Source organism: Molothrus aeneus, chromosome 13 (genome assembly GCF_037042795.1).
Source record: "Molothrus aeneus isolate 106 chromosome 13, BPBGC_Maene_1.0, whole genome shotgun sequence".
NCBI lineage: Eukaryota > Metazoa > Chordata > Aves > Passeriformes > Icteridae > Molothrus > Molothrus aeneus.
Genome location: NC_089658.1, coordinates 12,901,067 through 12,971,704, shown reverse-complemented (window position 1 = coordinate 12,971,704; position 70,638 = coordinate 12,901,067). Strand labels below are relative to the sequence as shown.

General features: G+C 51.4%; 2 protein-coding genes across 2 annotated transcripts in view; one reads left to right on the top strand and one right to left on the bottom strand.

Annotated features, from left to right (window-relative positions):
* DET1 (DET1 partner of COP1 E3 ubiquitin ligase) overlaps positions 1–8,927 on the bottom strand; it is a 13,499-nt gene extending 4,572 nt beyond the window's left edge. Inside the window, exons 1-4 of the mRNA XM_066558519.1 lie at positions 8,779–8,927; positions 7,210–8,324; positions 3,775–3,965; positions 1,961–2,152 (exon numbers count right to left, since the gene is read on the bottom strand). Coding sequence (XP_066414616.1) covers positions 1,961–2,152; positions 3,775–3,965; positions 7,210–8,292 — 1,466 coding nt within the window. The 5' untranslated portion in view covers positions 8,293–8,324; positions 8,779–8,927. The remainder of the gene's footprint in view (positions 1–1,960; positions 2,153–3,774; positions 3,966–7,209; positions 8,325–8,778) is intronic.
* A 5,245-nt stretch (positions 8,928–14,172) lies between these two features.
* On the top strand, positions 14,173–33,025 carry AEN (apoptosis enhancing nuclease). The gene is made up of 5 exons (XM_066558673.1): positions 14,173–14,429; positions 27,205–27,328; positions 30,106–30,749; positions 31,026–31,226; positions 31,616–33,025. Exons 2-5 carry the CDS (start codon positions 27,307–27,309, stop codon positions 31,817–31,819), a joined length of 1,071 nt encoding a protein of 356 aa, XP_066414770.1. The 5' UTR covers positions 14,173–14,429; positions 27,205–27,306; the 3' UTR covers positions 31,820–33,025.
* The last annotated feature ends 37,613 nt before the right edge of the window (positions 33,026–70,638 follow it).

Here is a 70,638-nt window from a genome sequence, read left to right as displayed (position 1 = left end):
TTGGTTAAATGGCTCCTTATTAGCCATCTAGATGGATTTTAGAGACCCCCTGCTATAGGCAGAGCTGTGTTAGACCCTCTTCCCTCAAGTGCCATCATTTCACCCATTGAATATCTCTTCAGGCCTCCTGAAAAGAGACTGGAAGGCGGTGGTGATGGGGAACCTAAAGTCCTTCCCACCTGACAGCAAACAACCACTGGTCTCTTAAGTAGGCAGAATTGAACCTTCTGGGATGCAGACAAGCACTAAGGGTTAAAAGAACGCAGTGCACAGAAATATTGAATTGATGTGGAAAAGGTCTGGAAGCCTTCCTAGCTCACACATCGTGCGAGGGAACTGCACACAGATTATAACAACCTTAGCTACTGAAGGGTTTTCCATTCCAGACAATTACAGGACTTACATTACAAATCCTGTGGTCCCTCATTTCCAAGCCCTCTAACCCCAACAGGCAGCTGGCATTATTTTATTAATCCCTTTGTTTTGCATGTGAGAACCACAGCAGCACTATTTCAGCTACTGAATGGTTAAGGTTAGCGCCTCATCTTCTGCTTACTTTCCAAAAAACTAGGAGCCCCACTGCTCCGAGGCTCTATTCAAGTCCTAATTGACTCTGCACAGCTTTGAGCTTTAAAAGCTCTGGCTCTGAAACGCTGGTTTGCTCAGGGGAGGGAGGGAAGGTGGCACTTGGCTTTGTTTACTACAAAGACTCCACCGCAGCACATGACTGCGGTTCTGCTGCCTTTTGTCCGCGGGAGCCCGGCGCAGGTTGGCGCTGGCAGACAACTGCCACCCTGCAAGTTTCCCCAACATCAAGCATGACAAGGGGGAAAAGGGCACGCTTTCTTTGCAGATAACATGGAAGCTGGAGATCAAACTAAATCATACAGGCAGAAGAATCAATTAAATATACATAATTTGGGAATTGAGAGCGCAGGAATAATCAGAAGTTCCCCGCCACCTGAGTCAGGGCCAGGGGAGATATGAAACCACTTTTTGAGCATGCATTGATGAAAATAAAGTTGGGAAGCAGTCCAGAATGATCTCCCTAGGCTGCCTGAGCCCCCAACATGTGTGCAGTCACTAAACAAAGCACTCAGGCACTGAAGGCTCTCTTTGTTTTCAGAGCATAGGTTTGCTTCTGCAGTACTAGGAGCAGAAATACTATTCTGCCTGGGTAACTCAGGCTCTTTGAGCCTGTCAAGCTGGAGACGTCGGATTTTTAACCACTACCTCTTGCAGCCATGGCTGCAGCCAACAGAAAGAAATAAATAGTCCTGATATTTCTTTAAGAAGCATTGCAAACCTCCTTATTCTCAAGCTCAGACTTACTCCCTCTGCCAGCATTGGAGACTCAGACAGAAGAGGCACAGAATGGCCCTGGCACCTGGCTAAAATTCCTACTACAGACAGAAATTTCCTACAGATCACAGAGAGAAGGGAGTATGGCAAGGAGTACAGCTCCCATGGTGAGAACAGTAAACAAGGGAAGTCTGAAAACAGCTCAATCAATACCACAAGCTTTCTGAGTAACACCTAGCCCAGATACTATTTTATTCACAGGACAAACCAGACAATCCTTGCCAACTAAACCCACATGCTCAGAGAGGATCCTCCAGCATAGGAAAGCAGACATCAGAGCTGTATCACTCTGCAACCCAAACACTACGGCAGCACTGCAAGAAGAGGAGGAGGAACAAGACCATTCATATGGAAAAGGCTGAGACTTCACCACCCAAACCCTCCCCAGAGCAGAGCAGCTCAGCGAGGAAACATGAAGAGCCCTCCCACACATCCACATTACTGTAAAGGAGAGAGGCCAAGTTTTGTGAAATACATCCCCTGGTGAAAGGATTTCCTAAGAGAAAGGCTTCCATCTACTCCCTATTCTGCACACTTGATGCCCCATGGCAGAGGTGATTTTTACAGTGACTCTCTCCTTACATACAGCTCCCCATACCTTATGGGGTGATCACCACAGGTCTTGGGCCGCTCCATGACTGACACCCACTTGTCATCATAGCTGAAGAGGGACAGGTCGAGGTAGGGGCTGCCGCTGTAGGACTGGGCACTGATGGGGAGCTGCCCCAGCAGCCGCCGCACGGCCTCCGTGTGCCCTCCGTACTTGGCGTTCACAATCGTGTCTTTGAACCTGCAGCAAAGCAAGAGACACCTTCTGTTCACAAAGGCCACAGCTGAACAGCACATCTTAAACAAACTAAGCAGGAAAACTGACAGGGAGAGAAAACAGCTGCAGTGTAAGAACTAAAGCGGCTCGTTTCCAAAGATGTATCACAGTGATTCAAACATCAACCAGTTCTGCTAACCTTTTCATCCTCCCTTATCATTACTGTCTCATTCAGAATGTCCAGAGTGACAGAAGGAGAAGAATGTGCCTACCCACAACGTCTGGACCCAGCTGCTCTGCAGTACAGGAAATGAACAGGATCAGAAACAGGGAGAGACAGATTAGCAGCTGATCAGTCAATCCAAGTTTTACCACAAAGCCTGGAAACAGCATGAGCAAAAGCCAGGGGGCTTTCACAGTAACAGTTGAGCCCTTAACATTGACTTGACAATCCTCCTCTCTCCACCCATTGTTCTAAATGCATAAAGGGAGATACCTTAGATGAAGAAGAACCTTGATGAGGAGCATAAAGCTCTACAGAAACTACAGTGAGCTGAAAGTTCTTCCTGGAGAGATTAACACAGGCTGGATTTCTCTTTCCAAGAAAACTTTGAAACTTTACATGTGCAAAAACAGTCACATCAGCTGCAAGGACAATAAGGAGGGTAAACACTCAGCCAGAAGCCAGCTCACTCTGGACTATGCTCTATGGTACTTTGCTGTAGAAGTTACAACACTCCTGTTACAGGCCCTTGTAGCAAGGGGGGGGAAATACTCTCCTATCTACTCTAACAAAAGGCAGAAGTTGTTCTTCGTGAGTCTTCAGTGAGTCCTCTCATTCTCTCTCCCATTAAGCATTATGGATTTCCTGACAGGCTGCTCTAGAAAGTTACAGACATAGTCAATTTCGTCAGACTTATGTGACATCAGCCTAAAGTCAACAGAAGCTTGATGCCCATAAGTGGATGGCAAGTACTTTGGATGATGAGAAACAAGTCACTGGAAGGAAAAACACCTGAGTCACAACAAAATTTTCCTAGAAAAATAACACACTCTGCCTCATTAAAACCACATCTGACTGTTAAAGCATATTCTAGAAACCAAGGTTATTTTGGTATTTTGTTCAGCTTTCACAACAGATCTAAGCAGATGAGTTTCCCTTCTCCTAGTACAGTGATGATAACCACGAGCTGGTGACTGATGTTGAGGAAATGCTACAGGACACAGTTTGGTACATGCTAAATTCAGAGAATGTCACTTGGCAAAATACACACAACTGGATCATGCCAGCATCTTGACAAATCCTATCTTCAGGGACCAAAGTTACTGGGCAGTAACACTTTAATAACCTCCAAAAGAGTTACTGCTCAAGGAGAGACAGAAACATCTTTCAAAATTCCCTTCCTTTCTTCTAAGCAGCAGTTTGCAACTGCTTTGTTCCTTCCTCTAAAAAGGTAAATGCTGTGGAATATAAAATCAGATGCATCAGGCTGCAAGAATGAACCATGTATAGTCCTGACCCTTGCACCAGCTGGCAGAGGAGGCCAAAGGAACTGGTTTTCTCAGGGTTGGTTTTGATACTGGCCTTCAGTGGATGGGGCTGAGCGTGTGTCTATACGGAATAAAGCATGCTCCGAATGGCTCACCGGCGCTGGATCTGCCTCGCAAAGTTGTTGCTGGAAGCTGAGCAGGGGAACTGGACAGCCTCACTGTGCAGGGTGGCATTCCTGAAGAGGTCACAGAAGTTCTCAAACAGCTCCAGCAGCTCATCAGACGTGTTCTCAAACACGGCAATGACCTCTGTGGTCACCATGTTGTACACGACGAAGAACGAGGGCTGGGGAGAGAGGCAGAAGTTACCCAGGAGAGCACAGGTGGGGAAGCTGTCTCTTCCTTCTCCCCACATCACACCACAGACCCTATCCAAATTTCTTCACAGCACAGGTGAATCCTACATGCTCACACTAATCCATTCTCCTATTGGAATGCCTCAATGTACCCAATTATCCACCTCTCAGCTGTGATTATTTAAGAAAACTTAATGGGCTTCCAATTTTTCACCTCGAACTAGATGAAACCGTACTGTTTTCTCGTCTTCTCTCTCCTCCACCAAACACAAAACACTAACTCAAGTGCTGAATTTAATTTTCATTCCTGCTGAAAAAATTACTTCAGATCCAATGCTAGCTGACCTTAAATTATTTTTACCTCTGCATAGATATATTATTTTTTTCCCCTTCTTAATATCTGCATCACACAGAGATGAGCCTTTTTAGCTACTGTGCACTACATCACTGCCCACAAAAAGCTGTGCCCTCCAGGTACTCTGCCAACACAGAAATGAAAATCTGAAAGACTCTGATGACTTCTTAATGCTGACATCCTCCTGCAAGACGGCCCTTGTACCATGCTGTGGACTGGCAATGGCAATGAATCCTGGCACAAATGAGCAAGAAATTGGGAAAAAAAGGTGACATTGTGTCAGCACAGCTACAGCAAAGGGAGATGACATTCCCATCCCATTGGGAAAGGGCATATTTAATTCTTGGTCATAAAAAGCAGCTTTCATTAGAGACAGGAGTGCTGGCACCCCAAAGTAAGAACCTGTCCCCTTCTTCAAAGGGAACTAATTCCCATGGCATCTGGTAAAATCTTCTGTCAATAGAGACAATTCCTAAATGCTTTACCTCCTGCTCCCAAACAATGCTCAGGGATGATGGCAGGCACTCTGTCCACCCCACCCACCTGCAAATATCAAAAGGTTTGTTTGTTTTACAGCCCCAAAATAAACTATGGTAATACAATCCAGCCCCTACATGTCCAAACGAAACACACAAGATGAGGTTACTCACTAGACTACTGCCTGAGGAAAGGGAAGCCCTTCTGAAATTAAGCGTTGGAGCAGAGAGAAAATAAGAGAAGACAGCAGAAGGAAAAACTATTTAAATCACTGAAGACTGCAGGGAGTATCCTCCAACTTTAAATAAAAAAAGTTCCTTTGCCAGGTTAACATAGAGACACATCTACAGGATGTCCCTGAGCAGAGAAACCCTCACTGCTTTTGCAGCACCTGTAACACCACCAAAACATCATCACAGCATGGGAGGCAGCAGCTGAGTGCCACAAAAACCACACAGCAATGCTGTCAAGCCTATCAACACAAGCCTACAACAGCAACAACCCCTCCAAGGTACCTATGCAGAACACACTCTTAAAGATCTCAAAGAATACAGTGCAGATCCAGACAAAAACCACACGACCCACAACCATGAACAGCAACTCCTCAACCTTCTTGGCAGAGAAGCCAGAGGGGAGAAAGGATCCTGAAATTGGATGAAACCTCATGTTCCTTGTCTGACAGACTGAAGAAAAATGGGAGCTGTAGTTATTTTGTGAGCCAAGTTTTATTCAGGAAGCCCTAACGCAACGCCTACCTTCAGACAGGTCTGTGGAGACTGCTCCACATCTGGAATTACCTCTGGAAGAACTGAGAAATGAGGCACTTTTCTTCCCCCAGCACAAAACCCAGCGCCTGAGGCACACTGCAAACAAACCACAAACTGCATCTTAAAGTAACCCTGGGGGAAGAGAGTGGAGAGCTCCCTGCAGCAAACCAGGCACTAAACCCTACTAACCACAGCAGAGTGCAGAGCTGAGCCAGCCACAAACATTTATTTTACATCAGGGCCAGGAGCTCATTCCAGACACCAGCAACGAGCAGAACCCTGCAGGCCACTTGCACAGAGCCTTCATATTTCTGAGACAGACGTTCAGCTTTACACCAATGGGCAACATGGATTAGATAAAGCCTTACCTATTTCCTCCCAAAGCAACTCCCCCAAACAAACACCACAGAAGAGGAAAGTAAAACAAAACAAAACAGAGACATCTCCCAGGAAGAACTCGACAAAAGCAACACACAAAAAGCTACTGTTTGTTTCTTCTAGGACCTAAGTCCTGGCAAAGATGTGGAGAAGAGGAGTGCATGAGAGAAAATAAACCTCTGGGGAACAATCAGACCTACATGCTGCATTGGAGACTTATCACAAGTTCTTGCTAAATACTTTCAACAGAATAAAAACATTCTGATTCAAGGAATAAAAATTAGCTAAAAAAAATCTCTTAGTTTCACAGGGCTCAAAACATGACCAACCACTCTAAAAGCAGTAAAAAGAGATGATCAACATGTAGGGTTGTGAAACATCTGGAGGGACCCAGCACTGACTGAGCTACATTTGCTCTAATTCCACTTCTTTAGCAATAAATTGAAAAGAGAAGCAATTGGCCCATTAGCCTGATCTAAAAGCTGCTACTCCAATTTGGAGAGATCATAAATACTACCTCTTACTGGAGCTTGAAAGACTAAGTACGTAGGCAGAACAGAAATGGTAATTGTACCAGGGAAAATGAAGACTATTATATTTGAAAAACATGCTTGAAGATACATGAGAAAAGGGAGAGACTACCTCCACAATTTAAATGGACTATATAAAATATCAGCTAAAATTAAATTCATTTGGGGATTTGGGGAGGGAAAGGGGATTGAACAGCATCTGTGAGCATGTGGAACAATCCTTGGAGAAAGGAACTTGCTAACATCACATCTTTCTCATTTTGCAGGTGAGAAAGAAGGAAGCAATGAAATTAAGAAAACAGAAGATACAGAAGTTATTCAATATCGGAGGCATCAAAAAAGACTCAGCTACTAGGGATCCTAAACAACCTTTACAGGCTCATTAAGGAACAGCTCACAGCATTGTAATGCTTGAGCACTTGTCTCAAAGCAATGAGCAGCCTGAAGAGGGAGGCAGAAATTAAGAAAACAGAAGACAGAGAAGTTATTCAATATCAGAGGCTTCAGAAAAGACTCAGGCACTAGGGATCCTAAATAACCTTTACAGACTCATTAAGGAACAGCTCACAGCATTGTAATGCTTGAGCACTTATCCCAAAGCAATGAGCAGCCTGAAGAGGGAGGCAGTATCTGAGCCACCTGGCCTAGTGGACCCCTAGCAGGGCAGCTGGAATTAGATAATGTTTAAGGCCCCCTTCCAAGCCCAAACCATTGTGTGATTCTGTACCTGGGAAGGATCTGTCACCCGCAGCGTGACCACGTCCTCACTGGTGTATTTGATAAACAGATGGTTCTCATCCAAGAGCTGCATCTTCCACATGCGGAGCTGCCTCAGCTGGTCAAAGTACTGGAAGAACCTTCTTTTGGCTATAGCACTTCCATCCTGCTCGGCCCTTCTCCACAGGTACACCAGCAGCCTGTGCTTCAGGGAGTTGATGAAGGGCTCCTTGTAGGGGTTGGCCATTCCCGTCTGCGTGTCCCGCTGCACCTCGGGGTACACGGCAGACAGGGTCAGCAGATCATCCTCGTAGCAGAAGCGGCCGATGGTCCTCACGTCGATGAACGTCCCCTCGGGCGTCACCTGGAAGACGTGAATGGTCTGCTGCTGCACGGACAGGATGGCCAGGATGTTCTTGTACAGGTACAGCCCCTGGTTGTGCGACAGGATGACCTTGTCGCACTTGAAGGCGCGCGTGTCGCACAGCCGGCCCGTGTGCAGGTCGATGATGTGCAGGGAGTAGTCCTCAAGCGGGGAGCGCGGGTTGGGCGTCACGGACTCGCTGTTGCGGTACACCTCGAAGAAGGGCGGGTGCGGCTCCTCGGGCAGGTAGGCGGCCGAGCCCACGATCACGTAGCGGCAGTCGTCGGTGAACAGGCTGCACTCGCGGTTCAGGTGCTCCCCGTTGGAGGCCACGTTGGTGATGTGCAGCAGCACGAAGAAGCGCTCGAAGAGCCGGCCCCGGATGTTGACGGACCTCTGGTCGTTGCCGTTGGCCAGGATCTCCCCCTCGTAGCCCTGCAGGAGGTCCTCGGCCGCCTGGCAGCCCTGGTACTCATAGATCTCCAGCGAGGTCTGGTCCGAGGAGAAGGCGATGAAGTAGCGGCCGTCGGGGGAGAACTTGCGCAGGAAGCAGGGCGGCTTCTCCACGTTGACCACGGTGAAGTTGGGGAAGACGTTCTGGTGGAAGACGCGCACCTGGTGCCAGTGGGTGCCCGCCTTGCCCGAGCTGATGCGGCGGCGCTCCAGGCGGTGGATGACGTTCTGGTTCTGGATGCGCCGGGGCCTGATGGTGGGGGCCTCATGGTCCATGGTCAGAGCTCTACTTCATCTTCATCTTCATCCTGCGGGGACAGCACACGTGCCCTGGGACTGGGGTGGAATTCAGGGAATGGGGAACCTGCTCACATGGACCCACAGCGCCCAACAGAGGGGCTTAGCTAAAAGGGACAGACGGAGGGGGGAATTACACGGGAGGACACGAGGAGCAGGGGGAGGGACTGGGAGAAAGATCTCAGTGCAAGGCACCGAGGAGGGCAGTCCAGAGATGCCTCCATGGCAGTCGTGCCTGCTGAACAGAGCCACAGCGGGGAACAAGGAGGGAGCCAGGAAAGGGCACGGGCACAGCTGGACATCACGGGAATAAAGGGAGCCTCCATACACCGGGAAGGGAGCCCAAGAAGCCAGGGATAAATGCACACATGACAAGCAGCAGGCAAAGGGCACAGCATGGAAAGAACGGAGGGAGCCGGGGGCGAGGGGCACAGGAGGGATTACCCGCGATGTGTCCGAGCCCACCTGCCGAGAGAGAAGCGAGGAGCTCCAGTCCCCCGGGCTGAGGAGAGACTGAGCTCCAGGGAAGCCCGGGGGCAGCTGAGGGCCCGCCCGCCAAAGGTACTGGGGATCTCCCGCTGGCCCGAGTGGTAAAGGGACACAGGGAACTGGGGGCCGCGGTGGTCTCCGCGCCGGTTTAGAACCGGGGAGAGGTCTCGACCACTCTCACCGCTGGGGCCGCGCCGGGTCCCGTTCATGCCATGGCCGCCGCCATCTTTCCGCCACGGCACAGCGGTGGGAAGACGTCCCTGCACTTCCGCTTCCGGCCCCCGCACCAGCGAGATGGGGCCTGTCGGGCCAGAGTGCTGCGAGCGGCCTGGCGCGCCCCCTGGCGGCGGGGAGGACCCTGCACCGGGCACCCCCGGCGCCCATCCTGCGCCCACTGCACCCCAAAACCCATCCTGCACCCATCCTGAACCCAGCACCCCAAAACCTATCCTGAATCCATCCTGCACCATCCTGAAGCCCCAGCACTCACCCTGCCACCCCTGCACCCCAAAACCCATCCTGCACCCATCCTGAGCCACAGCACCCCAAAACCCATCCTGCACCCCAGCACCCACCCTGAACCCCAGCATCCATCCTGCACCCCAGAGCCCATCGTGCACCCATCCTGAACCCCAGAACCCATCCTGCCTCTCATGCAACCCAAAATCCATCCTGCCCGCCCTGCACCCACACTGCACCCCCTGCACCTCCAGCACTGCCTTCACCCACCCTGCCCCCCCCGCACCCTCTGTTGCCCTCCTGTACTCCCCTAGATCCATCCCACACCCTCCTCCACCCTGGCCACCTCATCCCAGCACTCTCTGCAAACCCATCCAACCATCCCCAAGTCCCCTATTTTTACCTTCACCCCCTCCCTGCCCCTGAACCCCCTGAACCCCTTCATGCCTGGACCATCTCCTCCATCCCCAGGAAGGGTCTGGCACAGCCCCATCACTCCCAGCATGGGGACACCGCAGGGGACACCACCACACCTCCCTCCAGCATTTTGGGGTACACCCCAACAGCGACAGCAGAGCCTGGGGTCACCCCCGGGCACCTCTCGGGCCTCCCCAAGGGTTTGAAAGCCTTTTGCCAGCCTTGGCTTTTAGCAGCACCCCTCCGCCCCGTGCATTAGCGCCGAGGGCAGCTCTGAGGGGCTCTTCTCCTTCAAAGGCAGGGAAGCAGGAATGTCAGGCAGCCCTTGAGATCCATTTTCCGGCCTCTCGCCGGGGCTGAGCCCACGCAGGGCTCTCGGAGCCACTCCAGCAGCAGGCGTGGGAGCAGGAGCTGGAGAGGGGCAGGGAGCTCGGACCGGGGGGCTGGGGAGCCTGGGGGATCCCATCCCTGCATCCCAGAGCTGTGTTCTCTTGCTGTGGGGGTGCTGGGGAGCCCAGGAAATCCCATCCCTGCATCCCAGGGCTGTGTTCTCCTGCTGTGGGGCAGCTGGACCCAGGGGTGCTGGGGAGCCCGGGGGATCCTGTTGGGGAAGATGAAACAGGAAAGCCTTATAAATATAATTGTCTGGCAAGAGATTGTGAGAATATAGAAACTATAAGCAAGATTGAAATGAAAGCAAGCTTTGAGATCCCTTAGTTACTGAACAACAGGAAAACAATGGTGTGGCTGACTGAAGGTGATCCCCTTTTCATTAAACAATTCCCTCTGCTTGCAGGCAGCTCCAAGGGTCAGAGCAGACCCTACTGGCTTGGCAGAAGGGGTCCAAAGAGGAGTTTTTAGGGTTTAAAATGCAACACAGTATGGTAATGTAACGATTCTTATAGGCTGTATGGAAATGCTATAGGATTTGTATCTTGTACTAGACTGGTTAGTGAGAATCAGAATATTCAACACAGAAGGAGATTTATTGTGTTGTAATGGGAACCTCGCTCTCTTACCCTCTCATCCTCTCTCCCCCTCTCTTCTCTGGGGCCTGCTCTGAGCTGTGGCTGGCAGCTCCCAGCAGGGCCCTGCACCCAGGCCCTTTGCAATGAACCCCAAATTCCACAACCTGGCTGCAGAGATCTCTGGTCTCTGCCCATCCCCATCGTCCTATCCCCTGACGCTCCTACAGGATCCCATCCCTGCATCCCAGGGCTGTGTTCTCCTGCTGTGGGGTGGCTGGACCCAGGGGTGCTGGGGAGCCCGGGGGATCCCGTCCCTGCATCCCAGGGCTGTGACAGCAGCACGCAGCCGGTGTCACCTGCATGGAAGGGGGATGCCTGTGCTGTGGCAAGGCTCACACCGCTGAGTCCCCTGTGTTTATGGGATGCTGCAGGGTCTCAGCATCGCTGGGACAGAGCCAGACCCCCCTGCCCCAGGGGATGAGAGCTGAGTGGCTCCGGCTGCCTTCCTGTGGGGTGTCAGCCTGCCTGGCATCCCTGAGCCGTGGGGGTGACCCCAGTGCCACCCCAGCTGCCTGCTCCGTTGCCATCCCACAGCACTTTGGTGCCCAGCAGCCTCAGCCGTCCCTGCCCGCTGTCCCCGTGCCTGCCGGTGGCACAGGGCGCGATGACAAGGCTACAACGAATGGCCCCGGCCTCCCTCTTTGTCTCTCTGCTTCCTGCCTAATTAATTGAGATCTACCTTAATAGGATCAAGCTAAATACCGGAGAACATCCAAGCACACAGCAGCTGGCAGGAAAACGAGCTGAGCGACACCACCGAAGGGCAGCTCCGCAGCTCCTGGCCCGGACAAAAGAGCCGCTAATGCAGCAGCGATTGGTGCTCCCAGAGCTGAGAACTTCATCCCACAGCCTGCTCGCAGCTCAGCCCCCTCCCGCTGCTGGGGAGGGGTCGGAAGACCCTCGTTGGTCCCATTCCAGCCAGTGGCAGGAATTGGAATCTTGTGCAATAAATCCCAGTGCAGGTACAAGGCTAGGGACAAAGTTAGTCCTGGTTTATCTCAGTCTCAGGTAGGCAGGAGATGTGGGATCACAATGCCAGACCCTCAGCCAGGGGGTTGCTGAGGGCTCAGGACCCCTGGGACATTTCCCACCTCCCACGGCGTTTTGTGGGACCCTTTGGGCTCCATGGGGGTCACACAGCTGTCCCCATCCTCCTGTGCTGGCACACAGGTCGGGTGTCCCTTTGCATATCCCCAGCCAGAGGAACAGGGCAAGCCCAGCCTGACAGCCAGAGCTCTGATCCTGGGGCCGGTGTGGATGCTGCTGGGGCATTGAGGGTCCCTGGCTACTGGGGGCTGGCCCAGGGGGCTGCAGGGCTGCTCCAGCCTTGCAGGGCCACTCCGGGTCCTTGGCTTTGGATGTCACTGTGCTGCTTTTGGAGGAAGTCCCTTCAGCAGTGTGCCAAGGAAAGAGATGCTCCGTGCCTTTGTGGCACCACCAGCACCCTGCCAGTGCCACATCCACCTCCAGCTGGTTTCTCCAGAGCCAGCAGATGGGTTAAAAATTAAACAAAAAAAAAAGAGAGAAAATAATATAATGCAGCTCATTTGGGCTCCTTTGGATGTTTTTTTCCTGTTCCTCAAGCAAGGACCCTTCTGCTGTTGTTGCTTTGGCTGTTTCTCAAGAGCTTCCCATCCCTGGATCCCGTGGCTGCTTTCCCAGGACTGGAGAGGGCGTGTGAGGAGAACAGCTCTGGGGAGGTCACAGGGGTGGGCTGCTCCCATCCTGGCTGCCCCCAGCCAGATACAACCCTCAGCACGAAATCCCTGGGGGAAAACTTGGACCATCTCCTCACAGGGAAGCTCGTGGAGGAAGGAAACCCTCCAGGTCCTGAGCCAACCCTCTCTCATGGCCACTGGGCTTGGTGGCTTCAACTCCTTCATTGAGCTGAGGGGAGGGGAAAAGAAAATTACCCCTATTTTTTTATTATTCTTAATATGTAAAATAAGAGGGTGAAGTTTGCACAGGGTCCTGGTGTGGGGAAGGAATGCTGCAGCCCTGATGTGCTCTCCAAATCCCAGGGTATGCAGGGATTAGTGAGGCTGTTCCGTGGGAACTGGCTGCCTCCATGGGCTCCTTTTAGGCTGAAGCATCCTAAAGATCATTACCCAGCTGGGGGAAAACCCTTGTTGGTGTGAGAAAAGACCAAAGGAAAACAGAGAGTCCTTGGGTGTATCTCATCTCTACAATAAAACAAGGGTGTAATTAAATATTTGATTCTTCCCCACGCCTGGGGAGTGACTTTATTCACATTTGCAGATTTTGGGGCTCCCATTGCAGAGGGATTCATGTTCACATTTGCACATTTTCATAGAGGGTGAACAGGTGCTCTCCAGCACAGTCAGGACTTGGGCCCCCCTCTCCCCACGCTGGGCAGGTCTCACTGGGATGAGGCTCCATCAAAGCCAAGTTTGCAGGATGCAGCACTGGTGCACCTTCACAGCTCTAAGGAAATCTCTCCTTGTCACCAAAACGTTCCTTGCTCTGGTTTTAACTGGTGTCAGAGGCTCATTTTGGAGTGGAACTGGACAAATTTTAGCAGCTGTTAATGGAATCACCACCACTGGGATGTGGTCAGCATCCAGCCTGGGACCTGTGGGTTCAGGGCTGGGCCCCCTTTCCTTGCTCCACAACACCAGTTGTCTCTGCTTGAAGGCAAAATCTGCTTCAAACACCCTCCAAAATTTCCCTGGCTTTTGCAAAACAGCCCCTTGTAGGGACAGAGCCCAGGCAGGACCAGAGGGGGCAGAGATGGGGATCACAGGGGATGGCTGGGGGTGGCTGTCACTGCTGGGGATCAGGGATCACAGGGGACGTGGGGACAAGCTGTGACAGCACCTCCTGGACAGGGGTCGGGGCTGGGGGGGCTGCACACCCCGTGGTGAGAGCTGGAGCTGCCCCCAGCTTCACCCACAGCCAGTCCCTGTGCCCCTGTGCGGGTGACAGCGCTGTCCCCACCCCTACACCAGCCAGGGGAGGACCATCCTGTCCCCTCCACGCCACCGTGGGGTGACAACCCTGTCCCTTACAACACACCCAGCACAGGGTGACAGCTCTGCCCACGCCTGTGCCACCCGTGGGGATGACAGCCCCGTGCCGCCCGTGGGGATGACAGCCCCGTGTCCCCCGTGCCATCCGTGCCGCCCGTGGGGGTGACAGCCCCGTGTGCCCCGTGCCACCCGTGCCGTGACAGCCCCGTGTCCCCCGTGCCATCCCTGGGGGTGACAGCCCCGTGTCCCCCGTGTCCCCCGTGCCGCCCGTGGGGGGCAGCCCGGCAGCTCCTCCCGGCTGATGCGCAGTGACATTTGCAATCTGTTGCCATGGGCGCTCGGGGACTTTTGCTGTGGAGGGGGATCGCGTTTCTCCCCCCTCCTCCTCCTCCTCCCCTTCCCTCCCTCCCGATGACGTCATGGATGACCACGGTGGTGACAGGGCCACCTGTGGGCTGATGAGGGGTTTAAAGAGACAGTCTGCAGCTGCAACAGGAGCCCTGGCTATTGTCTCCGCACCTGAGAGCGGGGAAACCTGCAGCCCCCAAACCATCCATCCATCCATCCATCCATCCATCCATCCATCCATCCATCCATCCATCCATCCATCCATCCATCCATCCATCCATCCATCCCGTTCGTGTCACCTCATCCCTGCTTCCCTGCCTCCACCACTGCAGCTGTCCCGGGACCGGGGGTCCCGTTATCCCTTCCCTGTAGCGGCTCCTCCAAGGTAAGGCTGCGCTCCGTGCCCCCCCGTCCCGCTGGGGGCTGCAGCCCCGAATGCCGCTGGGCAAATCCAGGGCTGCAGCCTCAAGGGACCCCTGGGAATCCAAAGCCTGGATGGGTGTCCCCAGCTCGGAGAGAACAACAGAACCGCCCCCGGGACAACAAACCCCCGGAGGTGGCGGGTCCCTCCCTGCGTGACGGGGCTGGGATGCTCCTGCCGGGGAGGTGTGGGGGTCTGCAGCGTCCTCATCCCTGGCATTCCCATCCGGCATTCCCAGACCATCTCAGAAGATGCCCACCACTGGGTATCTGCCTGCCTTCTATGCCAGCTCCCTGGAATAAACCTTGTCCCTTCTGTGGTCCTCATCGAGGGGACTCTGAGAGTGGTGCCATGCCGTGCACCCCAAACCCACCATGGCCAAGCTCTGAGGGGCCCTGGGCGATGCCAGGAGCCACGGTGCATGCTGAGGGAGCAGGTGAGAGCAGGAGAGGAGCTGCCCTCCTCACCTGGTGGGGGAAGAAGGACCAACTGTGCCCTGTCCTAAGGGCTTTGTCCCACTGTCCTTCCTGTTCCAATGGGGCAAACAGCAGGTAAGTGCTTCTGTTCGGTGTCACTTGGATGTGCAGGCAGTGAACAAGGTAGAAAAAGGGTCTGGGACCTGTGAGAGGCTTGGAGAAGAGCAGGGTGGAGATGTGCATGCAGGGGTTGGTGTGTGCATTCCCAGGGACAGGAAGGCTGTGTCCCTTCCCACCGGACACACTCCACTGGTGACCCTGCAAGTCACCAAACTCCTTGGTAGTTCCCACCAAGCAGTCCTGGAAGGTCTTTCTGAGCCCACAGCTGCCTGCAGATCCAGATCCACTGGAGCCTGCAGGGACCCCCAGCAGCCACAGAGCCCCTGGTCCCACAGGGGTGGCTGTCAGGGGAGCGAAACAACCGGGACAAAGCCCAGAGCAAGCTGCCTCTGCAGCCTTCCTGGGCACCTGGGGCAGCTGGGGAAGTGCTCCATGCTCCAGTGGCTCTGTGGTCCATCCCTGAGGACCTGAGCAAAGCCAGTGATGCAGCTGGCCCTGGGATCCCGCTGGAGCCGGGCTGTCCACATCCTGCTCCTGCTGGGAGCTGAAGGGATAAGCAGCAGCATGTTTCTGCCATCCATCCCTCAAAAGATGCAGAGGGCTCGGGCTGGGCCTGGTTTTTGGGTGGAAGAAGCAAAATATGAATTGTCTGACAGGTGGAAATTTCTGCCTGGGAGGTCTTGGCGTTTACCCACCTGGCAGCAGCAGAAGTAAGTGCAGGGGCACAGCCTGGACCTCTTGGTACCTGGCCTGGGAGATCTGGGGGGAACCCCCACAGCCCCCTGCGATGCTCTGTCACTTCTGCCCCCCCTGCTGCTATGGGTGCAGGCAGAGAACTGGGGAGCTGTGGCTGTGCTCAGCACCCCAGGGCAGCCCCGGGTGCACTGCCTGCCTTTGGAGAGCTCTGGGGAAGCTGAGGCTGCTGCTCTGTGGGCAGCTCCCTGGAAGATGCTCCGAGCAGGGTCTGCAGCAGAGAGCTGTTGGGGGGCTGGCTGCCAAGGTCAGGCTCACCCCCTTCCTGCAGGTTGTGAGGGCAGGGGCTGCTGGAGCTAATTTAATATCAGATGGGTACAGCGAGGGCCGCCTGTTGTTCCAGTGTCTCTAAAAGGTGCAAGCAGAGCTGAACAGGCGCGGGGTGGGGGTCTGGTTCGTGCAGATAACACACGGAGCAGGCGGGGGTTGTGCGATGCACGGGAGGAGTTGTGGAGTAGCTGCCGGCTGTGCCCGATGATCCAGGGATGTTCCGTGCAGCCATCGTTCTTTTACTGCCTCCAAATCCTGCGAGAGCAGCGTGTAACCAGCAGGGAACTCTTGCCTGTGTGCGAGGGCACCCAAATATACACATACACACACGTGTCCTACCCCAATACGTCGCGGAGCCGGGGAATGCCAGCACATGAGCTGGTTACGCTCCCAGCTCCCCCCCGGCAAGCGCTTCCACCTCCCCCATCCCCTCGGGGAAAACTCTTCCGACGCTGCTGCTGATGGATATCGCTGCCGGAGCGCGGGCTTCTTTCCTGACCCTCCTTCTGGCATCACCCAAATCCCCTCTGCCAGCTTTGCAAGCTTCAGCTGGAGATGGTGCGGGAGCTTGGAGCTAAATGCCTGTTTGCCAGGGTCTTAAACAAGGATGGGAACTCCAACAGGGATTTCTCTGGGTGGGGAATGAAGCTGGGACCTTGCTCAGCCCAACCCTCTGGGCATGGGAGAGAGAGTTGGGATGAAGTGACCAATTCCAGCTTCGAGGTTTCTCGCTGGTCTGTGCTTCCCCGTCAGGGTCTGAGCCCACCCAAGGCTCAGGATGTCGCTGTGTGCCAGAGTGACAAACACAGCGTGTGTCCCTCTGGTCAAACACAGAGAGGGGATGAAGGTGCCAGCTTTGATCAAACCCTTGGCATGCTTTAGGCTGAACTCTGCCCAAGCCACAGGGAGGAAAGGTGAGGAACTGCTGCCACCAGGCAGTCGCCAACATCCCTCACCTCCCAACCTGGCTCAGCTTGTGCAAGCAGCAGACACTGGCTCCTTGGCACGGAGGCTTTTCCAGCACAGCCTCTTAACCCTGCTAATTCCCTTGTGTTCTCCTGCCAGGCCTGCTGTCCCTCTGCCAGGGGATGGCCCGGAGCCTGCTAATTGCACCAGCAAGCGGCCACGTGCCTCCATCACTGGGGTTGTTATTTATTCTCTGGTGTTATTTTGGGGACTGCTGGCCCTTGTCTGGCAGTGTGGGACAGGATGGTGACTGGCAGCATCCCTTGCCCCTTCCCCTTCAGCATCACCTGCTAAATGATTTCAGTCATGGGTTGATGCCCCTGCTTCCAGTCTCCCCAGGGATCAGGGCAATCCTCAGCACAGCACTTCTCCCATTCCTTCTTCCCTGTTGGAAATGCAACAAAGGCACAGTGAGAGGAAGATCGGCCTGAGCCTGCCTAACCCACTCTCAGCTCAAAAGTCCACAACTCCAAGGCTGGTTTGGAGGTCCCAGAGCTGATTTCGAGGTGCCACAGCTCGTCTCCACAACAGTCCCCTGCTCTCCTCCCCTTCTCATCCAGGGGAGGCTCAGGGTGCCAGCAGCACCTCCCAGCTCCCCATCCCCTCCTCCTGTCCCCAGGCCATCTGGCCACACTCATCCATGTTAAACAAATGCTGGAGTCTATTATCAGGCCCTGCCTCCCCCTTCCCCCCCAGACAGATGGAGGCTGAGCGCACCCGGAGTCCCGGCCCGCAGCATTCATGTGTGTGAATGAGAAAATTGAATTATTTATGGCCATGTGAATAAGGCTGGCGGCTGCGGAGGCCGAGCGGAAAGGACTCCATTACGTGGAGAGTACCTGTTGCTATGGAGCTGGGGCTTCTTCCCCATGGCCCCCCATGCACAGCTGGATCCCTGTCTGCCCCCCATCCCACCCTGATCCTCATGGAGCTGGATGGAGAGCAGAGCTGAGTGCTGCACTGGCCACAGTGTGACCAGTATGGGGGATTTCCTCCCTGCCCTGTGCCTGCTGCTCCTGTAGGCTGGTTTGGAGGTCACCCCAAACATCCCCACATTTTGAAGCAGGACCTGCAGTGCCATGTGGGGACGGTGTGGTGCTGGTGGCCAGCGGCTCCCTGACCCCCAGGCCAACATGATCTGCAGCCAGAAAACAGTGGGAAATAAGCGTTGGGGTGGGAAGCGTTGGGGTGGGCAGTGCCGGCATCTCATGGCTAGGGCTGGGCAAAGCAAGTCTGACCCTGGCACAGCACAGGCCAATGGGTGACTCTCAGCTCAGACTCCTCAACTACCCTAAAAAACTCCCATCCCTGGAGGCAGCAGGAGCTGTGACTTGAGGTCCCCCAGTTTCCCCATGCCCAGGCAGAAAAGCAGCTTTTCAAGAGCAGGGACTCCTTCCAGAGCCACCTGCATTGCAGCCTCTCCTTCAGGGATGCCAGATCCTGCAGTGATGCTGAGGGAGGTGCTGGGGCTTCCCTCCCTCCCACTGTCTCCCCTACTCCTCTTTGGCTAGAAAAGTAGGACTTTGTCCCTGTTGGGGTGCAGTCCTTCCTGCCTTGATGCCACACTGGGGTCAGGCCTGGCACCTGGGGACCATGAGGGGATGGGACGTGGCAGCCCCCAATCTTGCACGACAGCAGCACAGGGACTCCTGCTCCCTTCCCTGCAGAGCTAAGAATAGACTCCAGCTCCTCTCCTGGTGCTGAGTGGGCTCTGCTGGGCTCAGAGGAATAAAAAGCAGGAAAATGCTTATTTTAGTTGCTGCAGTCGACAGCTGTGACTCGTATGTACCTAAGGAGCGGCTTTGCACCGTGTTTACCCTCCCGCTGCCGGGAGCAGAGGCACCATTGCAGACCTCCCATTCAGGCTGTGGATGCCCCTGCCATGCTCCCAGCCCCAAAATCCCAGCTGGTTCCCAGTCCTTCTCCAGCACAACCGGCTGCCTCCCACTCTTCTTTTCCCCACGCTTTCAGAGTGAGCCCAGGCGATGCAGATGCTCCCACCACCCCCGTGCCTTGGGAGATGCTCCCCACCATCTCCCTGCACCAGCCAATGCTGGAGGCCAGCACAGCCTTGCTGAGGGCTTCTGTAGGGTCCCAAGGTGCATCCAGCTACACAGAGGATTGTCCCCAGCACCTGAGATAAAGGCAGGCTGCAGACACCCCTATGAGTGAGGCACCTGCCTGGGATGCTGCAGCAGAGAGCAGGCACTTGCCAGCCCTGGCTTTGGGTGCAAGGCCAGGGGAAGCACCTGCTCCAGGAGAGCAGCTCTGGGCCCTTCTCCCCAGCGTCACCCCCGAGGTAAAACCAAGAGAAAGCTAATTGTTACCATAGCTACGTGAAGTGGCCTTTCTTAGGGAGCCGCGTCATCACTGCTGTCACAAGGTTAAGGCGGTGGGGAGTGGTGGTGGGGAAGGGGGGGGAGATGTGTTTTCTTTGGGAAAACCATGGCAACAGCTATTTCTAAGGGAACAGCTGTGCACAGCGAGGCCATGGGGAAGGGGCTGGGGCATCTCAATGCCAGCCATGCTCTGAAGGCAGCAGTGCCAGGTCCAGCAGCTCTCCATGGCAGACTGCATCTCCAGAGTCCCCTGCCCACCTGTGCCAGGGCTTGCTGGGTGTCTCCCGTGGTGCTGGCACGTTGCCATGGGCTCCAGTATGCCCAGCAAAGCAACATGAGGCTACTCCAGTTTGCTTGGCATGTGCAACCCCTCCTGGCATGTTCCCATTAGCAGGGCTTGAAGGGCTGCCAGATGTGTGGGATGGTTGGGAGCATCCACCATGGGGAGTGGGGATGGAATTGCTTGTCCAGAGTAAATTCACATGGAATGAGGACCAGCAGAAAGCTCAAGGTTGATTAATGAGTGACATGAAGCTTGAACAATCATAATATAAATACTGGTGGGAATCATAGGGATGTGTCGACTCCCCCGGAGTCAGTACAGGATGGGCTGGTAAAATGGGAAGGTGCTCTTGGGGACTAAGGAACACTGGTGAAGGTGCAAAAGCCATGGGGATTACCTCCAGGTCCAGGCAGGGCTGGCTGGGCCCTGGAGACATCGAGGTCTGAGGAATCCACAGCTTTGCAATGGCCAAGCAGACCCAGCAAGGAGAAGATGCCTGTCTCATCTGCACCCTCCACCCTGGCTCCTGTGCCAACACGTAGCTGGGAATTATCTCTGTTTGCTAGACACTTAATTAAGACCATTTCCCTGAAGGAAACCAAGATGGAGAGCTTCACTTCTCGGTAACCAGCGCTTTCTGGCATTCGTTTCCACACCAATTAGGGTGTAAATTAGTCACCTGGAGAGCAATCCAGTGGCTGTGCTCATGGGAAGCTCTTCAGCACATGTGCCATCTTCTTCCAGGAAGGCAGGTGGCAGGCACAGGTGGGGTGGCCGCTGCAGGGACAGGGAAAGGGTCCTTGTGGTGCTGGGCCCTGCAGTTTGGGGTAACAGCTTGGGACTGGGCTGAGACTCCGGCACTGGGCATGGAGCAGGGTCAGCAAGAGGGTTTAGGGTGTCTCCATGAGCTGTGTGTGCTTCTCCTAGGCCCCTGGAGTTCAGGGTGGCTTGGTGGAGCACAGGGCTCTGAGATTAGGCTCCCTGTTGGCTCTGACAAGAGAGGGAGATGAATCTGGGCATGAGGTGCTCAGGTCTGTGCCTTGCTGTGATGGGATCCAGCAGAGGGTTGGCACAGATATGTGGCTCAAGGGTGGTTGACATCCTGAGGTTGTTGGGTTCTGGACAGTCTCCTGCTCAGGTCTTCAGATGGACATGTGGAGGCACTTCTGCCACAGTTGTGGCTGTGCATCCATCCCTCTGCAGTGAACCTGTCCTTGTTCACTCCAGCTGAGAGGTTTTTGTAGAAGACACAGCTGAAATGCGGGATGAGAGTCCAGGAGGAGGAGGGTCCAAAGAGGAATAAGCAAAGCCCCTCTGGGCAGCACTGGCTGCTCTCCCAGGGTGCTGCAGTTGTAGAAATTCACTGAACATGACCAAGGGCACCTGCTGGGAGCCAGACAGCACTCAAGGGAAAATCTGGTTCGTTGATTGATAGGAGATTGTGGTGGCAGACAGGCAGAAGAGGAGCTGGCAGAGAGGTGGCTGGGAGGAGGCATCTGAAAGTCACAGCTGGCTGTGCATGTGTCCCCATGTCACTCAGGGAGTGGGGTCTCACTGCAGCATCAGGCATCATCCCTGACTTCCTTCCTGACCCTCTTCAGGGGGGTGGAATGTGGAATACATCCACAGCCCTGCAGAAATACTGCAAAGAGCCTGTGCTGATTGCTAGCAAGTCAGGATGGGGAGGTTTCAGCTAAAATACCAATTTCTTGGTGATCTCAGTGGTGAGGTTCAGCTTCCCCATTGCTTTTGATCCCCTTTTGCTGCACTTATGGGGTGGTCTTGGCTGGTGCCTCCTTCTCCATCAGAACACTCACGTCTGTCTCTGCCTTCATGGGACAAACTGAGGGTCAGCTGCATGATGCTACCTCCCCTAAATATTCCAACTTTCTCCTTTCCCATGGGCACAGCCACCATGCAGGGACCAGGCAGCTTCCTCACCTTCTGGCCAGCCTGCCCACTGCCTGCTCCATCTCCTTCCAAACAGAAGCAGAATTCCTGTGAGGAGCCACCTGCCCACAGGACGTGCCCTCCAAGCCCCCATTAGTTAGCAGTTGTCTTAAGCACTGCAACATTTGATGCCTTATTCCTCCTAATCCCGCTTGATGTAACCGTGCCTGTCCTCATTAGCCACATAATTGTCTGGCAAACACAAAACAGGCCCTGACACAGTCTAAGGAAATTGGCTTAAAAAATATGGAGCCACATTCTCAGATGTTGTTGAAGGGGTCTCATTTGTTTATTTGCATTCACACGGCACCCTGTGGATAATAAGACAGACTGCTGCAAAAACACCTCTTTTTTCTTAAGGATCATCTGTGGTGGGAAATGCCAGCTGGGATATCCAGCACTCCTGCAAGATTACTACCTTTCTACTTGGTCCAAACTGCTGCACCAAGGGGTTTCCAAGAAAAGAAGGTGGCATGTGCCACCCATGTCCACACTGGTAAGGTTGCCCAGGGAAAGACAGCCATCCACATCTCCCAGTGATAATGCCTGGAATATGAATTTTGAAGGGGCTCTGACAGCACATGACAGGGCTGGGTTAATGGAGGCAGCGGTAAGAAATCTAATTAACCCACAGTATGTTGTTTAATTTGTGCAAAGTTGTTGTGGTTACTCAACTATAAACTCCATGCCCAGCTCTAATGACAGTCACTCGCATGGCAGCAGCGGAGAGCATCCTGGAGGTGGGCAGCCACCCTGTGCTCACCCTTGAAGGTGCCCTCAATTACGTGCAGAGTGTTCCAGTGGCTGCCTCCATCTGGTTCTTCCATGGCATTTGAGACCCTTTTCTAGCTCTGCTCTTTGGAACGGGCACCTGTGCTGCTTCGCTGCCTGCTCTGGCATTCAACCCTGCTGCATGGCTTCCAAAAACCAGCCTTCAGGACCCAGCAGTGTCAATCTGTTGATTGCACTCAAATCCAGGAGATGGCTCCAGGTCATTGAGTTCCCATCACAGCTCTTAGGCTGTAATTATGTTCAAGGCTCTTTGCCTCGGTTATGTCTTTTTACTAATGCTAGGAGCCGCTGTACTGATCTTTTCTTCAAGGCTGACCTCCATGTAGCTTCCCAGGAGAGAGCCAGGACTGTTATTTATGCCAATTCACAAACCAAAGGCCAGTTGTCCGTGATACGATCCTTTGAACAGCAGGAAACACCAGCAGGGCTGATGGTGGCTGAGCTCTTTGTGTTGGTTCAGGGAGGAGCACAGGAAAAGGGCTGGATGTCACAGGTCAGGTTCTCTGCCCAGGTTAACCTCCCCCAAAGCTCTCTGACCAGCTCCTCTGAAGAGGTGCTCTGGAGCCTGTGGTGCTCACACAAGGGTGATGCTGCACCTCAGCTCCTCCATCTCTCACCAGAGCTCCATGGTACCCCCATGACTGCTACAAGAGACACAGACACACACGCACCTCACAGGACATCCCTCCTGGGGAAGAAAAAGCTTTAACCAGGTCCCAGAAGCCTCCCAGTTGCCCAGTGAGGTGAAATTTGACAAGAAAGGAATCAACAAGGGAGATTATTCACCTCTGGGGTCCATTAATGCCAAGCAGGCTGATCCCACACTGCTGAGGGTTTGTAGGAGGAGAGATTTCCAGCTCTGAGCACGCTGAGGTCCTGCTGTTACCCTGAGAGTGTTGGGGGTGTGGAATACAAGCACACCCTTGGCAGCAATGTACACTTGTTGCACTGAGCCCTGCAAGGTCCACAGGCTCCCCTGCAGCAGCTCCCACTCCCATTCCAAGGAGAATTACTCTGTCTGATGGGAGGTTAGGAGGGAGACCTTGGCTCACTCCTGCTCCTCCAAGCCAGTGGAGGTGCCTGGTGGTGATGCCAGGGCATTATTGCTCACTGTCCAGGATGGGATTCCCATCAAACAGGACGCCCAGCAATCCAGCCTGCATCCACAAACGGGGTTCCCAGCAGAGCCCCATGTGCAGGGACACAGAAACACCCTCGGAGCAGGGGCAGCTCAGTCACCACCAGTTTGAGTGTGGCCCTGAGGAAATCTCTTGGCATCCTGTTCCCACACTGCTGAGCTCGACAGCCCTTCCCCTTCAGCCTGGGGATGAAACCAGGTCCCTGGCCAGCCAAGGGGGGAAGCAGCAGAGGAGCTCGATTTGGGTTTTCCTTTCTTTCCTTTCTTTTTTTTTTTTAAGAATTTAAAAGTGGCAGTGCTAGCAAAGGGTAATTATCCCTCTGTTCCAGCTGAAATACAATTAAGGCGGCTCTCAACGAGCCCCCGGGATATTGTGGTTTACTAATTAACAAGCGGATATGCTGTGGCCCCTGTCATGGCAATTACAGCATGAGACAGGCTTCAGGAGCTCTAATTACACGTCAGCCCCCAACACACGCTGCAATACAAATTAATGAGGGGCTGAGCTGGCAGTGGAGGGAGTTTGCCCAGCAAGAGGCTGAGATGGGCAGCAGGGATGGGGATGGATGCGGGAGATAGGGATGTGAGCCCAAGCCTGGGGATACCATTGCACACTGCAGGATCAGGAGGATGAAGGGAGGAAATCTGGGATGAAAAGCCCCACAGTTACCCAAAAATGGTGCACTGAAGAAAAGGAGAGGGGTTTTTGCTTTGTGGAGCCATGGCCTGATGAGATGAGTGGCATTTGGGATGACTGCAATGAATAGCAAGTATCACATCTTCAGCTGTTAATTCCCAGACCAATAAAGATGCTGTTAAGAAAAGAAGTCAGATGGGAAATACCCAACAGGGTTTTGACTGCTGACAAATAACAAACAGATCTCCCAGAGCCAGGAGGAATTTTTCTGACAAATTGTTTATTGGGGAAAGTTATGCACTTTCAGCTTGAGTTGAACTAATAGCTTTGGCCAGGTCTGGAAAATAAAAAAATGGCAATCAGGATTTTTGTAAATGCAGTTCTGACATCTTGCATTTTAAAAAGCTGCTTCCTTTCAAAATGTATTTAAAAGATGTAATTAAACCAAAAAACAGATCGCACACCTAATGAGGACACTTTGTTTCTGACAAAATAGAACGATATTTATCAGCTTTGCTGATATTTATCAGAGTTTTGCTGCTCCAAGCTCAGCAGTGACACATGTTTTCTGTGGCATTAGTGTGCCTGTTGAATTTACTGTCTCCTCTCCAGCACCTGTCTGCTGCCAAGGAGGGACAGAGGGAGGTGACATGGTGGACGCTCCATGGTGATGCTTTGGCCACCAGCATCTCCTGCAAATGCTGCTGCAGACAGAGAGGTTCTTGGTCAGGATCTGGGGAAGATGAAGTGAGGCTCCCAGGTTTTGAAGCTCCCTCCAGCCTCCTGCAGGGGTGCAATCAATGGAGCTGAGGGGCAGCCCTTGCAGGGGACGGAGTCTCACACCACAGGGGTGCACAACAGGTCCCTCATTTGCTCAGACTGTGGAGAAGGACTGAGAGGAGGCAGGTGAGGAGCTTTCAGATTAATCCTTCTTGTTCCCATGCACTGTGGGGAGGAGACCCTGCCCAAGTCCCCACTGCCAACACCCAGAGCACCTCTGTCACAGAACGTGGCAGGGGAAGGGCACACACCTCCTCACACGCAGCTCCAGCACAGATCCCATTAACCATCGCAATTAACACGAGCCAGGCCCTCTCCCTTCCTTGTCACCCCAGCCAGAGCTGTACATAAAAATAACTGTTTATTACACAGCAGGCAGAGCCCAGCTTATCGCTGCAGCCAGGAAATTGCTGCGCAGAAACCGCACGTTTCACTTTTAATAAGTTTGGCAATAAAACATCTCATCAAATGAGGCCACGACAGGGCAATAATGAAGCTTCCGCGTGGACCATAATTGCTCACTGCTCTCCTGGGGGCCAGCCAGAAAATGGGGAGTGAGGAGGGAGATGGATGGCAGCATCATCCTCCTTCATCTCCTGCTCTGGGAGCATCCATCCCTCCTTATCCCCAGGAGCATCCCCGGAGCACTGACACCCCCCAGGACATGACTGAAGAGGAGATCTGTCCGTGCTGGAGGGATGCAGGCAATTCCCATGGAGTGTTGGAGGAGTGTCAGAGGAATAGGGAGGCTCTTGGTGCTCTGAGGGAAAGGTTTCCTGCCTTCCAAGCACAACTTTCCAGCACTGAGTAGTTTTCATGGCTGAGCAGCTGCTCTCACACACACTCCATCCTCATCCTCAGTCAGGAGGGAGTCTCCTGGCTAAGTTCCTGGAGGTTCTGCAGAGGTGGGCTCAGGATGGGGATCTCAGCATGGCAGTGGAGGGGTCCTGCAGGAATCCCTGTGCTGGGCCTCTGCTGTGGACCAGGAGGGCTGCAGTGCTCCAAGTCCCATCACAGCAAAGGCCAGGGGGTGACATGGTACCTGTCTGTCCTGACATCCTTGTGCTGCTGACACCTCAGCCACACAGCACTGGCTGTCCCAGCTGGTCCCGTGCACCAAAGGATGGTGCTGGTATTTCCAGGTGCTCCATCATGATGAGACTTTCTTCCTCTAATGGAAATCAGGTCCAGCAATTGGTCACTAGCCCAACCTATTTCTGAGCTTCCCAGCTTCTGTTTGATCTTCTGGATGCTGGTGGGCACAAACCAACCCTGCCACAAGCCTACTCAGAGTGATGTGAGCAGCTCAGGGAGCCCTGGTGAGGTTCCCCAACCACAGGTGGGAGGCACCAGGCAGCCTGCAGGGCCCAGGATGATGAAGTGATCCCTCATCACCCCTGGAGGCAAAGCTGGGTCCTTGCTGCCTTCTCTGAGTTAACCTATCCCATTCCCACCCATCATACCCCTTGGCAGGGAGGGAACAGAGAGGTCCAGGAAGACGTGGTGAAACCAACACCACAAAGAGGAGCTCTGGCATCGAGGTAATAGGAGACAAAACGATGCATGTTGAGGCTGGCACGAGGAAATGAAGCAGTTTAGAGTCACAGCAGGAATGTGCTGGCACTGGCAGGGCCTGCTGGCAGGCTCCTGGGTAGGCAGGAGGCTTTGTTCGCCTGCAGCACTGCTCTTGGGGAGTTTACCTGGAATTACTGATCCGCATTCATAAACATGATCACGTTAATTGCTTGCTGAGGCTGCAGTCACCATCTCCTTTCAGCACTGGGATTTCATCTCCCTTCCCACCCCAAATGTCAAGATGTGTCTGTTCTTCCATCTGCTCTGCACCACGGCTGAGGACAGAGAAGTGGCTGGAGGAGGGAGAGAGGCAGAGGATGGGTGAGTCCACGAGCCTGGAGCCAGAGACAGACACCCACCTCCACTCTGCAAAGCAGCACCTTGAAAATAAAGAGCAGGCAGCTTCTGGAGGGCACCAGGAGCTCTGCAGGAATCCCTGCAGCCCTGGGCAGTGATGAGCTGGGGAAAGGCGTCCTGTCTAGAGACCAGCTTTGATGGCAGAGCAATGGCCAGGCAGCAGGAGAGGGACCAGCTCCCAGCTGAGGACAGAGACACCCAGGCTGCTCAGCCTGGAACCAGCCTGGTGCTCATCTCACTTGGAGCACGGCCAATCACTTCTAGTAAATTATTCATCTGACAAATTTAGCCTGTTATTCTAGTCGTGCTCTACCCAGAGTTTTACAGATTTCGTTATTATTTCAAATTGTGCAAACACCGCAGAAACCTCTCCCGGGCTCTGGCGCGCTCTGCCTTCATCTCAGCTCATCTGCCACATCTGAAATGTGATTTCTACCATCTGGTGCCCAACCCTCCACCCCCAGCATGGCCCCAGGACCTTGGGGAGGTGAGTAGCATCCCTGTTCAACACAAGGCTTTTACCAAAGGGAGAAATACCTACTCTGGGGGAACCATCTACTGAGTATCCGGGGGTCAGTGGGACTATAGGAGGCCACAGCACATTTTCAAAGTTATTTTAATTCACATTTCAAAGATATTTTGACTTTTTTTTCCATTTCCATCTTTGTATATGGGGTAGAGAGAAAAAATGATAGCAGGGTTCCCTTGCATTCTGGATTATCTGGTTTCCCAAGCCTGGTCACTCTGGAAAACAGGGAAAAGCTTTTCCCTTCCTCCCCACATGCCATAATTTCTTCTGTTGAGGTTTCTTTGTTGCCATGAGGGTACAGCAAAAAACTTTGCACTCTCAAAGAGAATGCAAACTATACATCCTGGGAAGAACAGAAGGAACATGGATGGGTTTGTTGTGGACAAGCCAAGAGTGATTAGACCCATGAGTGGAACACCAATGTGTCCAGGGAGAAGCTCTCAGCCAGGCACTTGAGTCTTTCATCGTATAATGCAGGGTGTGAGGGAGAAGAGCAGGCAGTGACACCACATCTCCTTATCCACCCAAAGCTGGACGAGAAATGCAAGCCCATGTCCCTCACAGCAAGGCTTGAGTTTGCTCCCACTCGTGTGGTGATAGTGAGCTCACACCTCATTTACAGGGAGGAAAACACAGTGGAGAGGCCCAGGAATATGAAATGAACCATCTCCAAGAGCTGTAATGCACAGTTTCACCAAAAACACCAGAAAAGAGTATAAATTTCTACATAGAGACCTGACAGAACTCCCTAGCAAGATATTGTGAGACACTTGAATGACTCTCATTAAAGGGAGATTAATTAGCTGAACAGCAGGGATGGATGCAAGAAACGCAAAACATGGAGCAACTGATTTAAGGAATAGGTTTACTGACCAAAAGCAAAACAAAACAAAACAAAACAAACAAACAAAAAAAAGTCAGGGGCAATATAAATCTTTCCTTTCTTACCAGGCTAGAGAAGCTAGTGAAACACTTTTCCACTTGTCCTGCATCCCTGTGAGCCCCATCAGTAGCAGGGAGAGGGCACCCTCCCAGCAAGGCCCAGAGGGATGAGGATGGACACGGTGCCTGGTTCCCTGTGGAAGACTAGTGATTTTGTTGTTGTATGGCTCATCCCACCACAACAAGTCACAGTCTGCCCTAGGGCACACGGCCTCTGCAGCGATGCTGAAGGCACGGGGACAAGCCTCTGGCTGGGGCTGCCTGCAGCCCTGCTCCTCTTCTGACCACCTCGGACATTGCTTTTGTGAGCTTTGAGAGTGAAGCAACGAGAGGCCGGTCTGAAACCCCCCCTTCAACCATGCCCCAGCCAGGGCTGCCCCCCACAACTCCGGGGAGCATCCTGGGAGAGCCTGGAGGATGCACACCCCAAGCTGCCGTGCTCCAGCCCACTTGCAGGACGAAGAGACACAGGGGACACCCAGGAAAAGCACAGCCACGTGTCCGTGCGGCGCTGCACAGACTCGGCTTCAACCCAAGCCTCTTCAACCTCCTTCAAGAACTATTCCCTGTTGTACTAGCCACAAAAGTCCTGCTCTTATCAGCGGGATTCCTATGAGTTCACGTCTCTTAGCCATGATTCCAATACGACCAGTTGATACACCTACTATGAAAAAACTTCCTGCCACTCACCCTGGCCCTGTGCCTCTGACATACCAGCATGCCAGTTTGCTACGCGGGCCTACCTCCTTACCTAAGGCCCTACTGTAAATGTGCCTGAACACTGAAGGTCACTATGATAAAATGAACATGAAGGTATACTGGCCCTCTCATTTCCTAATACTTAGAAAAGCGGGAATCGAACCTACACTAGAGGAATCAAAACCGTCCATACTTCCTTTATATTACTTTCTAGTAGGATCAGCTAAATAAGCTATCGGCCCCATACCCCGAAAATGATGGTTCAACTCCTTCCCCTGCTAACGAACACCCAGGCAAACCTAATCTTCGTCACTAGCTTACTCCTAGGAACCGCAGCGTGCATCCCACCCCAAACCCAGCCCCACGGAGGGTCCCTTCCAGCGGGGGCAGAGAGGGCACAGGCTTGAAGGCCTGAGCATTACCCAGTCTGGGCCGGGAGCTCCGGGTAGAGATCTCCGGGACTCCCCAAAAAACCCCAAAAATCCCAAAACCGCGACGGCCCCGCCCCAATATGCAGATTAGACGTTCCGCGCAGCCAATGGGAAAGCAGGGGGGCGTGTCCACGACGGGACTTGCCCGGGCATGTGCGCGGGCGGCTTCCGGGCCGGACACGTGTAAGCGGCACCGGGAGCGGTCAGCACCGGGGACACCGGGGGGGACACCGGGGGCACCGGGGACACCGGGGGAGCCGGCAGAGGCCGGCGGATGGGTAACGGGGCGGGCAGGGAGCTGAGCCTGGAGTGGGGTGGAGAGGGCCCGGGTAATGGGCAGACAGGGCCTTTAGGGAGTACGGAACGGGGGGACAGAGGGGACAGTGCGGTGGGCAGGGGGCTGCGGAGCGGCGAGGGGGTGGGTAGGGCCCTGGGGCCGGGAATGGGGCGGGGTGGGACCGAGAATGAGGGGGCAAAGGCGTGGTGTGTCACAGGGTGCGACAGCGTGTCCGTGTCCCTTCCCCCCCTTTTGCCCTGCCCCGTTTCTCCTGCCTGTGCCACCCCACAGCAGGGTGGGTTTGCCCTGGGGTCTGTGCGTCCTTTTCTGACAGGAGAAACTGGGGTCTGCATGGCACTCACGGCCCCCTGTGCACCCTCCCGCAGGAATGCCACCAGGCAAAGGACAGATGACGCCGCTGCTGCCCGCCCCGAAGGTCTCCGTGCCCACCCTGCAGGGCGCCCATGGGGGCTGCGCCCAGGCCCCGAAGGGTCCCGGCTCGCCGCAGGCTCGCAGCAAGAAGAGGAGCCGAAAGCACCAGCGGTTCATGGCGCGCCGGGCCGTGCTGGAGCGGAAGGGGCTGCTGAGCCCCCACAGGCACCCGGGCAGTCAGAGCCCCGAGGCGGGGCTGGAGGCACACACTGAACTCACCGAGAGCTGTGACAATGTCCCCAAGGCCAAGCAGACCGTGTCCTCATCGCTGTCTCTATCTGCCTCTCCGGACAACATAGCCAAGCACCACTCCGTGCTGCTGTCCCAGGGGAACAGCAGCTCCGGGAGGGTGAGGACGTCCTCCCTGGTGCTGCGCCCGGGCAAGTACGTGGCCATCGACTGCGAGATGGTGGGCACGGGCCCTCAGGGCAAGCTGAGCGAGCTGGCACGCTGCTCCGTGGTGAACTACGAGGGGGATGTCATCTATGACAAGTACGTCCGGCCCGAGCTCCCCATCGTGGACTACCGGACACGCTGGAGTGGCATCACCAAGCAGCACATGAAGAATGCAATTCCCTTCAAGGCTGCCCAGGCTGAGGTCAGGGAAAAAGAAATTTTTAAAAAAGTCAAAAAGCCTCTGTGTTATCTGTCAGGCACAAATTGGGATTCTTGGTGGCATGTGCTAGGCTGCTGTGAGGCACAGCACAGGAATGGGAGCCTCAAGCTGTGCAGTGGATTGGTTTGCTTGCTTGTTATTCCTTCTGGGAACCTAAAAAGTAGAAGCCAAGGAGCTGAATTTAATACAAAATGGCTTATTTTATGCTTGGTATTTCTTTCACTGCAGTGTCAGTCTAACCCTCTGTGACTCTTCCAGATCCTGAAGATCTTGAAAGACAAGATTGTGGTAGGACACGCCATCCACAATGACTTCCAAGCCCTGAAGTACTTCCACCCGAAAGACAGGACTCGAGACACCAGCCAGAGCCCTGCGCTGAAGAAGAGGGCAGGGCTGCCCATCAGAGCCAATGTCTCCCTCAAGAACTTGGCCAGGCACCTGCTCCATAAAAAGATCCAGGTGAGCACCAGCAACCCTGAGATGGGAAGCAACCTTGGGTTAGCTATGGACCTCTGTGGTCAGCTTGGTCGTCCCACTGTATATTCTCTGTGAGGTGGAGATGAACCTTGTTCACCCTGTGCTCCTGACTATAAATAAGCTGGGAGAGCCAAGGACCTCCCAAGCTGACCATTAATTATCTCAGTAAAATGGGGACAGGATCTGTGCCCTCCAAAAAGTGTGGAAGAGATACCTGTATGGCCTTGGCTGCATCAAACCTTTGCTGTCTCCAAAACCCACAGCACTTGTGTCCTTCCAAGCAAGCAGACAACGTGACCTGTGAGATTTTTGCTGCCTCTTTTATCTAATGAGGCTTTTTCCCCTTTTCTCCTTTTTTCCCCTTTTCCCAGGAGGGCTGCAAAGGACACTCATCGGTGGAGGATGCCCAGACAGCCATGGAGCTGTACAGACTGGTGGAGGTGCAGTGGGAGAAGCAGCTGGCCCACAGCCTGCCCCCCCGGCCCCCCAGCCCTGTCACAGACCTTGCTGCAGACAGCAGCCAGTACCTGGATGACCAGTACTGGCCCACAGAGCTGATGGCAAGCAGCCTGTGATGGGGACAGTGTGTTCTGTGTGTTTTGGGCCATCCTGGTGCCTTCAGCTGTTTAAGGTGGAGGTGTCTGCTGACCTCCTCCCCTGGGGCTTGTGCCCAGCACTGCTCTGCTCAGGGATGGAGACATGGTGACACCTGGACACAAGCAGTCTCCCAAAAATGCTGTCTACAGCCTTGAGCTGTCACACAGACTGTGCTGTGTTCATCTGTCACTTGGGGATGAGCAGGGTCCTGTGTCAGCCTGGAGGAGCCTCTGTGGGTGTGTAATGGGGGCTGCCAACACCCTCCATGCCTTCTGTGGGGTTCTCCTCCTCCCAGACAGCAAGGGGCAAGTTTTCCTGTGCAGGGACTGAGGTGTTTTGCTGATGTCCAAAGGCTGAGAACCATCTGGGCCAGTAAACAGACAGTTTGCTGCTCATTTTCTTTGACAGAATCATAGAATATGCTGAGTTGGAAGGGATCCATCAGGATCACTGAGTCCAACACCTGGCCCTGCACAGGACACCCAAAGAATCCCATCATGTGCCTGAGAGCTTTATCCAAACACTCCTTGAACTCAGATGTGCTTGGTGCTGTGATCACTTCCCTTGGGAGCCTGTTCAGTGCTCAGCTCCAGCTGTGTGCTGAATATTTTCTCCAGAAGGATACTGTGATACGGTATCAAAAGCTTTGCTGAAGTCCAAAAAGATTTCATCACCTGGTGTCCCTTGATCAGCTAGGTGGGAGCCCTGCTGTACAAGGAAATCAGGTTCAATGAGTAGGACTTTGCCCTGGTGAAGCCATGCTGGATGTGAGCAATGGCTGCATTGTGCTCCAGGTGGTTTTCAATACCTCCCAGAAAATACTTCCCATCATTTTACCTGTCAGCAAAGTGAGACTGGCAGGCTGTAGTTTCCAGTGTCCTTCTTGCCCTTCAAAACTGGGGCAACATTTGGCACTTTTCAGTCAGCTGGGACCTCTGTGAATTCCTAAGACTGCTTAAAGATAGTTGAGCAGCTCTGTAATGGCATCAGCAGCTCTTTGAGGATTCTTGGATGAATCCCATCAGGCCCCATAGATTTACAGGGATCCACCTGCACAATGAAGTTCAAGAGGAAAGTCTGGGTCTAATCAATGTCCAGCCTGGACAAGAGCATAGAATGCACTTCACTTTAAATAAATTAGTCACATGATTGTCCAATTCTGAATTAAAAACTCTTCTGGCTAATCCCCTTGTGTGTATTCTGCATGATTTGATCTGGCAGTTCTCCAGGAGTGAGAGGGCAGGGATGAGGTTGGCAAACAGGTGCCCAAGTACCATCCCATGCTCTAGGGCTTCAAACCCACCTGCAACTGGAAGAGGTGCTTTGAGAGGCTGGAATGGGTTGTTTGGGGTACAGTCTTGTCCCCACTGCTCTGGGGACACCCCCTGTGTGGCAGGAGGAGCAGGGATGGGCTCAGCCAGGGTCTGGGAGCAAGATCACTGTGGGAATGTTGTGAGCTGTGACATAGGCTGCTGTCACAGTGTGGGGACAGGGTGCTGCTCATCTGCAGTGACTCTGCCTGTAGGTGACATGCAGATGATCTGTGGCTGCAGAAATGTGCCCCAGCTGGGTGTGTGAGCACCAGGGAGGGATTTGGGGCTAGACACAGGGAGTTACCTGGTTCACCAGGGAACTGAACAGTCATGGTTGTAGAAAATTGATATTTTTTCACCATGTGCCTTAAGGGCAGCCCTTGGGGCCATCCCCTGAGCACAGTCCCACTGCCTGGGCTGTGAGAGGGAGGTGGCCGAGCAGGCTGGAGGGCTGCCAGCACCCTGGGGACTTCGGGGACCCTGCTGCAGCACAGTGGGTACAACAGCCAGCACTGGCAGGGAGTCCGTGACCCCATCAGCCAGGCTAGACCATCCCAGGCTTTTCCCAGCAGGCAGTGGAAGGTAAGGAGAGCTGAGCCCCAGCCTTGGGAAGCGGCCAAGGCAGCCGGGTGACGCAGGCACACCTGACGCACACATCAGTGCCATTACCAGACACATCTTGCACTTCCCATCTTAACTCCTCCCTGCCTGGCAGAGGAAGCCAGGAACAGCTCAGAAATGATTTGAAATGTGTCAGACATGTCTAAAAATCATTGTCCTCACAGTGGCCCAAACACAGCCATCCTTCATCAGAAATAATAACCTGGGCTCTGCCGTGAGCTCGTGGTCTGGACAGGAAAGGAAACGTGGCCCTGTGGTAGGCCTTTAAATCCTGCTTGTTCCACTTTGTCCCAGGTGTGTTCCTGATGCAGCAGGGTGTAAAACGGGGCCAGCAGCACCCTCTGTGCCAGCTCAGGGTGCAGCTCAGCTGAGCTCTGCAATGTCAGCAGGGCCTGAACCCCACAGGGCACACAGAGGAGCACAGCTGGTGCAGGTCTGTTTCCTCCTCTCTGCCATCTCCACTTCCCCCAGGACAGCAGGAGGGAGGCCAAGCTGTGGTAAAGGTGAAAGCTCTGCATCCCACTGTCAGTAGATGGTGGCATTCCAAAAGTGATGCAGCAGTGCTGTCCTTGCTCCTGGGAAAGCAGACCTGGAGGAAGGACAGAGCAGAGCTTTACTCATGGCCCGTGTAACCACATCCCTTTGGGGTGTACATGAGTTTGTGGAGAGCTTATATGGGACACTCCATGGCTCCCAAATTATTTGTCCACCTGAGCCCCAGCCTGTTGCCCCTCCAGCCCCCCTGTCTCACTGCCTTGCACTAAGCTCTGTGATGGTCAGTGTGAGACACAGGTGTGTTGGGGTGAACCTGGAAAAGGCTTTATCAGCCTGTGACTCAGCCTGCTTTGCCATCAGCTTAAGGCATAATTAAGGGAAAAAAAGCATTTCTGAAATCTTGACCACCCACTGATTTAACCCTCCTGCTGAAATTTCCTCCCTGCTTTGGAGGCAAATTTGGGGGCAGCTGCCCTTTGGTTCTGTCATGCCCTGCAAGCTTTGCTTCTATGCCATGATCTCCACCTCTTGGGGAAGGTGAGAAACAAATTTGAGGGTTAATCCCTCTTTCCATCAGATTTGAAGGGCTTGGAAAACCCCAGCACTGTGTACTGCAGCCCCCCAAAATAGGGCTGCTGCTGAGCAGACTTCACATGGATGATTAGAGGTGGTGGCAATCTGCTCCCTGCCAACAATGTTTGCTCTGAATAATCTAAGTGGCACATTTGCCCCATTTCCAGCCTCTCAGAGCTAATGGGGATTTTCACAGGTGTTTGTGAATATTCACCTCCCTGCCAGCTCGGAGTTGCCATGGCTGAGCAAACTCCAGCTCATCACACGCTCGGGCTCATCTCAAGGGCAGCCTGCTGGAGCTGGTGTTGGGAGGCTGAGCATCTTTAGGTGGGAGAGGGAGAGCTGGGCTGGCTCACCATTTACGCTAAAATTTGTGACAATTGAAGAATCTGCAGAAAACTCGGCTGTTATCTCAACAACCCCTGAACAATGATTAACCCAAACCCATGAATCCAGCACTGGGCTTTTTTATCAGAGGGAAAACATTGTCAAATGAGTTTTTTCCAGGCAGCTGCGAGTGCAGGTAACCGATAAGGCCGTCATTGGAGTGGGGCTGAGCCAATGGGAGCCAATGGCGACAGATTTTACTTCTGTCTAGCAACAGCTTCTCCTTGAGCAGCAGGCACAATTCAATGCTTTCTCCCGCTTTTATTGAGCTTTCCTCCTGCTACATGGGGGTTTTCATGGGGGGCCACTCAAAAACTGAGGCTTGAGTGGATTGTCCACCTTTTCCTGCATGTTTTGGTGTCCGTTCCTTTCCTGCCACGGTGAGAGATTTGCAGCTGTGAAAGGCTCCACCCTGCTCACATCCTGGGCTCAGCTGGCTCCCTCCCTTGTCCATGCACCAGGGATCCTGCTGGGTGGCTGTTGGACGCCCATAGGATGCTTGGAACTGCTCATGGCAGAGCAGCAGCTGTTCCACGAGACAACCCTGTGGCAGGGATGTGTCTGACCCTCCTGCCCTGCATCCCCAGTGCTTGACCATGGTCCAGCTCCTCTCCCAGCTGCCAGGGACTGTTTGCACGGGGAGCATGGCTGGGAGCAGCATCCCCTGATCAATCAATCAATCAATCAATCAATCAATCACCTGGCTTGCTTTGCTGCTGGTTCTGCTCATCACAGCACACACAGCTGAAATGCCCTGTAAAGCCCAAATCACAGAATCACTGAGTTAGAACGAGCTCACCGACACCTAGTGTTGGACAGGACATCCCTAAAAATCGCAGCATGAATATCTTGGGGTGGAGCAATGCTGGTACCTAATAACAGCCTGGAGCAAGCCCCTAAGCTGAGGCAGTGTGTCTCCTTGCTGTGGGGACACAGAAGGACGAGCCACCCTGTTTCAGAGGCTTCACCCGAGTATTTTATCAGAGACCAAAGCACAGGGAGGACCCATGCTCCTGCACCCCCACCCACCCCTCTCCTCTCCTCCCCGAGGGTAAATTAGAAGGCAGAAAACTCGCGGCCAACTCTAAATTAAAATCTCAGGAGCCTTAATAAGCGTCTCGGCCGGAAGAAGCGGATAGGTGTGATGTGGAAATGAGCAGGCACATCTGGCAGCCGCTTAGCACCTGGGCTGCAGGAGGGGTGTGCGTGATGTGTGCGTGTGCAAACCCCGGCACAGCCTCCCGGATTGGCTGCAAAACCCCTTCCCGACCGACGCCGGGGAGCAGGGTGGCCTAGCAACAGTCTTTTCCTAATGAAAAACAAGGCACTTAACTAACCATCGTGACTGTGTGCATACGAGAGGGAAAGGCTCCGTTCCCAGCAGCTCCCTCCTCCCCACGCAGCTGGCCCCAAAGGGGGCTGCAAAGGGCGAGCTGGACAGGTGGGGTGGCCTGACCCAAGCACCCCTGTACCCCTCAGTGCTGCTGCACAAATCCTTGGGGTGCTTGGCAAGGATTGCTGCAGCAAAACACAAAGAAACCCCCAAGGATAACCCCCCTCCATTCTCTGTGCAGGCAGCCCCCCCAGAATGGCTCAGCCCACCACAGGCACCCCACAGCACTCACGGGGTCACCTGGGGGCTGGATGCCAACAGCTCATGGGTGTCACAGACATCTTTTCTGAAAAATCCTTTCCTTAGGAGTTTTCCTCCTGAGAAGCTGAGAGGCCTCAGGAACAAAATGTAAGCAATGGTTATCTGCTGCTCTGGAATGCAACAGGTGCATCTGTGACTGGTCTCATAGAGTTGTTTCTAATTAATGGCCAATCACAGCCCAGCTGGCTCGGACTCTCTGTCCAGACCACAAGCCTTTGTTATTCATTCCTTCTTTCTCTATTCTTAGCTAGCATTCTGATGAAATCCTTTCTTCTATTCTTTTAGTATAGTTTTAATATAATATATATCATAAAATAATAAATCAAACCTTCTGAAACACGGAGTCAGATCCTCCTCTCTTCCCTCATCCTCAGACCCCTCTGAACACCGTCACACATGGGGGCCATGAGCTGCTGAATGTGCCACCTTTGGATCAGGAGGGATTTGTGGGGCGCAGCATGAAGGGAATGGGGGGTGTTCCCCAGCACTGCCAGGAAAAGGAGGAGCTGAGGGGTTGGTCACTGCTGTGGTCTTGCTTGGGGACGTCACCTTTCCTTGTTCTGCCCTGGGATTCTCTCTCCAGCAGCTCCAAGGACAGTGAGGTTGAGTGCACAAGCATAAGCCCGTGACTCTCTGAAAGCCAGATCACAAAATGACCACTGATCTTATGGATGGGGAGATCAGTGGGAGGGACTGGGGTTGGCTGGAATCAGTGGGAGCAGGCACACGTTGCAGGAGTCAGGCTGGCAACAATGGCAATAGAAATCAAAGAGAATTGCTCTTGGGCTGCAGAAACCCATCTTCCTTGGGGAACAGCAGGTTACAGGACAGCCTTCTCCTGGCAAGGTGTGCAGTTCCCAGTAAGGAATTGCAATTCCTTATGTGGGAAATGTGGGGAGAGGACCAGCTCAGACCCCTGGCACTGGGGACAGCAGGAGGGTGCTGTGGTGTTTCCTTCATCCCTGTTTGCTGCATCATTTCAGGGACCTTGAAGCTGTGCACTAAATCTGTGGTTTTTCAGCCTCTCCTTTTGCCCTCTCAGCTCACCCTGGGGATGATGGGGGGGGATGTTGGAGCTCTTTTAAATTTTCCTCTTAAAGGGTGGTTTCACCTCAGCTGAAAGAACAGCCCATGCCTCCAGCTCAGACCTGCCCCCCAACAGAGCTGCCTCCCCCACTCCACTCCTGCACACCTGTGTCCCCTCACAAACCATCAGAAATAATCCTTTTTTTTCCATATCACACAAGAAAACATAATGCCATCATATTTCCAGCACCACTGGCCAGGGCAGAGCAACAAGTATGGTGTGTTCCAGGCCAATATCCCTGCCACAAAGGGTGCAGTGTGGTGAAGGCTCTTCTCTGGGGGAACCTGATGGAAAAAAAAAAAAAAATAACAAGAGTAGAGGGAAAGCACAAAGCGTGACTCCCCAGTCCCCTGAACTGACCCCTGGGGAGCCCCCAGCTCCAATTTTCACTCAATTTCTGCCCATTTCAGGTTTTTGCAGTCGCGGCTGTTCACTAGATGGTGCCCTCGGGCTGCTGGTTCCTGAATTATCCCCTCACAGTCTGGGATGGGATGGGACGGGACGGGACAGGACGGGACGGGACGGGACGGGACGGGACGGGACGGGATGGGATGGGATGGGATGGGAGAGGGGCCCGGCTCTGCTCTGGGTTCCCAGGATGTATTTAGGAAGCTCACAAACACAAAAGCAGCGTGAAGGCCACTTACATCACTCAGTTAAATCCCTGCGTGTTTTGGGGTCTGATAACACTCTGCAAGCACTGGCCTCTCTCCCATACCCCAGGTCTTCCTGAATCCATTAGTATTTTAAAATTCTGTTGCTATTATGGTGACAGCCCCAAAACAAGAGGAGGAAATGGACAAAGAGGCAATTCCATCGTGAATGCATTTGAGTAAAACAGCGACTAACCATCCATTAACTGTCACCAAAAAACATGTTCAGCTGTATGTCCTGAGCACCAGACAGGAGGAAGACAAGCTGACACCCATTAGTGTTATTCAGAGGGTAGGAATTCATTTAGGAATGTAAAAGCAGGGGCATAAAGTACCATTAGCTGTGTCTGTCAGGGAAGAGAGCCCTGCCACGGGCAGGAGGATGTGGTGGGACAGGGATGCAGGGCATCCTGTGGGCACAGGACCACCCATGGACCCTGGACAGGGACAGCCAGAGGTGCTCCAGGGCAGCACTGGGGTCTGCTTGCATCTGGCTTTCACCTGGCCAGGATGGAGACCCCCTTTTTTCTCCTTTTATTGGAAACCACCCCTGCCTTTATAAGATGGGGATCCCAGCTGTGACTGGCAACTTGCAGGGGCCAAGGCATACAGGGCCACTCTGTGGTGGCACTGTGGGACATGCTGGAGTCCTTGTTAACCTTCTGGTCTCTTAAAACAGCAGAGTGATGGAAACCATCAAAGCCAGAGCTACACAGAGCAGCAGTTGTCATTTTAGGATGTCATTGACCTGCAGTTTAGGGTGAAGAATTTTCTCCAAAAATGGTTTCTCATCCCTGCTCATCTTTGCCCTGCCCCAGGCAAACCCTGAGTGCTGTCCATTCACAGAGACTCACACTGCTCCACATCCTGCAGAGCCATCCAGACATCAGGGATGGAGCAACAAAGGCCAGGAGCTTTTATACATTACAATTTTACAATTTTATATTATATATATATAATATTAGATGATATATTTTATATATATATAATATATATACATTATATATATATTATATATATTATATATATAATATATTATGATATGATATATACATTACAATTATTACAATTTTATATTGTTGGTTTTTTGGGGTGAGGGGTCTTTTGATAGATCAAACTGCAAATAATGGAGAAGAAATTATGTTTGCCTTCAGCATCAGCAACCTAAATGTCCTGGAGGGAGCCCCAAAAGCAGAACAGCACTGCCAAGGCCAAGGCCCTGTGTGTCTTGGGCTGTGCCCGTGTCCCCAGAGCAGGTCCCAATAAGGGGACGTTTTGAGAGGAGCCTTATGAAGCCGCCTTTCACGGGCAGCACAGAGCACGCTTGTTCCCAGGCCAAGCCTCCTCCATCCCTGCCCCTGCTGCGGGATGCTGGGCTGCCCAGAGCCCGCAGAGCCCGCGGCAGAGGAGGAGCAGAGGTGGCAGAGGGGATTTACGGCTGCCTGCGAGGCAGGAGAGCAGCGGGAGGAGCCGGGCAGGGCTCTGGGGAGGGGAGGCATCGAGGCAGGGCTGAGCCGGCTGACGCCAGCCCCGCTCTGCGGGCTGAGACCCTTCCAAGGCGCCAGCCCAGGCACAGATGTTCCCATTGTGCATCTTGGGAGCCTTCTCGGAAAACTCCAGCAGCTCCGTTCCTCAAGCTGCCTTTTTAGCTCCAGCTTTTGGGGTTTTTTCCTCTTTTTTTTTTTTAATAATATATATAAGTTTGGAAGGGAGCCTTCTCCCTGCTGTATTCCTTTGCCTCATGCCAAGCCCTGCAGTGTTTTAAAAGCTCCCTCTCTGTAGCCATGATATTTTCTGAAAAATCCTTTCCTTAGGATTTTTTCTCCTGAGAAGCTGAGAGGCCTCAAGAACAAAATATAAACAATGGTTATTTGCTGCTGTGGAATGCAACAGGTGGATCTGTGGTTGGTCTCATAGAGTTGTTTCTAATTAATGGCCAATCACAGTCAGCTGGCTTGGACTGTCTCTCTGAGACAGACACTTTTGTTATCATTCTTTCTTTTTCTATTCTTAGCCAGCCTTCTGATGAAATCCTTTCTTCTATTCTTTTAGTATAGTTTTAATATAATATATATAATAAAATAATAAATCAAGCCTTCTGAAACATGGAGTCAAATCCCCGTCTCTTCCCTCATCCTCAGACCCCTGTGAACACGGTCACACCTCTCCACTTCATGGCGCCCCCACCTGAACCATTGTCACCATCCCGGGGTTGGCCCTGTTGGACTCCAGCACAAAGCAACCTCTGCCAGCCACAGCCTGTTAGCAGAGCAGTGGCAAGAGTGGCCTCTGCCCTGGGGATCCTACAAACTGCTTCTGCTCTGGTGCTCCCATGCCTGAAATACACATGACCCCATCCCTGGCTCAGTTTTCCTATCACCGGCTGGGGGTCTATGCACAAATCACAAACGGGACGGGGCTGCTGTGGGACGTGCCTGGAGCTGCTTTATTTTCCAGCATCAGTCTCATTACATGGTTATGACAATGGGAAGATGCCACCAGCTCACATCTCAGGCAGCAGACTAAGAACTTGATGTCACAACTTACTTTATAAGTTTCTTGACCAATCACACAAAGCAAAAGCACATTGACAGTAGTTCTATCCAACCACTATAATCACAGGTACCTTTGGTTAAACAATGCTTGCTTATTTCGAATACAATACCTGCTTGTAAGCTTTAAAACACAATGCACAGAGCTCCATTATTAAGCTTCAAACTTCTTAATATCTTGCTAGATAAACTTTCTGTAGCTTAGGGAGTTATCCTAGACAAGCATTAATACACAGACCATTGTTCTATTTGTCCTTGCTTTTCTACAATTTAAATAATTTTTCTGTTGACCTATCTCATGGCTGCTGCTTAGCTCTAGTCACAGTTCTATGCCTCTGAGCCCTGCTTTTTGCAGCTTTCCCAAAACCTTGTAATTTTGTAGATTCCCACATTTTCCCACCACCAAAACAAGCAGCATCACAGTAGGGACAGAAGAGCTTTGCAAACCACTTTGAGGTTCTCAATTACAGGGTTTTTTCCCCCTACCCCTCCTTCCTATGGGCAGCAGCAGCTAGGCTGGGACAAGAAATGAGATGTGCAAGGAAGATGTTAGATTGGCCTTCTGATGCAGTGGGAGAGGCAGTTTTGAAGTCTCAAGCTGAGAACGGAGCTGGAAGTTTGTGGAAGCATTTGGAGAAGAGTCAGCCTTTCAGGGCAGGATGGGGGCGAGGTCGTCAGAGCTGCAAGGTGCCTGCCCCTGCCTCGAGCTACATCTTTATGGCATGCTTGGCTCTTGCAGGTGGAGGGACTGGCCAGCTAGATGTGAGGAGGGAGAGTTACAAAGCCCTGCTTTGTGATCTGCTTTGCCCCTCCCTCTCACCCTGGCCTTGCTTAGAGGTCATTCGGGCCAAGCCACAGACCACTGTGGATTCCCCCCAGCTCAAGCTCCCGATAGCCTCTTGGTACAAACACAACAAGAGGGCAAGGACAAAGCCCTGCAGCTCTCTCAAATCCTCACCCTGGCCTGAATCCTCTCTCAAGCACAGCATCCGTAATGTCAGTGTTAGATCCAGGTGTAATTTAGTTAGGAAGGGGAGCTTAGAAGAGGGGAAATTACCCCATCCCTGCTTGCCCGCCTTAGCAGCTTATGGATAAGAGGGTAATAAACGAGAATCAGCTTACAAAGGGAAAAACAGCACTGCTTAGAGCCAGAGAGCAACTGAAAGGGCAGGTTTGTAACAGGAAAGATGTTTACAGCCCACCAGGAGCAAGGAAAGCCGTGGCTGTTAAGGGGAGCGGAAGCAGAGGGCATCTGTCTTTCAAAGCAATCAAGAAAGGGAATCTGAAAAGCAAACACAGTTCTCTGAGACATTAAAGGAAAAGGCAGCAGCTGGTGGAAGTCACCCTCAGATCAGAAGGACACCCAGGGCAGGGATCACGTCAGGAGGCACAGCAGGGGCAGGGTGTTGGGAAACTCCATGCTGAGGGTTTGACATCCTGCTCCTGAGTGTGCCTGGGTGTGCCTTGGTGTGCCCGGGTGTGCCCGGCTGTGTCTGACCGTGCCCGGCTGTGTCTGGCTGTGCCCGGTGTGCCCCTCCCGCCCCTCCCGCCCGCTGTTCTCTCTCCGCACCCATCCCCGAGTGCGGCACAGCTCCCGCTGCTGTCTCTGCTCTCGCCGCTCCCTCCCTGCTCGCCCCCATGGCCGCTGCCCCGCAGGTGCCCCAGCCCAGCGCACAGCACGGGGAGCCTTTGCTCGCTCTGTGCTCCCGCCGGCTCTCTCTCTCTCTATCTCTCTCTCTCTCTCCCCTCATGGCCGTGACGGGACGGGCGGGCAGCGGGGCCGAGCCATGCGGGAGGGAGGCGGGGCCGCCGAGGGCCTCAGCAGCGACCGGGCCGCGGCAGCAGCCAGGGCACGGCCCGGGACGGTGCGGAGGGGTGGGCGGGGAGAGGAAAGGGAGCCCGGGGGTGTGAGAGGGTGTGACAGTGTGCCCGAGTGTGTGAGAGTGTGCCCGAGTGTGCCCAAGTGTGTAAGAGTGTCCCCCAGTGTGTGAGAGTGTGTCTGGGTGTGCACAAGTGTGCACGGGTGTGCCCGGGTGTGCACAAATGTGCAAGGGTGTGCGAGAGTGTGCAAGGGTGTGCCCAGGTGTGCCTGAGTGTGCCCAGGTGTGCACCCATATCTCCCTGATATAGGAGATCGGCTCTCCCATATCAGCTTCCTTCTCCAAGGCCCCTGGACCTGTGAGCCAGCATGGCCCCCACTCTGTTGGTGGCAGGGTGGCCCCAGCACGGTGCTGGTCTCACACTGATTTGTCTCCCAAGCTCCTAAAAACAGAGCAGAACTGTGGGTAACTCCCAGCCAGGCCCTGCAGCCAAGCCTGACCCCAAAGCCACGAGCACAACCCAGAGCAGCATCTGCTATCCCCCAACACAAAAACTTGGGTTTTACAGAAGCTCTTCCACAGCCTCTGAGTGGCATTTAAATCACCCCAAGTGTAACCTCCACCTTCCACTGCCATCCCCGAGGTCCCTGTGCCTGCCAGGAGCCCTGGCCCATCCCCACTGTCTGTGCACCCCAGGCAGAGCACGGGCACAGGAGGTGCCAGCAGCTCCAGGCTGCCTTGCCAAACAGGGACTTGCTTCAGCAAGGCAGGGAGAGCCCCCACACCTTTGAGTTACCAGATCTGAGAAACTGAGAAGCACCTGTAGGATTAAGGAGCAGAGCAGAAGCTTTGAGAACACCTTCAGCCCTGAAAAGATGAATAGGAGCCATCTCCCTTCCTCTGACACCTACACCCCTTTTGAAGTCCTGGCTCATATGCTAAAAAGCTAATAGTTATAAAGAAAAACAGAGAGAGAGAGAGAGAGGAAAGGATCTTCCAGCAAAGACAGTGTGCACGCACATCCTACTGCTGTTCATTAAAAGTAGCTAATAATCTCATTTTTTTCCCACTCAGATAAAGCACTGTGTGTAAGTAGATAAGAGGCTTACATACCCAGGAGGCTCAATTAATGTTCTTAGTTCACACAGCCTCAGGTAGGCAGCATTGCTGACCCCCAGCTGCAGCTGCTAAGTGTTTAAAAACTACCTTTCTTTTAAGTTCTTAGAATCCAAAAGGTTTTTATTTTTAGTTATTCCTATTACCCTCCTCGTCTCCTTCAGGACAATGTTCCCTGGCTCTACAGGTTCTGCTCTATACCAGCAGCTTGACAAAAATTCTCTTCCCTTCCCTGTCACCTAAATCCTCACACAAAAGGAAGGGGCACTGATGAGGCTGTTCCTACAGAGCCCTGGTGCTGGGATGAGATGAGGGCTCAGGGTGAGGGATGCTCTGCCCTCCTGTGTCCTCTGTTCTGTGGGAAGCTGGAGCTGCCTCGAGTGCTGTTTTAAGTGAACATGGCACAGAACATCTGCTTTTTTTTCCCCAGTTGTACCCTGACCCACCTTCCAGATGTTGGTTCCCTTCTGGCATCATTGGTGAGCACATGTCAGGGTGACTTTCAGATGCTTTCAATTCACAGCTTCACGCTCCCCCCAGCACCCACCTCATAGCTAATGTGTCTCACAGGAGGGTGAAGCTGAAATAAACTCTGTGTTTCATTCCAAGGTGAGGTACATGCCGTCCCAGTGCTCCTGGTTTCATCCTGCATGGATAAATTGGTGCCTGTTTCTGCAGCCAGCACACACCCTTGCCCTCCTGCCCTGCTCCTCTCTGCCAGCTCAGCCTTCCCCTGGGACTGTCAAAGACAATAAGGGAGAGCTCTGCTGGCCATCATGGCAGGGAGGCTTCAGCAGCATCTGCACTCAATGGGCTTGAGAAGATTTAAGTGCTCTCTTTGCCACTGAAAGGCCCATTTAATTCACTTTCACCCTCTCTTCCCCCTCCCCCAGACCTCCCTGGCATCCAGGACACAGGGACTTTTATTACACCACTGAAAATCCCAAAGAGGACTGATCTAAATTCTCTTTGCCTGTTCCACCCCTTAGAGAAATATCTCCTGTGATGGCCACCAAGCTTCCGTGCCTGCTGTCACACACAGGTGTCTGCAGCCCCAGGACAGTCTGCCAGGGGGTCTCAGCCAGCACCCGCCTTGGGCTCACATGGCCCCAAGTGCAAAATTTAAAGCTTGGCTTTAGGGAGGTCTCTGAGAAATGCTGTGTTATCAGCCAGGGACAAAGATTGTCTCTTCCTCCTTGGTCCCCTCCAGGGTTTCAGAGGGACCTGGAGGTGCTGGCAGGGTGGCAGCAAGATGGGCAGGAGGCTGCAGCTGGCCCTGGGACGGGACCAGCCTGCCCTTGGCCTTTCCACCTCCATTCTCCCTGTGCTGAGCTCTCAGCTTCCTTCCTGCCAGCCCTCAGCCCTGAGCACCTGTGGCAGGCCACAGCTGCTTGATGGAGCAGCTGAAATTCCAGAAATGTCTGAAATTCATTCCATTTCCTCAGCTTGTGCTGGGGCTGCTGAAACCCACTCCACTCCAGATTTGTCCTGCTGGATATGAGCTCTCCTCAGCCTTGCTCAGGCAGGAAGCTGGGCTGAGGTTATGCTTAGTGGGGGACAGCAAACTTCAGGAACGAGAGCAATCCCAGGCTTGGCATGCATGTGCTTACCTGTGGCTCAGCCCAGCAAGGTTGCTGTGTCCTTGGGGCCAATCCCTGCCTGGTGTAACAGCCCAGGGCTGTCAGGACCCAGGACATCCCTCTGGCTGTCCTGAGCAGCCCAGACCCCTGCCAGGGGGCTCAGACACCCTGGCACAGAGCCCAAAAATGCCTGTGGTTTTGATTATGACCCGTGGAGCAAGTTACCAACCTTAGATGAAGATCAGCAAGCCACTACAGTTAAGTAGAATGATAGTGAATTTATCACAGGGTGAAAAAGTAGATTTTGGGATTTTTAGAATGGGGATTCAGGGAGGCAAGATGGAGGGATCTGGGTGTGTCCAGCCTTTCTCCTTCTTCTCCTTCTTGGCCTCCATCTTCTGCTGGGATGGTGGACTTTTGGATTGCTTTAGAGTAGAAGCTCACTGTCTAACGTAGGTGATAGGTATTGGAAAGTTATGGTAAACATTGTACATGTAGTTTTTAGTATAAAGACATAACACCACCCCAGGGGCAGGCAGTGCCTGGAACTGTCCTGCTGGACGGACCTCAGCAGGGCAGGAGAAAGAATTTTATAGGTAAGATACAATAAACAACCTTGAGACCGAGAAATGAAGAGCCCTGACTCCTTCTTCAACCGCTGAGCTGGGAAAAGAGACTTTCTAACCTATCTTGGGGTCACTCTGAGCAGCTAGAGACTCCGACACAGGGCAGCAGGAACACGGGTGGGAAGCTGGGGATGCTTTTGCTGACAAAGCAGCAGCTGTAGCTCAGCATCCCCTGACCTGCCAGGTGTGGGTGTCTGAGTTTGGCTGGCTGAAGGCTGGATCCCCAGTGGGGCAGAGAGCTGCACAATGTGCTGGCTGTTAGGTGCTCAATGCAGGCCTCTCTGGACCCACCTCATTAAAACAAACGGGGAATCCAAAGATTTCTATTAGGAGATACATGAGCAGGGAAAGGCACATCTGCCTCTTTTTGGTGAGCTCCCCATCCCAGAGTGGCTTCTCTCTCTCTCCACTGCCCTTTACCAGGAGGGTTTTTGGGTTAATCCTGCATCCTATGCCTGCCTTCAAAGTCCAGTACCCCTCCAGCCCTCTGATGACAGATGCCTGATGTGAGTGTGACAGTGACTCTGCACTGCTCTATTCACAGCTGCTGCAGTGGAGGAGAGCACCTGCAGGGAGAGATGCTGCTGCCTTCAGCCCTGTTCTCAGCCCTTGGGTTACACCAAGATTGAGAAGACGACTGTGGCAAAACTCCAGCTGAGCTTGAAGGCCTCCAGTTTCTTCTTAGGAAAACTTGCTGAAAGAATAGCGATAAAAACAGTATTTCTAAAAGAAAATCAAATGCCAAGCAAGAAGAGTATTTTCTCCTAAAGATGAGCCAATAATGAGAAAATCCTGAGTCAATAAACTGCAAGAGAAATGCTAAGCTGTGAGAATTCAGGTGGGGCTGCCTCCTAACTAGCCTGTTACCATGCAAATGCAGCACATCTGGATTTTCTTTTGTTGCTCTGACATTTCTTTTCCAAAAGCCATAAATGCCCAACATGGCTTTTATTTTTTTCCCCTCCAAGACAGTCCAGCCTTTCCCAGTGCTCAGTCCTCTGGCAGTTCTGCTTTCCTACTGTAAGCAGGTGTGGTGCCAGCCACTGCTGGGCTCTGGAGAGATTGTCATTTGTCCCAGGGAAGGTGTGACAGGTGAATCCGATCTGTATAAGAAAATCTGAACCTGGCACAGCAATGCCAACATGCCCCAGAACAAGCCTTGCAGCTCTGATGGGGAGGGGGGTCAGTATGGCACATCTTCTGACCTCCACTGTGTGGGAAAGGCAAAGATGTGAGTTAGGCAGGGTGGAATGAGGTTTTCTGTCTCGAACTGCAGGCTTTGAAGGTCAAGGATTCTTCCATGAAGTCCCTGCCAGGGCTTACCCAAAGGCTCCTGTCACTCAGCTCTGCCATGGAGGTTGCAGACAGGGCACTTTCCACCCAATAGGCTCCTGCAGGATGAGTCAGGCTGTGAATGTGGGCAGAGCTTGAGAACACCCTGGCACACCCACAGTTTGGAGAGTGTTGGCCAATATCTTCCCTTCACTCAATCAAAATGGGCAGAAACCTGTCAGCCTGTGGGCTGCTGAAGTCTTTTGCCTTTTTGCTTGCCCATTGCTTGAGAAGAAAGCACAGATTCCTGCACAGTGGGTGTTTATTCAAAATGAGTTGTTGAACTCCTTCCCTCCCCAGGCTGGGGACTGCAGGACCTCTGTGGTGACAAAGCTGCATTGCTTGCTCTGATGGGACACAATGCAGGCCTCATTTCCTTCAAGGTCAAATTTCTTTCTCAATCCCTCACTCCAAACACCCTCTCCAATATCTGCTTTAGAAAAATCACCCTTTCCATGTCCAGTCTGCCAGTAATTGCTCTTACTGGAATCTCTCATAGTTCAAGAGCTGTCAAAAGAAGAAAAATTGCCCAAATAATCTTATTCCCTTAGTTTACCACAGTCTGACTGCTCCATCCAGAATGTGTCTGCAGTAAGGCAGAGATGGAGTCACCATAATAATTTCTATAATGGCACAGCTGAAGGTCTTTAAGGGCACAGTGGTTATGGGCAGGAAAACCTGCAGCTAGCAACCAGGTCCAGTTTATGCAAACACAACCTGACTCACAAAAGCCATAGTCAGAGGAAGAGTTGAGAACTCCTTCTGTCATCCCAGGGCTCTTTCCAGCTTTCACTGGGCTGGCCAAGCTTTGGGATGAGCCATAGCCTGGGCTGTAGTCTGACCCAGCAATTCAAGGCCCTCTGTCCCTTCCCCAGGCTAGCCTGAGCTTGTCTGCACAGCACAGACTCCTCTCACCACCCAGCAACTGCAGGGCAGCACACAGGGCTGGAACCTGGGCACTGGAACCTGTCACTGCTGCTGGGAGAGCAGCAAGAGAGCCCTGGAGGGTTGCTCTTCAAGCAGCATTTTCCCAGCCTCAGTACAGATGGAGAGGATGTTTCTGTTCCCAGGCCTGTCCCATCATGTCAGGCTGGGGAAAGCTGGGCTGTTCCTGACCTTCCCTGGGCACAGTCCCTCAAGCCCACACCTCACCTGTTCACACTGTCTGCAGCAACAACTATCTCAGTGCTCTGGCCATTCAGAAACAGCTGTCTGATCAGCTTTTTAAAGAAATAAACTCCAGAAGGTGCTGGAAAGAGGACCCTGAGCTGCCTTTAGAGCACAGCACGTGCTGATGTTCTCTGAGCAGCACCCCTGCCTTGAGACCCTGGGCAGCACATCCAGCACTGGTTAGGTGATGGATGATATGTGCAGGATATGTGCTTGTCTCCTGGGCAGCCTATTCTTCTTGCCCAAGATCAAGTACAATCTCCTCCTGGTCCTCTCTTTTGTTAGGTTTTTTGGGGGTTTTTGTTGGGTTTTTTTTGGGGGGGAGGATGGTCCCGGGGGAAGCAGAGGAAAAGCCAGATGAGCTTGTTCAGTTCTCATGGCAGAGATGTGACTACCTGCAGCCTGTGCCTGCAGAAGGGAGGATCCTGCTGGGCTCCCTTCCTCCAGAGATCCCTTTTGCTTTGATTATTATCCTTGCAGCCAGGCACACTGACCTGACAGGACCTTGTTCCTGTCTCTTGTGCACATCCCTCTCTCTTCCCTTCCTCTGGGGCCAGAGCTCTTGGCTGGAGGGTCAGGGTAGGTTCTGCCCCATGGAAGTCTGGGGCTGGGATATTTGGGTAAGTATTTAATGTACACGAGTTTCAGAGCCATGATCTAGGCAGGAGAGCAGCAGGGGTTTGATATCAAAATCACCCACCTCTGCTTTTGTCCTGCTGCTTCACTGCCCAGGCCAGGCAGCCAGGAGAGGGATGAAGTGCTGCCCTGTGTGTGTGTGCAGCTGTCAGAAGCTGCTGGCTGGTCACAGAGGTGTTTCTGCTGGTGAACTCTGTGAGCAGGGGTAAGAGGTGACGCTGGAGGCAGCATTGCACCCAGGGCTGAGCCACCCATGACTTGGCAGGGTCTCTGCTGTTTCCCTGTGTGCTGCATCATTGCAGAGACTCCCTGATCATGAGTGAGGGGACAGCTACCAGGACTCTAAAAGCCACCACTGCCATCTTTCTCCCCATCCTGGCTCCAGCCTCCTCAGGTAACCATGGAAGCCACAAAGCGCTGCCAAAATTCGCACCTTGTAAGAACTTCAGAGTGGAAACTCCAAATCTGTGCAATTTCCACACTTCCAGTGGCAACCTCTCCATCCTTCCCCACACCCCCATCCAGTACTTTGTTCTGCAGATCCACAGGCTGGGCAGGCCCCCTCATTTCAGCATCCATGCCCTGCAGCTGTGTGCTCTGCCTGCCCCAGCCCTCAATGGAGTCATTGATAGCAAACCCTGGTTTGCTTTGGCCTCTGGTTCAGCTCCTGAAAGAGAGACACCAGCATTTTCCCAAGGAACATCTAGGAATTAAGCATTTCAGGAGGGACACACAGCCCCAGGCCTAGAAGTGCAGCAGGACCCAGAGGATTTGACTTCATCTCCTCCCTGTTTCTCCTCAGAGCTCCTCAGGGATGAGGAGCCATTCCTTTCCCAAAGCAGGCATCACTTTCTCAACACTGTGGGTACAGAGACCTCACAGCTACTGGTCTCCAGCCCAGGCTCTCCACCATTTGTTGGCCAGCTCAGGAGCTGGTCTAATTTAGGGACTATCTGCATGTGTTGTGGGATGCCCCCAAGTCCCCTCCTTCCTGCCCCTGAAGCGCCCTGGTGTAAAGGCACGTCCAGCTGGTGCTTTTGGCTTTATGCTAATGGAAAGGTTTCCTTCACAGGGCATTTTTTTTTTCCCTCCAAGTCACAACTGAAGTCCAGTCCTCAACTTAGCTAGGACAGAGCAAAGGTCTCTGTATATGACTTGTGGGTTCTGGCTGGCAAATATTAACATCATATATGGTTGTTGACTTTCCAGGTTTACAAATGTACAAGTCACACACTTTGTAGACCAGCTGGTGGGAGATGTTTTCTTTAAGCTCTTTGAGAGCACCAGTGAAGAACAGTGAACTTTTCTTATCCCCAGGCTACATACTTACTTTATCCTTAAATGTTCTTTGTAACTATTCACAAATTAACTCTTTAAGAGGAGGAAAGGCCAACAGATTATAGATAGCAAGGGCTACCAGCAGAAATAGAGCAGCACAGGTGAGAGCCTTTTTTATTGCTGCAGGGTGATGTAGAGAATTTAACAAGCTGCATGTTGCAAGGTGAAAATTACACAGACCAACATTTTGATGAGTTAGGTAAGGATTTATACATCCATATTATATATGTATAAAAGCACACACACACAGAGAAAATGAGTTTAGCTAATGGTTGAGCCTGGCATTTACATTGCCCTTGTCATATAAAGAGCCAAGTGTGTTTTACCATGCTACATGAGAGCAGTTTTCCCTCGCCACTGAAAAATGGGGGGAGTTGTTTCAGTTTTTAATGGCAGCAACTCGAAAGAGAAAGCAAAGTGTCCAAGCAGAGCTGCTGGCTGGGTTGGTGAGGCAGCTTTATTGGAGGCTGCTAGTGCAGAGTTAGTGTCCTTCTTCCAGCAGGCACCAGGGGAAACTTGAAAGGTGTTCATGCCATGTATCTACAGTGTGTTAGAGTCCAGCCATCCCAATCCTGGCAATGCCCCACTTTGCTTTGTTCTTACACAATCAGCAAAACTCCCCTGGATTTTACTCCACGTTGTGCCATTCCTGATGAAGGATGTTGATGGATGGAGTTTTGGAGCTGGATGTTCAGCCTAAGCTGTCGTTACCTTGGCACCCCATTGTGCACCACCACACATGGACCAGGGTTCTCCTAACCCTGGGGGTTACTCCTCCATCCCAGGGAGCAACTTTCCATCAGCTGGAGAACCCATGTGGTGCCCACAGAATGAGAACATCCTATTGGTTCTGCCTTCATCCTTACTGTTGCCCTCTTCTCAATTCTGACACTTGCTCTTTTTTTCCCCCCCTTGGTTCCCCTTCCCTCCCTGTCTCTTCTCCCCATGCCTGCTCCAATCCATCTCTTCTTGCTTGCCTGCCTGTATTTTATAAAATGAAAGGGCTATACAAACAGAATCCCGTGAGTGCCAGGCTAAATTCCTAAAACAAGCTTTCTCTTCCGGGAGGAGACCCAAACACATTCCCTCATTGATTGGGCCGCTAACTGATACTCAGCCTGCCCCCCTCCTCCTCTAGTTTAGATAGGTTTTCTTTTTTTATTAAATGTCTCTAAAAAGACCAACAGATTGCCCGTGAATGACCACACAGTGGAATCCTACAAAGCTCCCATTCATGGCCAAGAAACTTGTACAATCCCAGTGGTGCAACAGAAAGACAGCTCTTTGTAAACCTACCTGAGTTAAAAGGTCAATGGCCATAAACTCCCCCTCCCTGCTTTCCTGCAGGGTTTGGGGTTTTAATAGGAATCAGTGCTTTTTTGCTATCACAGGGAATAGGTCTTTTGAAGGCTGGGGGAAGGGTTAGGGCTGTATCATGCTGAGATGTGCCCCAGCACCCCTCCACTGCTGTCCCCTTTATCCAGGAAGGGATGGCTGGATGGCTGGATGGATGGATGGATGGATGGATGGATGGATGGATGGATGGATGGATGGATGGATGCATGGATTAAACCTGGCTTGATTTGATTTTTGCTGCTGGGTTTGGAAAGCAGGAAAGTGCTTTAGATTGAACATGATCTGAAGCTGGAAGAAGCTCCTGTAGGTGATGACCATGGACATGGTCTCTGAGAGAAGACAGGAAATGGAGTTATATGATGAGGAGTCCTAAAATCAGGCCAAATGTTTTGACCAAGAACAGGCAACGTTTGACAGTATCAAAAGTACTTCCAGAATCCTTTCCTCTCAATCATCTGACCATGGAAAAGCTGTTCTGGGTGCCTGAGACCCCTTTTAGCCTTCTCTTGCTTTGTTGTAATATACAGAAAACACAGATGTCTCTGCACTTTCATGTGCACTAACAAGAGGCCATGAAAGAATGCCTGCAAAACAAAACAAAAAAAAAACCAGAAAGAAAACAAGTCATCATGGACAGAACATCCAGGTGTGTGACACTGATCTGTCTCTCCACAATGGCAAAGCTGTGATAGAATTAGGTGCTTCCAAGAGATCCTCATGGAGGGGCAGGTATAGCAGGTTAGCTTTGCTACATCTCTGTGTAGGCAAACTCTGCCTTCTCTGAGCAGATTCCTCAGTCAGCAGGTTAAGAAGAGCCTATGAACATTGCTCATTAAAACCTGGGGTGGATTGCCAAGGATGAAAGCCTGTGAGTACTCTCTGCTCTGCTAAGTCAGAACCAGTGAGACCCATTAGCAGAAAACACTCAAAGGTTTGTCCAAGAAGGAACATTTGCCACCCTCTTTAGGAATTGGTCTGGTTACTTTTATATCTCTGATAGCTGTAAAAAATGTAGGTGATTCTTAAAATGTTAAGTAATTTTTACAGAAATTATAAAATCCCTTTCCTAAACATCTCTGAGGAGAGAGAGTCCTCCACTACAATAAACAGCTCATGGGACCATAAATAAGAGGACTTGCAGGTGAAGTGTTTATGATTGTAGCATGTATTTCCTGTCTGAGAAACACATTTTTATTCAGGAATTATTGGGAAAGGACTACAGTTCCCTGTGGCAGTAGGGATAAAAGAATGGGTGGGTCTGGATGAAGGCAGGTGCATGTTTGTTCAAGGAAACTTCAAAGGCATCAGCAGACAAACAAACACACTCATTGTGGTGGGAATAAAAGATTATTTAAGTTCTTCCATTAAAAAATATCATTCTTCAATCATTTTAGCATGTTTAAGATGTTTAAGCCCTTATTAATATCCTTTAAATCTCCCTTCCACACACACTGTAAAGCCTTTCAATGAAGGACTCATTTTAATGGACTTAAATGTAATCTTGTTGTTTAGCAAATAAAATAAAGGTTTCACTAATTAAAAATCTTACAACATTTAGACTGGTCTTTCCTTTCCACTGCTTTAATTAAAAGGCATCTTGGGGGAAGGTTTCAAGAACTGTATCCAAGTCTGATTTATTAATTCTAATACCAAGGCCAAAAAGGAACCAGCTGTTCTTAAAAGAATTTCATCCAGGAGATGTAGAGGGTGGAAAATAGGAAATGTAGAGGGTGGAAAATAGGAGATGTAGAGGGTGGGGAAGGCTTGGCTCAGCTATGAGCCACTGGTTCAGGTGGTCAGCTCTGAGCAAACCCTTCACAAGAACAACAGGGGGGTACGTGAGGCAGAGATGGCATTGCTTAGTCTGTGTTGCCATGGAGAGCAGGGTTAAAATAGACACACTTTGGAGTTCAAGGACGAGGAATGTGCTCTTTGGGTCCCTGAAGAGCAGCCATAGCGACAGCAGCTCTGGCCCCATGTTGCTGGCTCCCCATCCCACCAGCTATCCATGGGCTCTGCAGGGCATCGTCAGGCATGAGAGCCCCATCCCTCCAGTCCCTCCAGCTGGCAGTGGAAGGACACCAGCACTTGCTTTGCAGGCTCCTTTGACCACCCACACCACCCTGGAAGGGGGTTCAGACACAGGGCTGAGATTTGGTGATCCCTGGGTGTTTGCTGAGAAAAGGTGGATTAGCTGTTAGTGGGATTAGATTCCTGCTAATCCTAGGCAGCGTGAGTGCTCCCTCCAGAGCCCCTGCTGACTGGGTTTGAATCCATATTTTGGTGGAAAACTAGCCAAGAGAGGTTCTACTCCCTCTGCTTTCTCCTTCCCTCACACAAACTCCTGTTGATAAGCACCCGCTCTGTGCTCAAGAGCAGTGAAATTTCCAAGGTTCATAAGAAAGCTTATGTTTGTTCTCAAAGGCCATTCTTAAACACAGATCTCTGACCCAGTTAGACACGAGCTGGCACCATGGAGCAGGGTGGCCAGCTGCCTCCCTTCAGAGAGGAAGGCGTAGCTGGAGGATGTGAACTTCAACTGGCTTTGCCTCTAAGAAAATTGCAGTGGCACCACACCCTGCACCTCGTCTAGCAGTGCTTGAACAAAGACCAAATTCCGGCCTGGTTTGTCATGGACACCCTATTGCACAGGGCCACTCTGTGCTTGACTCCAAATACCACTACCTTGGCTTTGAGGTGATGTGAGGTGTTGGGTCAGTGTTAAAGGGCAGGGAGGCAGAGAGGTCCTGGAGTCCCTGTAGTGCACCAGCTTATGAGGAATGATATCCTAAGGGCTGCAGGTGTTATCCCTTTCAGAGAATGCCAAAGGGATAGGGGCTTGCTTTTCCCTATGGAAGGAATTTGGGCTAGATGATCATTTTAGGTCCCTTTCAACTGAATATTCTATTCTATTCTATTCTATTCTATTCTATTCTATTCTATTCTATTCTATTCTATTCTATTCTATTCTATTCTATTCCATTCCATTCCATTCCATTCCATACCATTCCCTTCCAATAATCTAAGCCTGTTTCCTTTGATAAGTGCAGAGGTAGCTGCAGTTGTGTGTTGTATTTTTGGGGTCCCCCGTCATGGGGAGGAAAGATGCATCTGACTCCATGTTCTTAGAAGGCTAATTTATTATTTTATTATCTATATTATATAAAAGAATGCTATACTAAAGCTATACTAAAGAATAGAGGAAGGATACTCACAGGAGGCTTAACAAGGTACTGCTTAAAAACTCGTGACTCTCTCCTCAGAGTCCAACACAGCCTGACTGTGATTGGTCATGAAGTGAAAACAATTCACATGTTGGATAAACAATCTCCAACCCCATTCCAAAGCAGCAAAACGCAGGAGAAGCAAATGAGATAATATTGCTTTCCTTTTTCTCTGAGACTTCTCAGCTTCCCAGGAGAAAAAATCCTGGAAAAGGGATTTTTCAGAAAATATGATGGTGACAGTCACGGCTTCACCCATTCCTTATTCTGAGGAGCAGGAATGGGTGAAGCCAGGTGATGAAGGTGAAGCTTCTCTAGCACTGACCTAAGCAGACACCCACAGCTCTGCCCATGGCAGAGGGATGGCTCTTCCACCTCCCAGCACTGAATGTCTCTCCCATCCCTCGGTGGAGGAGCCCTGAAGAACTCTTTCAATCTTCTGCTTGTTTTACAGCCTTCACCTTGCTCAGCACCTGAGCTGTGAAAACAGGAAGGATGAGATGGTGGGAGCCTGAGCCTCAGATTCAGCATGGCGCCTTGCCACTGACTAACACGGAGCATCTCTAGGTTCACTCCCTCATCCTTCCTAGACTATAAAAGCTATTTTCAAAGCTTGGCCTCATGTGTCTTTACTGCTGTTGAGCAATGTTGCCGCTTTCCAGCTCAGTCACTTGCATCTCTCCCACACATCTGTTAAAGGACCAGCAACAACTGTGAAAGGGAGCATGAGACATCATCCACTTCTGGAAAATGTTAATGTTTTCCTGCCTGATATGCTCAGCTAGGCTGGAATTATAAAAAGAAAAAAAAAAAAAGGACTTTTCCACAAGATTTCTGGGAGGGGTCTGCAAAGAGGAACTTGTTGTCAGCCACAGTTCATGACTAATGTAATATAAAAAGCAACTGTTTGGCAGGACTTTTGGCAATGGACTGTTTCAGAAATGAGGGTATTATTTTATGGGCAAGGTTATATTTAGAATTTGTAGACTGCAGAGTCGCAAGAAAATAATTGCATCAAGGAAATCTGGTGGAATCACAAACCATGAGAATGCAAAGCCTGAATCACTCTAGCCCTCAGGAGCCTGGGATTCATTCCACCCGTGCTCACAGCAGCTCATCCAGTTGTTGGAATTTCCTTGACTTTGAAGCAGTTTATGCTTCCCCATTGATATGTTTACTAAGGCAATAACTGCAGCCTGTGAGAATGATGGAAGCTGTAAAATGGTTTCTGGACCCTTAGAGAACAGACTTCAAACTGTCTCATTTGGAATTATACTTCCTCCTCCTGGAATGGGTGCATCTGAGGGGTCTGAAGATAGGAATCCTCAGGAATTTGATTATTGTTCAGATGTGGCTTTCCACACGATGATTCACACGCTCCTCATTTGGGCATCCTGATGTCACTTCTTCCCAAGAATGTGTCTAGAATACAAAATGCCCCAAGATGAGAATGCAAAGCATTGGGCTGTGACACCCCCACCCTCTGTGCTCCACAAGATCCTCTCATGGCAGCTAAAACTCCCCCAGGCAGCTGTGGGCAGTGTGGATAGTAGAGGCCACAAGGAAAGTTGAGAGATATTTCCTTCCAAATCCTTATGCTGGATGACAAAAGTGATCTGATCTGATGTGTAGTCTTTAAGACAACTCAACAGTTTGCAGTTGGCTAAATGGATGCCTGATTTTGTTTTTAAATTAAATAGGTATTTTGTTGAGGTTTCACTCTGGTTGTACAGTGATGGGTCAGGTATGATCCTGACAGTCACTGATCTCACCTTTTCTACCTAAAAGCATGTGTTTATCTCAGGGAAGGGACATGTTAATAGTGCCAAGGGTTGGCTCAGGTTAACTGCAAAAAACACATAATGCCTCCTCTTCACTCCTGAATCTGAGCTGAAGAGCATAATGGCTTTCAGTTATTTTTATTTGGTCAGGGAAGACAAGAGCCTTGTCACAGCATCCCAAGGGGCAGATGAATACAAACTGTCCATGGCTCCCCACCTCCCTCCTGCTGAAGGGCACGTATGGGACCTAAAGAAGAGTCTCTATTCACAAGTCAATACACAGCCATAGTGTCCTCAGTGAGCAGGAAGGAGGGATGGGGCAAAAGAGTGCTTCAGAGAAAGAGATGAGAGTGGTGGTGACATTTATTTCAAGACTTTCATGATGAAAGTTTCCCCATGCTGTGAGGACTCATTCATGCCATTTCAGAGCTGGCATTCAACCAGGGCTTAATCTGGTGCAGAATGAAATCAGGCATTATGAAGAGATGGATGGTTCTAATTGAAATAATAACATAAATATAATTGAAATATAAATATATATATATATGGACGGACACATGCACACTGTGTGAAACCCCTGTGGAAACAACAATAACCTTTTAGCTCTGCAAGCCAACCAACCTATTCCTGTAACCACCTCTAATCTGTATGTTTGCACCTGGGGTTCTTTAAGGAAATGCAGAGTTGTAATTAGCTGGGGGTGTGGAGAAGTCAGATGAGTGGGATATTCACACTCTGAGACCAGAGCTTGAATGTGCACCAGGTCACAGGCAGAAAGAGCCAGCGTGCCAGCCTCGTCCCAAGAGGACATTTTACGTGCTCTCCATCATCAAACAGCCACACACTGCAACTCACAAATTTCCTCCAGTGACCATAAAGCTTTTCAAAAAACTTTCCTTCTGAGCTAGCCATTAAAAAAGTTGTTCTGTGACATTAAAAAAAGACCCTTGGATTTCTCTGGGCTGCTGCACAGCTCTAGCAGCCATGGAGCTGGTACCAAGCTGCCATGAGGCCTTACAGTGCCTACATTGTTGGGGGGAACCTTAGGGAAAGAGGTTTCTGGACATGCCCTAGCGTCCACTTTCAGGTGATAACTTCTTGGCTAATAAACACATTTAAAACACAAAATATGAATTTCCCTTATTGCTCATGACGGAGTGGCTGCCAAGCGTTGGCAATTAGGATTATGTCTGCAGAGGGAAGGGGCTTAGCCAGCACCTTTGGATGTTCAGCACAGGAGACTTGGCTCACAGCTGAGACTGCTCCCACATCTGGCTGAAAGGGCTGGCTGGCTGTGACACTTAGGTGAAGCTTTAAACTGGGGCTAGGTCTGGCAAGGTAGGGCACAGCTTGCCCCAGGTTCCTACAGGCCAGTTCCTGGGCAAGCAGTTCCTTCTTTTCCCTGTTCACTGTTTCTTTGCTGGTTTTGCCTTGGGGATTAAAGTTGTCTGCAGACTCTCCAGATCCATACCAGCAGTGTCAAAAGGGGTCAGGAGGTTCCATGAACAAAACTGAGGAGTTTAGAAATCCAAATCTCCAATCAGCATAGCACAGCCCACAAATGGGCTCCTGCCTGTTCCTCTCCTGGACACTGCAGGCCACAAAGAGACTTTTGGAAGGAGAAGATGTTTGTATTGTCTGTGAGAAGGATGCTCTGTAAACAACTGAGACCTGAAGCTACCCCAAGGTAACACTCTGGTGTGACTAGTGGGGCAAACAGATAATTTGACAGAGTGAATGGTGGAGCTGAGAGTAATGTGGAGACTTCATTTTGTCAAGGCAGATGTTGCCATTGGGTGGAGTGTCTGGCGTGTGTTCTTGTCAGTGACAAGTCTGAAAAATGCCAAAAAATTGTCATCAGTGATTAAGCTCCTTCACGCAGGGTGGCTTTGGGAATAGCAGTCAATGGCTTTATAATTAGCAAAAATTACTGAGAAAAGTGTCATTTGGATGCTTCTTTTCTCTCATCAAAGGCTTTCCGTCTCTAAGTCCCCTTCTGAGCTGGTCTGTCTCCCAGCCCATCTTTCCTGTGATGACAAGGGACAGCAGACTGCCTCAGATCACACAAGGCAGGACGGATTCACAGCTGCCAATGTGTGAATCATACAATGACTAAAGAATCTCTGCTGGAGATCCCTGCTCCTCTGAATGCCAGTCAGCATTTGCATGGCACCTGATCCTGGCTGGGTGGTCAGTCCCAGGCACGGTGCTCCCTGCTGGGGCTCACGCCTGCCAGCTAAAGCAGTGGATGGATCACTCACTAGACTTGGAGCTGACTAACACGGCCAGAAGCCTTGAAACTCTTTGATCCTCCCTGCCTGCAGCCCAAAGATCTAAACTAGAACGAGGGCCACATCAGGGCCTTCATCTTTGAGCTGGTCCTGCTGGATGGATCACAGCTTCTGCTCTCAGCACCATTAAAACCTCTTCCTTAGCTGGATCACATATGTGTGGCTGGAGGAACAGGAGTCTGGCAATGCTGAGAAGCAAGGCTGCTGACTTTTTAGGCACTAATTACACTCAGGAAACATATCTGGTGTGGTTTGCATGCTTAGCTTCCCACCATACGTGTATGAAGCTTGGCCAGCACAGCCCAGCTGATGCACAGAGCATGCAGGAGCCTGAACTTTTCCTTCTGGAGTTGATGAGCCCCAGGGAACTGTGGCAGATTTACACCCATGCTGGATGAGGCCCCAAGAGGATGCACAACACCCCTTCCACAGGCAGATTGCATACATTAGTGTAGGAATTTCTCAGGAAAATCCATTCTTAGAGAGAGCTGGCTTCTATTTAGCAAATGCCACATGAAACAAGCTGTCATGAGACTGCTGTCTTTTACAGTATGATGAAGCCCTTTATTTCTTGACTTCTTTTTTTCTTGAAGGAGACATCTTGTATATACAGATTTTATCTCCTGAGAAAAAAAGAAATCCACCATCTTTGTATCTGAGGCTATATTCTCCTTCCCAGGGAGCTGGACAAGCCTGCCTGTGAACCTGCTTGTATGAACCTAGGGAGTGTCACCAAAAAAATGTGATTAGAGTTCAAGGGAGCTGGTGGCACAGAGGTTATGTGCTGGCCCCAGGTGATACAGTGACAGGCAGAAGTAACATCCTGAAGTCACATGTCAGCCAGTGTGTAAAGAATGTGTTCAAGCACCCACAGGTGGGTTGGCTCCTTAGATGTGACTCCACTGATTGTCAATGGATGAGGGACACAACACCGAGTGAAGTGGCAGACACTGCTTCTGCTGCATTCAACAGCTGATCCTGCAAAACACACCACTGCAAGCACCAAATATCTGGACACCAAAAATCCCTGCTCGCTGCTCCAGAGAGACAACTGGGAGGGGTCTCCAGAGGCATCAGTGGAGTCTGGGGCTCCCACTGGAGCCAGCGCTCAGCCTCCCCGAGTCCCACGGCCTCCGGCCAGCCCTGAGCAGCATCCTGCCAACAGACTGGAGCTTCTTAAGGCTGGAAGACTGGAAGTGTTGTTCCAGGCACAAGGCAGCAGTGTTCAAGCGGCCAGTCCCCAGGGCTTTCTCTCTGGGGCTCGGTGATTGCGTCATGTCTCCAGTGAGGTCAGCGCTCAGGTATCACACCGAGTTTCTGCCACTGCTGGCTCACAGGAGCGCTCTCCCCCAGCAGGATGTAGCCAAGCCATCACCAGGAGGGTGCAATGGGATTGTCCCTCCTCAGTAGTCCTTTCTTCAGGGGCTGGCTTCCCCCTGCACTCCCATGTGAGTCCTGTGGTGGGAAGAATGGGGCGCTTGTTTCTTGCCTGCCGTTAATAGAACGGGCGGGAGGTGTAACCAGAAATGACAACCTGAGTGAAATGTGATGCCTCTGGAGGGGCCCAGAAGGCAGCAAAGTGGTGCCTTCCAGCCACACCAGAGACCCTTTTCTCCCCCTCTCCAAAGAAGCAGTCAGCTTGGGAAATCTTGTGCTCACAAACATGTATTTTTCCCTCTAAAAACAATAAATGGTGTTATAGATGGGCAAAGCTGAGGTCCAATGTGGCCACACACTGTGAGGCTTGCAGGCTCCCTGTGCTGTCGGTAGGCTCTTTGTTTCCCAAGGAGACTTTAGATACTTTCTTCTGCTGCAAGGGCCACACATAGAGATGGAACAATCTCCTGGAGGATGCTCTGTACCCCATCCCATCCAGGACCTGGGCAGAGGATGAGACACCAGCTCCTGACTGGAATTTGTGCCTCCAACTCCATCTGCCACAGCTGATCTGCAAAAGCAGAGCCTGTCTAGTGTGTAAAGGTCCAGTCCAAGCTGCCCAACCCATTTCTCAAATGTTAAATTTTAGTGCACAAGGCTGAAAATTCATGCATACACAGAAGTGACCATCATGTGAAGAAACAGCTCTGAGCATCAGCTGCTCTTTCAGAGTCACAGACTGCATGGGCTGGGCTGGCTTAGAGTCATCCTTATCTCTCAGGTACAAGTGTTTTGGGAGCTTTTTTAGGTCCAGATGTTCAGGCCAAGGTCCAATTTCATCTGAATAAGGTGTAAGCAAGAAGGAAACATTGTTTCGTGTCTGTCTTGGACAATGTGTAATTCTTCACAATTTTCCCCCAACACTGTCTGGCCAATAGTTGCCAAAATTTAAAAAAAAAGTCAGATGTTAGAAAAGTTAGAGGAAATAAGTGGTACCTGGCTCCATATCAGGAATCCAAACTATGAACAAAACTCAACGTCCGGTTGCCATTCCAGCAACCATAGGAGAAGAAAGCAGAAACTGACCAAGGCCTTGATCTCTTGCACATCTGTGCAGCACCAACCTGTGGCCCTGAGTCACATCCCCTGCCGGCCCTGCCGGCTCCAGGCACCGCAGCCCCAGGGTAATGCAAGAGAAAGCGACCACAGAGACCACTGAGAAAAACAATTCACTCTGCAGAGCAGCACAGGCTGAGCTCAGGGCAAGCACAGGCACACCTGGGCACACCCGGGCACACCCGGGCACACTTGGGCACACCTGGACACACCCAGGCACACCCAGGCACACCCAGGCACACTCAGACACACCCAGGCACCCTCAGGCACACCCAGGCACACTCAAACACACCCGGGCACACTCAGACACACTAAGGCACACCCAGGCACACTCAGGCACATTCAGGCACACCCGGTACACTCACGCACACTCAGACACACCCAGGCATGCTCAGGCACACCCAGGCACATTCAGGCATGTTCAGACACACCCAGGCACACCCAGGCACACTCACGCACACTCAGACACACCCGGGCACGCTCAGACACACCCGGGCACACTCTTGCACACCCGGGCACACCCGGGAGCGGCGAGAGCAGAGACAGCAGCGGGAGCTGTGCCGCACTCGGGGATGAATGCCAAGCAGACCCCACCGGGCGGGAGTGCCCAGATGAATGGGATCCTTTCACATCAGCCTGACAGAGAAGGGATTTCATAGTTCTCCGAGCAGCACAGAGCTGCCTTAATGCAGCAGATACAATGCCCTGCTCATACGGCTCAGGAAACAAAATAAATATGTTCTTGCAAAGGCATCACAATGAAGCTTTTAAGGACTCAGCACAGGAAGGCTCTACCTGGCTCTCAGGTCTCCTCGCATGTGTGGGAGCTAAGAGCCAGGCTTTTTATTTTCTCCCTCTCTTTGCCTTTCTCAACATTTTCCCCTGCCACTGAACCTGGCCCTGGGGTGGAGGAGGAAAAGAACATTTCCATATAGTCTGTCCTCTAAAAACAAACAGAAGCAGTCACCCCCAGGTTAATTCAAAATAAAGCAATCACAGATACCACTGAGAAAAAAAATTACTCTGCAGATCAAGTGAAAATAAGCAAAAAAGAAAGGAGCTGAAGGGAGTACAAAGAAGGTGTTTGCTCCCCATGTCTACCATCTTTGCCATCCCTAACAAACAGCCATCACAGCACCAGCAGGATGCAGTTGTGACTATAGGTTAACTATGGAGTGAAGCTCATTGTCAAGGACCTGTTCCTTCCACTGTCCCATCGATCCCTCATGCAGGGATTCAGCCAAACAGTCCAACAGGGCCCAGTGTAGAGATACCAGAGCCAGGTTATTTCAAAAGCAGCTGTGGAGCTGGAGATGAATCCTTTGCACCATGGCTCAGTCCTTCAGCATGTACCCTGGCCTGCAGGACTGCAGGCTGCTGCTGCTCAGCAGAGTCTGGTACCCAGCAAGCCCCAAATGGCTTTGAGACTTTCTGCACTTGCATCCAGCCATGGGTGGAGAGAAGTCTTAGACTGGTGGCCAGCCCAGCTGTCCTACTCCGCCACACACTTGGCTTTTGATATTCTAGCTTTTTATTGTGTGATGCTGCTGCAGCAAAGAGCATTTATTCCACTTTATAAAAGTGATACTGTGCCACAGGGGATCTGTGGCACCCTTGCTGTGATCATGGGGTTGTGCATGGCGCTGCCATCAGTGATGCTTGGGTACATCCTTCTCTTCTAAGACTTTTCTTCTCCAGGTGGCACTCAGCCTTGAGAAGGGGCTGGGTGACTCCAGCACACTTAAGGTAGATGTGTTTAATTTCTTATTTCTGTGCTGGTTTGGGTTCCCAGTTCAAGCTGACCTTTGTTGTGCTGGGAGAGGATATATTAATATCTCTGCTACAAGCTCATGAAGGCTCTTTGAAACACCACAGCTGAAACCTCTCTGAGGAGATGGGCTTGTAATAGCCAGAGGTTGCAACAGAATTATACCACATATATGGAGACGTGACTGCCTTCAGTGGCCATCTGCGCTGTCCCTGGTGTGGAGGACCAGGTGGGTCGGGTTACTGGAGCAGCCTTTGGCACCTATCCGGAACAAATTTCAGCCTGCAGGACTCTGCTCTCACACATCAGCTCAGGAAGCTTCCTGCCTGTTCTGCTCATGGCAGGTACTACACAGCAGCATAAAACTGCCAAATCCACCCTGACATAAAGAGCATGTGTCAAACTAATCGAAGCATAAAGACATTAAACAGCAAAGAGGCAAAGGTTTTATGACCAGAACTGGTGGTTTCCCCACCAGACCTCCCTGAATAGACCAAGCCCATAAAATGTCAAGTGACAAGGGCAGAAATTGTTCTTTCTATCAATGAGCAGAGACATACCTCTGGGAGACAAATCCCTGCTTCCCACAACCCTAGCAGCCTGTTAGCCCACTGCAAGGCTTCTGGCCACATTTTGGTTTCCCGGAGTGTTAAGCCCTGTTGAGAACCATTGCTGATGCCCATGGCTGAAACGGAAACACGCTCTTCCCAAAATTAGCCGGCCTGTGGCTCTTGCTGTTGGATGTGTGTTCTCTCCCATGCTCTGCAGCCTGTCTGGATGCAGAGTGAAATGCCCATTTTCCTGCCAGCTTCCCGTGCCCCTAGTGTGCGAGCGCTGTCGTCGCCGTGCCAGAGCTGCCAGGATGAGGCGGTGGGCTTGGCTGGGAGAGCAGCAGCTCCACAATTCCCCAGGCCCACGAGGGACCAGCAGTGCCAGGCTCTGTCAAGCGACGTGTGAGTCACCAATCAGCTTCTGCTCAGTGGCAGGGCAGAAATCCACAATTCTGGCAAAATTTAGGCCCTTTTATTATTCTCTCTAGCAGCCTAACCGAGCTGGCTCCTTCAGCGTCCCAAACCAGAGCTGAATAGAGCTGCCAAGGGCTGTCATCCCAAGTTTCTGTTTCTAATTTCCTTGCAGTGGAGATGCTGAGATGGCTGAGAATATTTCATTTTACCACCTGGCCGCCAAAAGGCTGGGTCTGCATTTTGGGTGATGTCACATTTCCTGAGCTTTGGAGAATGGTTGTCTCTCCTTTCTCTTTTGGCTCAAAATGAGCTCAATCATTCAAAAAAAGAAATCCCTCATGAGCTGCCAAGGAAATACCAATGAGAGCGACAGGAACAAAAGCACAACTGTAAAATCAGAGGAGACAAAAGGATTCAATAAATCTGATTTTTTTTTTCCCACACAGACTGTAGCATCCATGTCAACTAATGACAAGAATTATTTGGTGACACTGGAAGGAGCTGGAACAAATCTGTTCTTCCTTAACAGCCTTGTATCTAAATCACTCATCCCAGTGGGTTTGTGGTTAATCTGGCTAAGGTCTCTGCCCTCTTGGACACAAGCTGTAGCTCCCATCCTGCCCCTTCCTAGCGGGATTCATCTTAGAGATGTCAGGGAGATGACTAATAACGAAATGTGCTCTCAAGCCCGGGGACTGAATTCATTTGTGTGGCCAAAAGCCCCATTAATAGTCAGTACACACAATATATATAGTTACCTTTTAAATATAGAGGCTTTGTCCAGAGGTATTTCCATTAGCCCTGTTTACTCCCAAACCACTTGGGCTCAGACATCTTGACGTCCCGAACCTAAATGTGGATAAAGTGCGAGGCAGCTGTCCAAAGGGTGAGACAGAAGGGAAATCACTGTGCCAAGCAGCTTTAATGGAAAAAAACATTTGGAGTTGCCACAGTTCAGAGTTTCTTTCTTTTTTTTTTTTTAAACCTTGGTAGCCCGAAAAGGGCAATGACTGGGTTACATCAGAGGTAGGGATTACCACCACATCAGGTGCTCATGGAAAAAGATGATATATCAGTCACAAAGGGAAAGCTAGATTTGGTTATTTGAATATCTCACTACTGGAAAAGTTTGGAGTCTGATTTGCTGGGAATTCCCACAGCAGCAACAATCTCCTCTTTATGTCAGCATTTGCCAGAGCCTGGCATTTTTATCTATTTGCTAGTGAAGTGACCCCAACTTCTTTAAGAACACTTGCCACTCCAAATCACCTATAAAAGAACATCTCTTCAGTGATTTTGGGTTAAGAAGTATTCAATGGCTCCTTCCTGTTTGCTCCTTATGCTGTGCCACTCAAGAGCTGAATAGCACCAAGTTTTGATTTTGGTTTGGGTTTGGTTTTGTTCTTGAGGGTGTGTTGACTTTGGTTTTTTTCCCCTTTCTGAATTAAGAACAGGAAATCAGTTTAAAAGAGCAACAGGAAAAAATAGCACCTCTATGGTGAGGACATGTGATCAGAGGACGGGCAATGCTTAATGAATACAGGGGTTTGCAAATATTTTCACCCAGAAACAACGTTCCACCACCTGTAAATAGCAGCAATTCAAACAGAGACCTCAAGCTCAGAAATAAATACATGAATCACTGTTTTTATTCCTTAGTCACATTAGTTACTAAATCCTCAGGAACTCCATTTCTTCCACTCTTGGTTGGGCTGGGAAAAGCAGAGGTGTAAGGCCAAATGCTGACTCAGAGTGGCAAAGTAAAGCATGTATGTGACAGAAGGGCTTTCAAGAGCCATTCTCCATGCAGTCTGCTTTGTTCCTGCTAGAGTTCTTCTGAGGCTCTTGTTGAGGACTCACAGTTTTAGAAATGAGGTTTGGTTTGATGAAAATAAAAATGAAGCTTTCCAGCTAAAGGAAAGCCTGAGAGTCAATGTCTCAGGGGTGGTTCTGCTGGCTGGTGTGGGAAAGGATGCAGCAGGGTCTGATCCCAGCCATGGATGGCTGTGGGACTGCACGTTTCTGTGTTGCCATCACTGCCTTGGACAGTCCTTTTGGCTGGCTGCAGGAGATCAGTGCAGGTCCCAGCTCACCAGGGAGGCTTCTGGAGCATCTCCTAACACGCCAGGAATGGCAACCACAGCACAAGCTTTTGTTCCCACATTTAGAGAAGCACTGTTGGTGTTTTTGGCAACAATGAAAACACATGAAAGAAAAAGGGTTCTTGGAAAAGGAAATGGGGAGAAATTAAAAGGAAGATCCTGAGACTGCATCTCTGTCACCTAAGGGACAAAGAGAAATAGGCGTTGCTAATTAATGGGCGGTTTTCAACATTGTGTAAAATATTCTATAAAGTCTCCTTTGAGCACGAGCTGCCCCGATGTGCTGGGAGATGTTTGAGCCTTTTCAGGTCTCAGCTGGCTCGCTCAGCCCTGCAGAAGTGGGGCATTCATTCATGCTGATGGAGTGTTAATGATTTCGCCCTCCGTAAACCCGGCCACTCAGCCGCGCTCCGTGGACACACACCGAGATGAAATGCTCCCTGTGAAGCCCACCAGGACAGGACTGAAGTTTCTTCCTGGGAGAGTTTAATCTCCATCCCCAGGGAGGTGCCCATGGGAAGCATTGTTTCGTTCCTACCAGCTATATGTTAAAATATACCAATACCAGTGATGCTAAGAGGGAAAAATCTATCCCTCTTAGCCTCACTGGTATTGGTATATTTTAACATACTTGGACAGCCCTGGGCTCAGGGGGCTGTTAATGCCTGATCTAGAGCATTTTCTTGGCTCCTGCATTGAGAAAGGGGCATGGGGACTCTGTACAGCAGCATTGACGGGCAGAAGACCTTCTTGTTGCTGAGCTCTCCACCCCAGACACATACAGTTAATTTCTTCCTCAAGCACTCTGTTGACAAATTTTACAGGAGGCTGGAAAAGTAATGAAAATAGTCTGCACTGCATGTTTATTTGAAAAATGCTATAAAAGCCCCTGAATAATTTTTACACTGAGGTGATCTGACCAGCCTGACATGGAATTCTTAAGTGAGTAACAGCCCCAGGCCTGCCTGCATCACCCATCTGGGCACGATGCTCTGTGCTCCTGGTGCTGCTCCAGCCATGCCTGGGGGTGAGACAGAGAAATTACACCTCTCTGCTGCTGTCTCTGGGCTGCTTCCATTTGCATCCAGCTCTGGGATTTACCATGTCACTGTCAGGATGACTGCTGCACTGCAGTGCTCCCCAGAACATGGGATACAGGGAATGAACCTGAACCAGGGATGCTCCTGCACTGGGAGATTCGTAGCAAAGCATCGTCCTAAGGTGAGGCAAATCAAGGGGAAAGGAGGCAGCAAGGAAAAACCAGGATTTTCTTTCTGTTTTCAAGGAAAGAAAATGATGCAACCATTCAGATGTGGTGAATTAAATGTGATCCTATCTTGGGGGCCATCCTTTCAGGTGACAGTTCACAGGTTCCTCTCCCTGAAGACTGGACATTTGCAGCTTAAAGGAACTACAGATCCCAGTGTGCAATGGTCCCTGTCCTTCTGGAAGGTCTAAAGGAATTGTGGATACTGCTGGATTGAAGTGTTTTCACTGGTGAGGCTCCATGCCAGTAGAGATGTTTCTATAGCTTTTATCCTCACTCCATCCACTGACCTCACAGGTATTTCCCTCTGTGGTACACGAATGCTTTTCCCACAGGTGTTCACAGCAGGGAGATCCAAACCCACCATCTCCTTTACAACTTTACAGGATGGTCCCTTCCAGCAGATCCCTCCTGGATATGCTGGGGCAGTGAGAGGGGGGACTGACAACTGGTGAAGAGCAAGGATCTTCTCAAAGAAATGGGCCACAGCAAGGCTTCTTCTGGAAGACTCATGAGCACATCTCCATAAAACTACATGGTTCTTTTGGAGGGAGGGATTTCTTTCATGGGGTAGCTGAGGTCAGAGTTTGGACCAGGGTGTAAGGCAATAACTCAAGTTGTTCTGGGCTTCAAGAGGACCCAGCAATGCTTCTTCCAGGGACAGCCACCTGCACTGCTCCCCTGCCCATGCCCACTCTGAGACACAGATTGTCCTTGGTCCAAAGACAAATATTTAAAAGCAAACAAAATCTTCCATTTGGCTTCAGCACTTTCGGGTATTTGTCACAGGAGCATAGACCCAAAATACTGACACGACATGAAAAATATCTCTTCTATTATTAACCTTCCAAGGGTTTTTTTTTAAAGTTATACCTGTCACCTAAATGAATTAAGAATGGACCTTTCAACATGAGGAAGATTTTTTAAAACCCTAATACTAATATCATTCTCTACTGAACTGGACAGCCTCACGCTGGACACTGCAAAGCTCTGTGGGATTTTGGGTCTGGGATGCAGTGGGAAACATCATAACTCCCTTGCACAGCTCCTCCAGCACACAACACCACTCTTATGGACTCATAACATGACACTCATGGTGTTTTCTTTGTTCCTACACAATTCCCTGAGACTTTCTGTGGAGCTTAAGCATGTAAATCCTGCATAAATACATAAATTGGCTATTTCATAACAAAGCACCCTGCTCATAATTTTTCTAGGAAGAAATGGCTCAAGAACAGCTGGGAGTGGAGAGGTTTGAAGGTTGATTCTTTTTTTCTTTCTATTTACCCAAGTCATATTCTTTGTGTGCAACATCAGATTAAGGTGTCCCTTGCCAGACTAGAGCAGGTCCCCAGCAGGGACTTGCATCCACATTCAGCAGGACAGTATTTCTGGCTGGATGTTCTTGCTGTGCTGTACGTGAGTCCCACCTCACATATTTCATTAATATTCCCTGCAAGCCTCACCCATGGGAATTTGGGAGTGTGTTCCTCACCTCTAGAGGTGGCAAAACCCACCCCAGTGTCTGGGAGCAAAAGGAGCTGCTGGAAGCACTTCTGCACTGCACAGGCAGTTCCCAAAAGCCTCCTAAAACCAATTTTTTTTTTTTTTTTTGGTAGTGGGTGGAGGTGGGAGGAGTTCTCCAACCCCCACCGCAAGTTATCCAAGGTGAGTCTCAACTATATTGCTCTGCTTCCAAATAAAAAATATCACTGCTTACACATAGTATTTATATGTTCCTCCACCCTGGTTTTGGCTCCTTCTCCCTTTTCTTCAGAAAAGGCTGAAAAGGGCCATTCAGGGAGGCTCAGCAACACGAACACAGCTCCAGCCCCTCTGCCAGCTCCCTGCTCCAGAGTGAGCACAACGCATTTTCAGCAGGAGAAAAAGCTTTCTTGGCCTGTGTTAACATTTTCACTTCTCACACTCAGACTATGATCCCTTGGGCTTTTTTTTTCCTCTCCTTTCCTCTTTTGATACTGACCATTGTAATAGAGGCCATAGCAGCAGAGCTGCAGCCCATGTAAACTCGGCTGAATTCTGTATGTCCACATAAGCCTGAGGAAGCAGCACCTTCTTCCCATGACCCCTCTTCTGAGATTACACTAAACTGATGTAGGTGGCTCTTGGTTTCTGCTCCTGAAACATATTTGTAGCTGGTTCCCTACCAATAAGTGCAAAATGGAAAATAAACATGAATATGCATTTCCCTGATGTGGATTTGAGGATATGATTCCATTGTGGTTTTTTTTTTTCCTTGTTGGAAACTGAATTTCTTTCTCTCTACAGTATATTAGCTGTGTCCTAGTGATCAGATCTTCAGCCAGGACAAAACAGAGTGGCTCCACTTGCTCACTGGAGCATGGCTGATATGCATTTCACAGCCAATTCACCTCTCAATTCCAGTGCCCTACAGGCTTGCATGAACATACTTCCAATGTCCCCATAATTGCTATGAAGCTGATTTTCAGGGGAAATTTGAAATCTCTTCACTGTATGTCAACTCTCTGAAGACATTCTTAGACTCTTGGATTGATACCTCTAGTTATCAGTGCAGGTAGTCTGGGCAGAACTGAGACAGAAGATTTTCATTGGTC

What these genes read in the sequence shown, in the direction of transcription:
- AEN (XM_066558673.1), top strand. Translation starts at nt 27,307, where the DNA reads ATGGCCCCAGGACCTTGGGGAG. An exon ending in GGCCCCAGGACCTTGGGGAG is followed by an intron (nt 27,329 to 30,105) that starts GTGAGTAGCATC and finishes ACCCTCCCGCAG; the next exon opens with GAATGCCACCAGGCAAAGGA. An exon ending in TCAAGGCTGCCCAGGCTGAG is followed by an intron (nt 30,750 to 31,025) that starts GTCAGGGAAAAA and finishes TGACTCTTCCAG; the next exon opens with ATCCTGAAGATCTTGAAAGA.